The sequence below is a fragment of the Zeus faber genome, assembly GCF_960531495.2.
Source record: "Zeus faber genome assembly, chromosome: 1".
Classification (NCBI taxonomy): Eukaryota; Metazoa; Chordata; class Actinopteri; order Zeiformes; family Zeidae; genus Zeus; species Zeus faber.
The window spans coordinates 56653529-56725400 of NC_137193.1; the positions used below are offsets into that span (position 1 = coordinate 56653529).

General features: G+C 42.6%; 4 protein-coding genes across 5 annotated transcripts in view; 3 read left to right on the forward strand and 1 right to left on the reverse strand.

The window, feature by feature from the left end:
* Positions 1-5548: 5548 nt before the first annotated feature.
* Positions 5549-8549, forward strand: LOC307228197 (protein shisa-like-2A; the record flags this gene model as incomplete). Its single annotated transcript, XM_079997767.1, is given in 4 exon segments — positions 5549-5730; positions 6853-6989; positions 8374-8510; positions 8514-8549. Coding segments are annotated over 4 exon segments (492 nt in total).
* A 3106-nt stretch (positions 8550-11655) lies between these two features.
* gpx7 (glutathione peroxidase 7) lies at positions 11656-14513 on the reverse strand. Its single transcript, XM_080009144.1, has 3 exons — positions 14302-14513; positions 12461-12722; positions 11656-12143 (listed from the first exon to the last, which is right to left on the reverse strand). Exons 1-3 carry the CDS (start codon positions 14431-14433, stop codon positions 11980-11982), a joined length of 558 nt encoding a protein of 185 aa, XP_079865270.1. The 5' UTR covers positions 14434-14513; the 3' UTR covers positions 11656-11979.
* A 625-nt stretch (positions 14514-15138) lies between these two features.
* tut4 (terminal uridylyl transferase 4) lies at positions 15139-29774 on the forward strand. Of its 2 annotated transcripts, XM_080000361.1 has the most exons (30): positions 15139-15268; positions 16170-16738; positions 16917-17068; positions 17552-17668; positions 17758-17935; positions 18129-18217; positions 18381-18432; positions 18791-18860; positions 20113-20239; positions 20447-20566; positions 20687-20881; positions 20977-21151; positions 21267-21799; positions 22967-23117; positions 23298-23384; positions 23639-23742; positions 23903-23960; positions 24078-24181; positions 24323-24412; positions 24548-24661; positions 25107-25184; positions 25327-25504; positions 26098-26145; positions 26499-26581; positions 26688-26803; positions 26978-27132; positions 27729-27826; positions 27927-28488; positions 28782-28952; positions 29273-29774. In XM_080000361.1, exons 2-30 carry the CDS (start codon positions 16252-16254, stop codon positions 29359-29361), a joined length of 4581 nt encoding a protein of 1526 aa, XP_079856487.1. In that variant the 5' UTR covers positions 15139-15268; positions 16170-16251; the 3' UTR covers positions 29362-29774. The 2 variants fall into 2 exon arrangements, with proteins under 2 accessions (XP_079856487.1, XP_079856488.1); XM_080000362.1 differs by lacking the exon at positions 29273-29774 and having other exon boundaries at positions 27927-28067; positions 28782-28945.
* A 28423-nt stretch (positions 29775-58197) lies between these two features.
* rhpn1 (rhophilin, Rho GTPase binding protein 1) overlaps positions 58198-71872 on the forward strand; it is a 15233-nt gene continuing 1558 nt past the window's right edge. Inside the window, exons 1-15 of the mRNA XM_080003145.1 lie at positions 58198-58309; positions 58432-58524; positions 59629-59744; positions 65328-65456; positions 66598-66673; positions 67737-67814; positions 67915-68039; positions 69039-69205; positions 69425-69612; positions 69701-69860; positions 70130-70258; positions 70423-70617; positions 70702-70778; positions 71019-71165; positions 71575-71727. Of these exons, the coding sequence (XP_079859271.1) occupies positions 58286-58309; positions 58432-58524; positions 59629-59744; positions 65328-65456; positions 66598-66673; positions 67737-67814; positions 67915-68039; positions 69039-69205; positions 69425-69612; positions 69701-69860; positions 70130-70258; positions 70423-70617; positions 70702-70778; positions 71019-71165; positions 71575-71727 (1857 nt within the window). The 5' untranslated portion in view covers positions 58198-58285. The remainder of the gene's footprint in view (positions 58310-58431; positions 58525-59628; positions 59745-65327; positions 65457-66597; positions 66674-67736; positions 67815-67914; positions 68040-69038; positions 69206-69424; positions 69613-69700; positions 69861-70129; positions 70259-70422; positions 70618-70701; positions 70779-71018; positions 71166-71574; positions 71728-71872) is intronic.

A 71872-nucleotide genomic window follows, 5' to 3' on the forward strand; every position in this document is an offset into this window, starting at 1 on the left:
CATCTTTACGCTTGGTTGGACATGCCTCAGCCCCGCATGAAAATCTATCCACATCGACAAACATGTATCTTTTACCTCCTACTGGTCTAATCATGTCAACAAAATCCACGACCAACTCACGCATGGGACCTGTAGGAGTTGGAATGTGACCGGGTGGACTCATCACACCCCTCCGAACATTGTTTTTAAGACCGATTGTACATCTGCCTATGACATAATCAATTTGCTCAAGCAAGTACGGTGCCCAAAAACCATACTCTTTCGTGATTTTTCATCTTACCTCCCCCCTTGCAACATGGGCTAACCCATGTGCTTCCTGAATCATCAGACCTAGTAGGTCGGGGGTGCTACCATCAGTCCTTCATGATTTCTCCACAAACCAGTAGACTCTTGTGTGGCCCCTCGGTCCAACCATGATTGTTTATCTTCATAGCTGCTCCTTTACTTCCTCATTCCACCACCAACAATCCTCTTCTTTCGGCTGCTCCTGTTAGGGGGCGTCGCAGTGCATTATCTACCTACAATTCTTTCTGTTCTGCTCATATATAAACCTTCTCTTTTGTCTTCTTCTCCTCATTCTTCTCATCCACCAACTGTATTTGGTTGAGTTTTCTGAGAGTCTCCTGGTCCTGTTCCTTCCTGTCATGGTCCTTTTTCCTCCGCTTTAGCCAACATCCGTCTGACTGCGGGGTCGTATCCTCCAATAGCTTCGTCCGAGTCACTCACACTCTCTTCTCCTATTTCCAGGCTTCTGACTTGTTGTCTGCTTCCCAAACGGTTCCTTCTCTTGGTACTGTTGGAGCTCGGATACATCTTTATGGTTGTTGTAGCCTCACCCATGTCTTTTATTTTCTCATCCTCATCTTTGAAGCAATAGTTGCCCTCCGTTGTCATCACTGGGAGCTGGGGATAAACATCAGTGAACTTCACCTCCACCTCCACGTCCTTCTCATAAGGCATTCTTTACAGATGCTGTATGTGAGAAGGGTGCAGTAATCTTCTCCATCAATTTTTCTGCTTCCTTTTGATTTTTATTTATTGCTTGTCTACTTTGTTCTCTTTTTTCTTTTGCAGCTTCGAACCATGTCTGTCCCTCCTTTACGAACAGCTGCAGAATGCCAAGTTCTGTTTGTCTTTTCTCCATGCGTCTCTTTCACCTTTTTCCTTTCTTTTGATTTACTTTATATGCAGACACAAGCATTGTTTTAATCACATCCGGGTTAAGAGTTCCTTCAGCTGGCCATGGTTGTTCAATGTCAGGCCACCGCTTGCTCCATTTTCCTGATATTTTGCAATATCTTTAATAAGAGGATTATTCTTTCGCACTACATCAATAGGAGTGATTACTTTTGTAATTCTTGTATCCATTTCTTTTATAGCAAATCAAATTGATTTATTTTAAAATTATTTATAAAGCACCGTGTAATCACACTCGACCAAAAACAACTGAATTTACCAACCCCAAAGAAGACCAATAGCTTCCCACTTATGAAAGCAACTTCACTTGTTCATGATCTGATACATCTGATCATACTCATTTATCTTCAATTATCAAAATGTACATCAATGTTCACTCTCAAAACAGCCTCAATCAAGATAAACCATACTCAGATAATGAAACCAATATTCACAGCACCCAACCGTATCTAGATCAAATCAGTTTTTCCGCATGTGATCAATCAAATCAATAATACTTCATTAGTTAGGCGAAAGCCTTGATTAGTCAGTCCGTTGCCTAGTCTTTTACTAACTAATTGCAAACGCAATATAAGAAAAAGAACTATTGTAATCCTATATGTGAGAACAAGCAATCATGTAGGTTATAACTAAATGTACACACATATAGGTATATTGTGTCTTGGTGAAATAGAAGGAAAAGCTGAGTTTTTGATGGAAGAGAAGAGGTTTTGTGCATATTGTGCATACAAAAAAATACTAATAAGCGTGATAAGAAATGCTAAAATAAATAAATAAATAAGTTTGTCTTTGTCATTCACCCTGATGCACTTTGTCATTCATGTCGATGCACTTTGTCTTTACTACAGATGGTATGGTAATGGGTACCCAGCGTGGGTACCCATTACCTATTGCAGACATGTACAATCAAACAAAGAAAGAAGATAAGCTCAACCAGAAACAGTTATGTACCATGCATAACCTGAAAGTGAAGAGACAACCTCCTATGCGAATTACATCATGGTTTGAGAGGGACCTGGGAGCAGACCAAATATGGTGGGCATCCCCCATGGATGTCCACAGTCGACAGGAAACACGTCAAGTGAACAGTGGAAGTTGACATGAACATCTGCTCTGCGCATGTGCGTTGTCCACTTGTGGAAAAAGGAGACGATGACTTTACAGCAACGAGATACAGTCTTTTAAAAAGTTTGTTTGCTTTTCTAAGGTCTCATTCAATGTTGTCTATCAAACTTTAATATACGGAAGAATCAAGCAAGCGTAGGCAACTCTCTTTCAACGGGTCTGACCACAACTAGACCACAACTGACCATCTGTAGTGTAGGGAAAGCAGCTCATAATGTAGGCTGTGTGTGTTAAGGCACTTTAAAATAACAATCTAGAATGACCTGAAATAATAATGCTAATAATGAAAATAAACTGTTTTCCAGAATCTCTTTTGAGAAATCTTTATGAACCCTAGCCCAACAAGCAGCTATACCAATCCTGGAAACCCAGTTGTATTATAATAAGCCTAAGCCTAGAGCTTTTAAAACCAAAATAATTGTGGGGGTATATCACAGATGGACTGGGAAGCTGTTCCAACATGGGAGCATAAAAACAGAAGGCTGCTCTGCCAGCTTTAGTTTTAACTCTTGGAATGTGTAAAAGACCAGAGGACCTGAGAGACCTGACCGGCTCATAGCTGACCAGCATGTTGGAGATATAATCTGGTGCCATGCCAGTGAGAGCTTTGGAAACCATCATAGATATTATTAGTGGATAAGTGTTAGTGTAATTGTTTGTATACTATTTCAAACGAACTAACTAAATAACTTTTCAAGAATTTTACTGAGAAATGGGAGGTTATTATAGGGTTAGTGTGGTCAATATTTTGCCCCTAGAAAAGCCCTACCTCTAGAAAAAATGCAAGTATCTAGGACAGTGGAAGGAATTATTGATCATTTGTTTTTTCAGATAATTTTTCAGATTATCATGAAAATCCTGTGGGCCAAAAGACAACGCAGAGGTCACCATGGCCAGAGGGAGCGAGATTAACCCTGGAAGAAAACAATATATTTATTGCACTGCAAGTCATTTGTTTGGTAAAATAAATAAATAAATGGATAACAGTGAGTTGTAGTGATGTGTGATGATTCTCATGTAAGAGTCCTCTCTCAAAGTACATGTGTAAGGAATTAAGACTTGTACACACATCTGAATCAATGTATCCATCCAGGTCATTGATCATCATTATGGCCCTTCTTGACCTGGAAGTAAAGAGGTCCTGAAGAGTAGACAGGTCACAGCTGATGATCCTCTCTACTGCTCTGATAACCTGTTGAGTCTGGCCTTATCCTGAACGTTGGCTGGCCCATACCAGACATTTATTGAGTTTTTATATACCTTTTATTGGTGTTTTTTCCATAATTGACTAACTGCTGTGTGTTCCTTGCTGATGTTCTAAAGTGCAGCTTGAGTAGTACTTTTAATAAGTCATTTTTTGTAGGTTTAATTTGCTGGGGTCAATTTGATCCCAAGCATAAAATATATCTTTTACTTTTAACATAATAGCAGGTTAATTTTGATTTTGACAACAGAGGATGCAATAAAAGTGATAAGGGTCCCTGTGTTTCATCAGTAGCTCACAGATCAACCAACGAGCAACAAGTATGCAGCCATCCTGATCCCAATTACCCAGATCCCGGTCAGGTATGGCTGCTCAAACCACAGTCGCGTACTGGAGGAAAAGATCCGGGAGATGGCTGCTGTGGTTGTGATAGAGCCTTCAGATAGCCCGTGGGCAGCGCCAGCCGTTCTAGTAAGAAAGAAGGATGACCGCTGGAGGTTCTGCAGGGATTATAAGTGTCTGAATGCTGTAACCACCAATGATTCCTATCCACTACCCTGCATTGATGACGCCCTGGATTGCATCGCAGGTTCCAGCTTGTACATCTCCCTGGATTTGCACAGCGGCTACTGGCAGGTGGAGGTGGCAGCGGAGGCCCGGCCAAAGACAGCATTCACCATCGGGCAAGGGCTGTGGCAGTTCCAAGTCATGCCATTTGGACTGTGTAACGCGCCAGCCACGCTCGAGAGGTTGATGTAAGGTTGATAGCAAGTCTCTGAAGAGAAGCCTGTGTGAGGAGGTTCGATATCACTGTGCATGCTCTTCAATTAAGCGGCAACGGCCACATGTATTTGAAGTTAGAAATTAACAAATTAACGCAAGAAAGAAAGGGAGGGAGAACATCAAACAAACTATTTACATATGAGAGAAAATATTATACACTACTGTGTATTTATTATAGAGAGTCAACTCTTTATTGTCTAAACTAGGTATATTTATGCAAAACGATGTATGAATCAGTATCTATTTACAATTATATAAAGGATCAGTGATTGGTTGGGCACAGTGTGGCTGCATGCTGGTGCAGCTCTCCAGCCACACCCACACCTACTGACTGAGGAGAGGGAGCGTTCGAAGAAGAACCGTGGACTCAGCGTGATGCATGGGAATGAATTACAATCAAATATATTTGAATTTATTTCTCGTCTTTTCCCCGGTGGTCTGAATAAGTCGCTTTATAGAAATAAAGTCGCTAAGAGGGTCTGAAAAGTCGCTAAATCTAGCGACAGCCAACACTGCTTCCTTTACGCAGATCACATGTTGTCCGGGTGCCCGTGTGGATCACGGTTGCCAGGTCGCCCTCCCACCCCCTTTCGCGCACGGTTTCGTTCCGTAACGTTCCATACATCATCCCCAACTCCATTTATTTTTTTATTTTTATCCATATTTTTCATGTAATCGTCATACAAAAAGGTGGTAGACCTTTTTGTATGACGATTACATGAACATATTTTTCATGTAATCGTCATACAAAAAGGTGGTAGACCTTTTTGTATGACGATTACATGAAAAATATGGACAACAAATACAGCGGACAACAAATTCAACCCGCGGCAACACTTCAAAAGTAGCCCAATGTTCGCGGGAAAACGGCGGACCTGGCAACACTGGTGTGGGTGGGGTGCGCCACTCAGCATTGATTGATTTGTCAACTAATATATTGGTCAATGATGGTATAATTTAAATGCCTTTCAAAAAATAAGAATGTTTTTTTTTTATTCAAGATGATGGACAACTTTATAATTATGAATAAAATAAATACATAGGAGTTATTCAGTGAAGTGCCAGGTAGATACAGACTGGGATGAGAGGAGGAGAGAAGGGATGGGCGGAATAAACTGATAGGTGGGCTCTTAACCATGGTCCAGTCCATGGTCCAGAATGATGCACACTTTATTTTTTTTTAGCTCAACGATGATGATGTCCCCCCTTTTATGAACAGGGTCAAACCTTTCTGGAAGGATGAGCTCGACCTGCAGGAGTTACTACAGCGCAGAGAAGGTGCTGGTGGAGGGGTTCAGCTGTCCTAGAGAGGACAGTGCCCGCTCGGCGCTCTTCTGCTGCGGCTTCAACGACGTCAAGTACTGCTGCGATGACCCCAACAGCTTCTTCCCCTACGAGTATGGATACATGTGGTGGCTGAGGTGAGAGAACTTTATCTGGAATAAGTTTATATATATATATATATATATATATATATATACAAGCTAAGATGTGTATCTTACTTGCTCAATTTCCAGTAGATACGACATTATATTGAAATTTAAGTAACTAGTTTTAAGTTGATTCAATAACTCAACTTTGTGTGCATTTTTTATCAATAATTTTCCTAACACATTTACAAATACCATATTTTTTTGCAAAATATATGGTTTTATAATATACAGTATGTACGAGCATCAAAGGTTGTTTTATTCTGTAATATTGCAAACATTTAATGAACTATTTGTTTTTAATATGCATGAAGTTGATAACAATATATATATATTATATATATTGGATTGGATTATATATATATATATATATATATATATATATATATATAATCATATATATATATGATTACACACTGAACATAATGTAAGAACAGTGTTAAATTGACACACATAATGAAAAACCTAGGATGTCAAATATATCTCCTTTCATGAGGGCAAATGTGTCATGAGGGTATAATTGGATATATTGAAGGTTGTAATCAATAAAGTTGTTAGTCAGATGACCATTTAGATGGAGTTACATGGGTGGTTTGTCTCAATCACATTTTTAATCGCCCCAGTCAGTTGTCTTTAACCTGGATGCAAATGACAGACTCTACAGCCATAAACTCACCACTTCAACTATGGCAACCCATTGGATATTTTATACATTTTTAACAATTGCTGCGTGCGTGATTTGTACAAATTTTGTTGAGTCACTAGGATATAGTCCAGCATTTATCCAGCTCTTAACAACTGTATAAATGTATAAATAAATTATTGAGAAAAAAAACATCTTAATACCTCATCTTTTATGTTTGCTGTTTATTTCAGGTAATAAAAAGTATTCTGAGTGGTGGACAACAAGAGAGGAATCCAAACATAATTCTTATTCACATTTTTTTTAATATAGTACGCTCTTGCAGTCTTATTTCATATCCTCCACTGGGCAAGCTGAAGACCATAACCACCACATATACTGGGCAAGGGTGAATATATTCATATACAGAAGGTCAGCATTATGCATATTCTACTTTTGTATTGCCTCTCGTCTTATTCTCTCCCTGGTAGTGTTGGAGCTCTCTTGGGCCTCTCCATCGCAGCAGTCGTTCTTCTGGCCTTCATCATCACCCTCTGTGTCCTTTGCTATATGTTCATTGCTACTAAACAAGGAGGCTTTGACAACGGGCTTCCACTTCGAGCACTAGGTACTGAAAAGTAACCATACTCTTATTTAGTTCGGTAGGTGGGGATCTAATATTAATAATCGAATAACCTGCTTGCTTCTTTTGGTAGACATATTGTGTGGTTTGCAAATGATTTCATTTTGTGTTTTGTGTAACAATATTCATGATATTATCCTAATTTAACCTTTGACCACAGTTGTATGTTGACAGATAACGCAGAAGGTACATCTTCAGAAGCTTGATTTACGGCCAGTGGCTCATAAAGTAAAGCCAATAAACCATCATGAGGTGGTCTACTTTGATAGAGCGCTATTTAAATCTGTCATTAAGCAATCACCTTCTATGCTCTGAACATATACTGAAGTCAGACATCTTCTCTTTAGAAATGCTCCCCATTAGTCATGAACAAAATAGTGAATAGACTGAATAGAACAACAAATTTCAAACATTTTCAGGAGTAAATAAAACCATCTGCAACATTTCTGTCATCGTAGTCACTCGGCAGGCTCGTGCAGTATTGGTGGTAGTAATTGAGGGTGGAGGATAGCCACCAAGGAGGCCCACAGGGAACTGGTGACACTGAACATGCAATAACTATTGCCAGTGGAATTAGTCACTGAGTAGACCTGTACAGTGCCACGGGCAGTCTTTGGGCATGTATGGTTGCCACCAAGGAGGCCCATACAGAACCGGTGTTACTGAACATGAATTAACGGAACCAGTGGTATTAGACAGTGGTTAGGCCGCACAGTACCAGGGGCTTTATTTGGGGATGGATAGTAGCCACCAAGGAGGCCTGTACCGAACTGGTGAAACTGGTGTCAGTCACTGAACAGACCCATACAGTATTTTTAGTAGTTATGGATAATCACTGTGCACGTAAACATTGAATAATGGTAGACTAAGGGTGCCAACCCATAATGAAGAATTATTGTGCATAATCTCCGGGTCGGTTGCAATGATATTTCACTGTATGATCGTATGTATATGTATGTGACAAATAAACATCTTGAATCTTGAATCTTGGTTGCCATAGCATGGTAGCCAACTAAGTCATTAGGAGCTGGGTGTATTGAGATTCCTGGAGAAGGAAATGGCAAAATAGCAATGCCTTACAAATCATGTTGGAGGATTTCAATTATCATCTAAATTTCACACAATAAGCTCTGCAGCGTGAAATAATTAGAAATGATTTATTCAGGGTTACATTATATTGTATTGACATTAGTACTATAAAAAAATGTGAATTATACAATGTCAAGATCCCTGTCACCTGAAAATATATAATTTCCTTGTGAATTTCTTGGAGGTCCATGAAAGGAAGGAAGCCTGGCAGAAAGTCAAGCAAACCAATGGCAAAGTGCCTACGAGATTACCTCTTATTGTGTTATTCTCTAAACTCCAGGGTCAGAGTCCAGTCCACAGGAAAGACCAAGCCAATCCGGGGCGTGTGCTGGTCCTCAGGGGCTTCGGAATAACTTTGTGCGAGGGAAATTTGACTGTGAAAACCAGCCAGTGGACCCTGACTGCCTTTTCCAGCGTTGATTCATGACCACTTTCACCAACATTAAAGTGATCTGATCTGCTGAAGAACGTCCTGAATGAACCCTTCTTAGAATTCCAAAAAGGATGATATGTCAACGAACATGTAATGAGATACAGAACTCTGGAAAAAAAAAACCACAACAAATCATAAATGCTTTTAAGTTGAAAATCAGATGTATCCATGTTAATTAAAAAAAAGGCAGAAAAGAACAATTTGTGATCATGAATTGACATTTTAATGTAAATGTTTATTTGATTGAGAGATTATATATTTATATATATTTTATATATTTTGTTTGCGTTGTTGTGATTGCATGTGCATCCACCTACCAAAGCAAAACATAGTGCCAGTGCATACTGTAGCAACGAACATTGTATAACTTCTCCGTGTTCCACAAAGAAATTGGGTGATTTCACTTTGAATTAGGCAAATCTGCTCTAAAGGAGGACAATGAGTACATACATAATGAAGAAATACTGTGAATATTCCTGAAGAATGTTTGGTTAGAATATCAATGACAAGGATCGCTGTAGAAAAGACCAGTTTAAATTATTTCACCATATTCTTTGCATGTTCTCAGAAAATGTAGTGTTGATTTCTTAAAATGTATTATTATTCTCAGATTGTATCCTATAATGTCAGTTGAGAAATAAACATTCATAGTTTCATCTTCCCAATCATGCGCAACCAAGTCATTGACAGAGTCCTTATCTCTGTTTCCTAAAAGCCAAGTCAGAAATGTTCATTACATGTCATTATTCATAGCTTAATTTTAATAGCGACATTAAATCAATAACAAAAAGCCTAAAATATATATCGCAAGAATCAGAGGATCCATGTTGAAATAAGACCTGGATAACTGATCCATGCCTTTGTCTCCTGTAGCTCTCTCAAACACAGCCCATAGACAACTGATTTCTGCACATTTATTATTATTCTTTGTCATCATTTCAGATTTTTATTTATTTATTAAATGCCTTATATGTCTTATATAAAGCACTTTGAATTGCCCTTGTATATGAAATGCTCGGTATCTCTTTGTAACTCATCCTTACTTGAGTCAGTGAGAGCATGAAATGTTGGAATGATGTCGGGAAGTGAATTCATCCCCCAGAATAGCTCAGCTTTGACACAACCATGTTCTCAAGGTGTTGGTGACCGGTTATCTCCCGAATAGGAGCCTTTCTGTGTGGAGTTTGCATGTTCTCCCCATGCTCACATGGGCTTTCCGCCACCTACCATTAATAAGGACCCCCACCAAAAACATGCACTCATCGTCTGACCAGCGATGGACACTTGGTACCAGGTCCCCGGGCGCGTCGACAAACGCTGCCCACTGCTCCTGGCTGGCCCCCGGAGGAGGGACCAGCCAGGATGGGTTAAATGTCTGTCTCTGGTTCCACATCCCTGCCACTGCATACTTGTATTTAACCTGTTCCCCATTCTCTCGTCTCTGTCAGATCGTTGTGCATGGTTTTCTCTGTTGTATTCACGGTGTTGCAGCTACTGTGTCGATTCTCGGCCTGTTTCCCTGGATCCTGAACCTCTGCCTCTGCCTTTGTCTCTACCTGTGCCTGGACCCTGGTTCCCTGCTGATAAGTTTGCCTTCCATAATGGTTCTCCTGGTTTTGACCCCTGTCTGTTCTTCAATAAACCCTTTATCCTTGCACCTACTCCTGAGCCTCGGTTGTGTCCTGCATTTGAATTTACTAGACTATAATGTGACAAAGAAAGAACATTCCCTAAATTGGATTTGACTGTGTACATTTCTAATGGTGTTTTTATTGAAAGGGTAAATGAATAAATTCAAATATGCAGTGTTTCTATGTGAGGATACAGTTAAGCAAAGATTGTCAAATTGTATTTTGATTTGACAATCAGCATGCTAGGCATATAACACAGAGTATTTGTATGCTATTACATCTAGGACAGAGTTTGCAAGTGGAGTTCAACTTCTCAACCTGCAATGCAACTCTTTATTAATTCTTAAATCATCATGAACAGCAGTAACTTTGTCCTGTCAACGACCTATAGGATGACGAGCAATTATTTTATTTTTTTGTTATGCAGAACCACCACCAATCCCTCCCCTCTTTGGAGAACTATTTTTCTATATTTGGGTCTATAAACAACTCAACACTACTCCAAGAGGGGGAGATTCACCATGAGTGAGACAATTAAACATAGAACCAAACAACATTTACACAGAAAACAAACATTGGATGACAACATGGATCACTTGGATGAGTTAATTAAGTCCAGGAAAACAGAAACAGCAATTGGGCACCTTGCCTCTTCCTGTCATAGTTAAGGCAGTAAATGAGGGAGGAGAGGAATGCAACCAGGAGGGTGTGGGGGTGGGTTCATGGAAGTGTTGGTGGTGGTGTGTGTGTGTGTGTGTCTGAAGTGTCAACCGGTGAGTGTACAGGACCTATCCCAATTGGTTATGGTGTATAAGCTCGGTATTATGTTATGGCACCTCCAAGCAGCGGAAAGGGGCCCAAAGCCCCCCCCCCCCCCCCCCCGAGCTCTGCAGCTCCATACACACCCCATGGCTGCAGAAAAAGCCTCGAGAACCCCGCCCTGCAGCCACAGAAGACCCCCGGGCCTCCAGAGAAGCCCGCAGCCCGCGGAGCAACCCCCACATCCGGCCCCGAGGAGGATAAGCCAGTCCCAGGGAGCACAAAGAGACCCTGCACCCCCGGGGCGCACACATACAACCCACCCCCAAGTGCAGGCACAAGACGCACCTGTAGGCGCAGAACCTGGATCGCGGGCACTGGGCATAGACCGCAGGACCAAAGCCAGGTCCGCGCCGACAGACCGACACCCCGCCAGGTCGCAGCACACACTAAGCTACCAGGAGCAAGCCACCAGGACTCCAGCCCAGCCAGCAGGGGGCCCACCCGACCACCACCCACCTAACCCTAACCCATCAATGCAGGGATGCAGGAGCCACAGTGTTTGACCTGTATCCAACAACTATAATATGTAAAATATAGTTGTCTATACAAATCACAATAGCTGTAAGGACATGTGCATTCTACTATTACATTATAAAAAAAACATCTAAGAAGGCGGCTGTGTATTGGGATCACATCTTTGTAGTTTTTTGCAAACAGTGATGAGAAAATCTCTGACTCTAGCCAAAGTCAGTGTTTATTGAGCAAACCGCTTGTCTTAAACAAAAAACACATCATCCCCAACATGAGAAACAGGAGACACACAGTACTTTGGATTTTGTACATCATGACGGTCAATACCATGCGCGACGGACAACACATTTTATGAAATAGTGGCGTTTTGTCTTCAAACAGTGCTCTGGAAAGGGAGGGAAACTCAATTTCAGGATTTGAATTCAAACATATTGTACTGAGCAGGGATAGTTTTGTTTTTGTCATTCTACTCAACATCCAGATACAACCCCTAGACTAGAGCACTTCACAAACATTTATGGTGGAGGGTTTAAAGCTCTTCCTTCTTCTTTAATATGATTTGTCGCACCATTTCTGCGATTTTGGGTTTGATTTCTTTGACAGACACACTTGGTCCCCACGAGTCAACCACTTTTCCATTGACATCGATGAGGTATTTCCAGAAGTTCCAATCAGGCTCTTTCCCAGTAGACTCTGTAAAGAGAGGGAGAAAAAATATTGACATGTGTTGTAAGCCTTTACCTTTATCATGAATACTTTTTCCGATTCCATGAGGAGCTTGGAATGTTGTTTGACTTTAAGTGGAATCTGGAATGCAACATTTCCTACATAAGGACCCTACTACGCCCTGTGAAGCAGAGAAACCTTTGTAGTCATGATGGAAAATGCAATAGAAACCACAGTCGTGTGTTAACAGGATAAGGTTGCATGGAGATAATGAAATGACATTTAATGACATTTCTCCACAAAGCCGCGAAGATCAGTCACCTATCACCTAAGAAATGACTCACCAGCGAGATATTTGTAGGCATTGTTGGCGCCAGTTCCGATCACAGCGATTTTACTAAAGAGAGGGAAGGAGACGCCGTAGACTCTGCGCACAAAACTGTCAATTTCCTTGTCGCTGCCCGGCTCCTGCTGGCCAAACTGGTTGCAGGGAAAGGCCAGAACGTTGAAGTGGTACGGGCCGTAACCCTTCTGGAGCTGCTGCAGGTCTGTGTAGTGCTCCTCTGTGAAGCCGCACTCACTGGCAACATTCACCACCAAAGAAACCTGCATGAAACATTCATATCGAGAAAATCATACAGGGATTAGGAACACTTAGGGAAGCAAATATTTTACATCAACTCGGATTCTGACAACATTGACATTCAATTACAACAAATGGCAGTTGAGTTTTGCTAAAGGGTGAGGAGTTTGTGGTGACTTGTAAAGATTTTGAGGGAAAATGTTATGTGTAAACCAGAGGCTAGATTGTCCCTGATGTCGAATTATAGGAAATATACATATATAAATTGAAATGAATAGAATATACACCAATTAGCCACAACATTTAAACCATTGACAGGTGAAGTGAATAACATTGCTCATCTTGTTCCAATGGCACCTGTCAAGGGGTGGGATATATTAGGCAGCAAGTGAACAGTCAGTTCTTGAAGTTGATGTGTTGGAAGCAGGAAAAGTGGGCAAGCGCAAGGATCTGAGCGACTTTGACAAGGGCCAAGTTGTGATGGCTTGACGACTGGGTCAGAGCATCTTCAAAACGACAGGTCTTGTGAGGTGTTCCTGGTATGCAGTGGTTAGTACCTACCAAAAGCGGTCAAAGGAAGGTGAACTGGCGACAGGATCATGGGCACCTAAGGCTCATTGATACTTGTGGGGAGTGAAGTCTGGTCCGATCCCACAGAAGAGCTGCTGTAGCACAAATTGCTGAAATCTTAATGCTGCTGTGATAGAAAGGTGTCAGAACACACAGTGCATCACAGCTTGGTGCGTATGGGGCTTTGTAGCCGCAGACCGGTCAGAGTGCCCATGCTGACCCCTGTCCACCACCGAAAGTGCCTACAATGGGAACGTGGGCATCAGAACTGGACCATGGAGCAATGGAAGACGGTGGCCTGGTCTGATGAATCACGTTTTCTTCTACATCATGTGGATGGCCGGGGTTCGGGTCCGATCCAATGGAGCATCTGTGGGATGTGCTGGAACAACAAGCCTGATCCATGGGGGCCCCACCTCACAACTTACAGGACTTGAAAGGATCTGCTGCTAACGTCTTGGTGCCAGATACCACAGGACACCTTCAGAGGTCTTGTGGAGTCCATGCCTCCACGCATCAGAGCTGTTTGGCGGCACCAGGGGGAGCTACGCTATATCAGTGGTTATTAGTGCTGGTTTTAATGTTGTGGCTGATCGGTGTATAAGACAGTAATAAACAGTGGCTCTCATTGGTTGCATGATGTAGTGTGGACATCTAGTGTCATAACGAAGTAATTGCAGGTGCTGAGAAAATGAAATCCTACATCGTGCAAGAATGCAGAGAACTTACGACATATCGAATAACTCACGTACATTGCAGTGCCATTTACAATAAAAATAGTAGTAGCAGTAATAATAATAACCCCCTTATGCTTCACTGAATCGAAGTCTAAGGTCCCTGGGGCTGTAGGCCCTTTGCCACGTAGGCTGGTGTAGGGAACAGAGGAAACATGCGTTACCCCATTAATTCAGTTTTACAGACAAATTTCAAGGGAAGTAACATGACTTTATTTTTTTGAAATTAATCCAAACGTTGCTTTAGTTGACTTGGAAAGTGAGCTCGCATGCAAAAAACACCGGTACCCGAACTTACCGAACCCCGATATTTTTCCAGTGTCACTAGTCTCCCTCTGCTGTTCACTACTTTGAAAGTATAAAAGTCTTTCTGTTTGCTCTCGATGAGGTCGAGTGAGGTTATGAACACAGCGAGCACCCCGAGAAGCATGGTTTAAGAGTTGAAAACACAACGGAGAGCGGGCAAACTTTTGCAGAATCAGATTTCGGCTGCTCCACTCTGGACGCTGGATGATGCGAAGGAGGAGGTGGAGTCGGCACGACCCGCTGCGGGGTCCTGCATCCACACACACACATACTCCACGCACGCACGCACGCACACACGCACACACGCACACACAGTATCAGAACCAAGTTTGATTGCCAAGGACATTTGTTATGGAATTGAAACAAAAACAATGATAATAAAATAAAAAATTATGTAAAATATTGAATCAATAAAAATCAATGGATATGTTATACGACCTCTAAAGGTAATAATACATACATAAATACATTTAATGTATTATTGTATCTTTACTTTTACTATGATATCTATCTATCTATCTATCTATCTATCTATCTGTCTATCTGTCTGTCTGTCTGTCTGTCTGTCTGTCTGTCTATCAGTCTGTCTGTCTGTCTGCCTGTCTGTCTGTCTGTCTGTCTATCTATCTATCTATCTATCTTTCTGTCTGTCTGTCTATCTGTCTGTCTGTCTGTCTGTCTGTCTGTCTATCTATCTATCTATCTTTCTGGCTGTCTGTCTATCTGTCTGTCTGTCTGTCTGTCTGTCTGTCTGTCTACCAGGTAGCTGAGGGAGGTATAGGTATAGCCACGCCCCCCTCCATCATCATGGGAAACTCCCACAATGCACCGGGGCTTCGCGTCAACATGGCGTCTGTGGTTGTGTTTTGAGCAGGGCCGTTCGATGTGAAAAACAACACGCTCCACAGCAACATGGACGCCACTGAACGGTCATTCGAAATACGAGTTTGAGTACCAAAGTGAGTTAACACATGCCCGTCAACTGTGCGACAGTCAAAGGACGTTATATTTTTGTCCGTCTTCATTGACTCGGTGTTAAATTCTAACAGTGATGCTTGTGTTATTTATCTCCCGTTAGCCAGACTAGGCTAGCGGCTAACAGTGGTTTCGGCCAAACTGACCCCAGGGAGGCTGGTCAAAACACAGGGTTTCCTTAAATGGATCATGCTTAGATGGGACTAACGCTGTATTATGTTTCTGCTCGTAGCACAAAATGCTGATTACCCAATTTTGTATTTTGTTTTGGAAACCAAGCTAGGTAATTGGCACACACACCACTGTTTGGATGCATCTTGTTTACATGCTGTGCTTTGCATGAGGGTGAGAGATAGATTGATACATACATGGATGGACATTTTATTCATCTTCAGAGGGAAATTGTGTCACAGCAGCTCATCGTTATAACAATAGGCACTAATAATAATGAAAGCAATACAAGTACAATTTTTTTTGAGAAATATGGCAATTTCCAATATCCCCAAAAGATAACTAAGAAATTTGTCAATATACAATAAACCTATAAATTAACTTGAAAATAGGAATAAATGGCAATATACAATTGACCTACAAATAAACAAAACTATCAACAACTCACACTGAAAAATAGGGAATTGTGGAAGATTGCATACACATATAAAATACAATCCGTATGTATGTATGTATGTATGTATGTATGTGTGTGTGTGTATATATATATATATATATATACACACACACACACACACACACACACACACACACACACATACCCTTTGCTCATCTTATCCTTGCAATTTGATCCATAATTTCTTACAATATGCACGTAATTCATCTTTCAATTTGACAGGATCTGACAAAAACACTGTGCTTTTTTTTTTTCAGATAATTTTTGGCTTGTCTCCCCGGGCATCCTTATCGTGGTGTTACTGACTCCAATAGGGTCAATTGGAAGAGGACGGGAAACATGGATGAATCCACAAGCCCAACAAAGACAATAAAGCCATCTCGCATAGAGGGGAGAGGAGTCAAATCTTTGGCTAGCAAGCCGAATAAAGAGGCTCCGCTACAGAGGGAGGGAACAAAGTCTGCGAGGAAGGAAGGAGGCAAGGAAATCTGTACTTCAACAAAAGATGAACACAATAAAAGTAACCAAGGAAGCCGTGGACCAGGCAGGACCGCCACAGACAGCCCCCAGGATAAAGGGAGAGGTCAGCCCCGCAGACTGACTGGGAGAACAAGTTCCGGGGAGAGAGGCAAAGCAAAGGTGGCGGGTCCACAGCAGCAACCAACAGGACAATTGGAGAGTGACTCCGGGGCCTCTCTGTCTGCAGGCAGGTGTCCCTCAGCAGGCGCAGAGAGCAGTTCTTCTTTGGCGCCTTGTCCACCCGAGAAAGGCCTCACAGAGCAGATCAAGTCCATCAAGGCCATTCTAGTGAAAGACAAGTCTCTTGGTATGTTTGGTTAGAAAGCCTTATTTTCTTTGCTGACATTAACTAAATTCTGCCTCAAGGGCATTTAGTCTATAACTTCAACAATTCAACATTTTTGGGGCAATTTTAGTTTTTGTTGTACTGTTCAGTAAAGGCATGAATTTATGAAGTGCCAACATGTCTTGATGGTTGTGTGCAGGGGTGAAGCCTGGGGCAGCTTTGAGTCGGCCCACTGATGAAGGAACAGAAGATGGGGTTGCTATGGAGGATGTGACTATGACGGAGCAGCAGCTCGGCCTCCGGCAGGCAGAGGAACGCCTCTACAGAGACTACATACATAGACTAGTGAAAGTAAGTGTGCCATCTAGGATGCCACGATGAGGAATATTCCCCACCAGTTAATAAACTCATGACATCACCGGTGTTACTGGTAACACTGGATATTTTACAACTGGGGGTGGAGTGCACAGTGTCCCCGTTATGCACAGGCGCTAATTACGGATGGAGGGAGACAGGTCCCGAGCTATACCTGATCGAAGGTCTCCTATAAATTTCTCTCCTCTCGTGACGCGCAGACTATGCTGCGACTCTACTGCGTGTGCACAAGCAGCCACTTTCACTTTTGTGGTGTCCGACTTAAGTATTAATAACATACTTAATATTTCACAAATTAAATTATTTTAATTTCATGAACGTCGGCACTGATATGCAAAAATTAACGAAATGGGTTTTATTTCTGTGAGATTATATTACTGTGAGCACATCTATTATTTGAAGGAAACTCAAGTGAAAGATTTGAACTGAGTTGCTTTGGTTCTCTTTTTGTTTCCACAGAAGTCCCCTGAGTACCCAAACTTCCAGTACTTATGCAAGCTCTGTTCTGTGCATATTGAGAACATACAGGGAGCACATAAACACATCAAGGAGAAGAGACACAAAAAGAACATAATGGTTTGTGAAACCTAAGTCTGTGCTCCCGAAATTGAAAAATCTGATCACCCTTTGTTTTTAAATTCAAGTGGGCCCTGTTTATATTTTAGGAGAAACAAGAGGAGAATGAGCTGCGGGCCCTCCCGCCTCCCTCCGCTGCCCAGCTGAGGGCCGTGGATGCAGCCGTCCTGGAAACAACCAAAGTACGTGGGATCTCAGAAGAGGACTTCCAGGTGCGGCAGGCGGTGGTCAGCAGGATGGAGGAAACCATCCAGCAGCACCTGTCAGGTACGCTCACTTCACACAGCTCAGGCATTTTCAGGAGCATGCAACAGATCTGAAAAAAGCATTATAAAAGTGGTAATAAAATTGGGGTCGTAATATGTAAGGATGCACTGATAGAGGTATCAGATATTTAAAAGTTTATGCGATTGACAGACATTCTGTATAATATCTTAACATACTGTTCATTTTTCTCCAGCTTGTTCCCTCCGCCTCTATGGTTCTTGTCTTACCCGGTTTGCCTTCAAGACAAGTGATATTAACATTGATGTCACTTACCCTTCCACGGTAAGTTTGTTTGTTTCTGTCGTTATGTGTGCGATAGTTAAATATATTCAGCCTCATTTTCACAGCATTTAACAGACATGGTTGAACTTGAATGCATTTAGGTTAATTGGAGCGCAAACAGCAATGATATTGATGATATCGTTAAATCTTTTTTTCTATACAGATGACTCAGCCTGATGTGTTGATTAAAGTTCTGGAGATCTTGAAGAAGAGTAGTAAGTTTTTATTTAGTATATATTTTTTTTAGTTCAATTCACTCATTGCATGAGACATTCAAATAGAGTGGAGTGGAGTCCTTTTGTAGATTGAAGTAAAAACATGCCGTGATGGCTGAATAGTGCATGTTATTTCTAGGTTGGGTGTGTTCTTGGTTTGACTTGCTAATGTGTTTTGTATTAGTGTTGAATTTCTGGTCACAATTCATATTGCCCAAAGCATTTATGAAAGATAAAGATCTTCTTTCAATGTCCACATTTTTTTTTTAATTGAATTTAAATTTAACTGAAACTTTCCTCAGGCAACTTGTTTAAATTGTTCTCGTTCATAAACTGATTTCTTCAATCCTTTTCCCAGCCCAATTCTCTGAAGTGGAGTCTGACTTTCACGCCAAAGTCCCAGTTGTATTCTGTCGGGATACCAGCAGGTCGGTGTCTCAGTCTCCGATAACTAGCCTTAAATTTCTCACTTTGTCTTTCTCTATTTTCTTGTTAAAATATATAAAACACATGGGCCTTTAATGTATAATTGTGGAAAATCACAATTTCACCTGCTACTTATCTAAGACCATCTAGTTCAAGTTCAAGAGGTTATTTGTCACACATATATATATATATATATATATATATATATATATATATATATATATACAGTCATACATATATGCAGTGAAATGTCATGACATCTGGTGATTATGCACAATAAGCTCTAAAAATTCAAAAATGTGCGTAATCGGCACAAGGTGCTCGCGCAGGCAGCTGCAAGGGGCGGTGCCACAATCACAATTCTGGGTTCTATAATTATATAATACAATTAATTGTCTGTGTTGTATTAAATATACATTTAAATCCTCCTAAATGAAACTTACCTGAACTTACCGCCAGTACTTACCTCACAGAGTAGAAGTCCTGGCATGTCACAAAGCGTAAAAGTCCTCTTGCCGCCGCAGAGAGACAGTGCAATGTTCCTTTTAATGTGTGAGTCATTATAATCCAGATTGCATACATTGACATATGTGACAAATATTCTCTTGAACTTGAACGTAATGTCTCTGGAGTGTCTAATAATAGTAATTAGGGATGCCACGGTGAGGAATTGTTCCCACCGGTTGATAAACTCATGACAACAGGACATTCTACAACCGCTCGGCGCGCAGAGTGTCCACATTCTGCACGGGTGCTAATTAAGGATGGAGGGAGACAGGTCCCAATCTATACCTGGTCTAATGTCTACGATAGCCTTCTCTCCTCTCCTCCTCTCCTCCCGTGATTAACAGACTGCAGCGACCACCTTTATTTTTGTAGCGTCTGACTAAGTATTGATAACACGCTGATTGATGAACATCGGCACTGATAGGCGAAAATTAACAAAATTTTTATTTCTATTTAAAAAAAAAAAAGAAAAGCAAAATGACGGTGGGGGCGGTGGGCAAGTAATGTTATCGATTAATGCCCGAACACCGACACCAACAAATGAGAGTTGAAAATTGGGCAAACTACAGATGATGGTGTTCTTTGGAAAACAGAATAAATTATATATTCTATTTTGAGTCATTGGCTGTTAATACAAGTGAATCTGAGGTCTGTTTAAAGTGCTTGCTTTAAACTTGCTTGCAGTCTCTAATCATAACTCCACTGTTTCCGCACCCCCCCCCCCCCCCCCCCCCCCCCACATATCAGCGGGCTGATTTGTAAGGTTAGTGCAGGCAACGATGTGGCCTGCCTCACTACTAACCACCTGGCTACCCTGGCTAAACTGGAGCCCAGGTTGGTTCCACTTGTTCTGGCGTTCCGCTACTGGGCCAGGGTAAGTTTGCTGCTTCAGCTTAATACTTAAGTTGTTTCTTTGTTTTGATCTGGGCGGGAGTTTCTACAGAATCTCATCGATGCAACACAGAATTCAACAACTCTGATATAGATATAAAAAATCATGCTTTAAATCACTGTACTCATATATTATGATGACTGCAAATAACCCAAAGGTCATTATTTTTTTGTGTGCTTATTCCTGCAGTTGTGCCACATTGACTGTCAGGCAGAAGGTGGAATCCCTTCCTATTCATTTGCCCTCATGGTCATCTTCTTCCTGCAACAGAGGAGGAAGCCTATCCTACCAGTTTACCTGGGCCACTGGGTAGAAAATCCTATATATTGATCTCCAGCAATTCCATGCTTTCAAATCTCTGTTGCTTCTGTGATTTTTACTGTTTGGCTGTCGCTAACTGTTATATCTTGACTTTATTTTTCCTTTCAGATCGAAGGATTTAATGTAAAACATGTGGACCATTACCATTTGACTGGAATCAGTTTGGGTGTGTTTGTCAGATGGGAGTACAGACCTCCCAGCACCGCGGAGGGACGGGGGGATGGCAGGGGCGACGGCAGGGGAGAAAGCAGATCCAAGTCGGGGGAGAATAAGCCGGACGACATTCCTTATGGAGAGGGCTTGGTAGGTCATGCCGTAGCAGGGAAGGTCAATTTGAATTTGTGGCATTTTGGTCTCCCCCACCCGCGTAACCCACTGTTGCTTTTCCCCGCAAAAAGACCCAGCTGACTCTAGACCTTGGTGAAGGTGTGTCGTTGGGGCAGCTGTGGCTAGAGATGCTGCGCTTTTACACACTGGAGTTCGCCCTGGAAGAATACATCATTAGCATCCGCCTTAAACAGCTCCTCACCAGGGAGGTGAAGAACTGGCCTCGCCGCAGGCTCGCCATCGAGGGTAAAGAGCAACACTCAAGCAGTCTGGTTTGAACAGAAAACAGTTTACTCTGTTAGTTTGTTTTATGCCTTGTCTCCTACCTTTTTTTTTTTTTTTTTTCAATATCACATTTTAGATCCCTTTGCCATTAAGAGGAATGTTGCGCGCAGCTTAAACAGTCAGATGGTCTTCGAATACATTCAGGAGCGATTCCGGACGGCCTACAAATATTTCGCTTGCCCCCAGACCAGGGGCACGTGGAGACGCCGGAGAGGCAAGAAAACCGGCAAGCTGGACGTCAAGTTAGAAGAGACGGAGAAGAAGGACCGGGATAAGACGGGAGAGAATGACAGGAAAGACGAGGAAAGTCAGAGTGCCGAGGTAGCGAAGGAGGAGGATGAAGATAGCAGTGATGATGAAGACGGGTCAGACCTGTCTGGGAAGGAGAAGTCGTTGGACGCCAGTCTCATGGACTTGGCTCTCAGCGAGGGGGAGAGCCCCAGGAAAAGGCCCACAAGCTCCCCGCTTTCCCCCAATGGCCTGCTGGACAGTGACCGAGAGGGTTGGGAAGAAGAGGAAGAGGAGGAGAGTGTTCCAGAAAAGAGCAGGCTCATCTCACCAGAGGACCTGCACTATGTTTTCGATAGGATGATCTTCACTGGTGGAAAGGTAATTACTAGTGAATGTAATTACTAGGGGTGTAATGATTCACCGCTCCAAATCGGAAACCGGTTTTAACGTTAAAGATGTGGCTACACCCGGATCGATCTAAATGTACCATGTACCGGTCGGTGACCCTTTCTTGAGTTACCAAGCAGTTGACTGAAGCCTTGCTGCTAATTCTACTTTAGTATAAACTACGCTGCTGCGGAAGACTTGCCGGTCTAATGTTAAAGTCCTGTGACTTTCACGGCGTTAAACGGACAACCGAACACTTCTCCCTCGTGCTCTCTTCCAAATCAATGCACATTCCCTCTCGCGAGACATGTGAACCGGCTGCAGTAACCAACGCACCCGGGATCATTACATGCATTACATACATTGTTTTATATATCAAAGTCACAATATATTTAACATTATTATTATTATTATTATTATTATATCTAAATGCCATAAAGTAAAAAATACTTGGGATCCCCTGGTCTTGAACGAAATATCTATTGGAAGGTGAATAATGCCACTTTTAGAATCAGAATTGGTTTGTTTTCGCCAGGTACATTTACAGACAATAGGAATTTCTTATGGTAAGGTTTGGTGCACTTGAGTACAGACCACAAGCATTAAAAAAAATTAAAAGCTTCACAGTCCAGAAAAAAAGGAGAATAAAAATAATAAGGTAAGATTGGATAAAAATAAATTTTAAATACAATTGATATGTCATATATATAAATAATTTGTATGTATACAAATTGCCAAAAGTACAAAACAGAAATCGTCAGATATTTAAGATATACTTTTATAGAATTGGCTTATTTTAATTTATAATGGAAAATGAATGTCTACTTAAAACAAATGTTAAGAACTGTATCAGACTGCATCATAACGCACCCAATTGAATCGCACTGAATAGAATCGTACCTATCGTCCCTGAATCATATCGTAGCCCATGTATCTAGATACGTATTGGATCGCTTTATATGGGAGAGATGCACAACCCCTAGTAATTACGTTTCTGCCTTATAGATTGCAATAAAAACAACAGCTAGGTCACTCTGCAAAAGTCAGATTCTTGAGCTCTGAAACCTCCTTTTTAATCCATTTTTATTTTTCTCATGTGACAGACGAACCTCAGTCCAACAGGTTGTTAATCACTTGTGATAATGTTCTCCGTCACAGCCTCCAACAGTCGTGTGCAGCATCTGCAAACGTGACGGTCACTTGAAGGACGACTGTCCAGAAGACTTTAAGAAGATCGAGCTCAAGCCTCTGCCCCCCATGACGGACCACTTCCGTCACATTCTCGACGGGCTTTGCAGACTCTGCTATCGTATGTTTTTAATCATTGAAACACAAACTTTCTATATATATATATATATATGTATAATTTTTTTTTATTATTATTCTTTTAAGAGGACAAAACCCTTGAAATTCCTTTTGCAGATGTTTTCATATTGAATTTACATTGAGCACATCATTGATATTTCTCTATTATCTGTTGTGTTTGCAGACGAACTGTCCCCATCTTTGATTGAGCAGCAGAAGAGAGAGCAGATCCTCGCCAGTCTGGAGAGATTCATTCGAAAGGAATATAACGGTGTGGTTACATCTTCAGACACTTGCCTGTTGATAACCTTTCACACTTAAGGAAAATGACGGTATTTATTTATTTTTTAACCCAAACCTAATTTTTGGGGTCATCGGGAGTTCCCCCGAGGGATCGGAATCTTCTTTTAATGGATCGAGTATAGAGAATAGAAAAATACGGTTGATTTTATTTTTTATTTTTCATTTGATTTGGAAGTTTAACTTGAAAATTCAGACACTTTGTTCCTTTGTTTGGTCCAACAGAGAAAGCTCAGCTGTGCTTGTTTGGCTCCTCTAAGAACGGCTTTGGTTTTCGTGACAGTGACCTTGACATCTGCATGACCCTGGAAGGCCATGAGACCGCGGAGGTTGGTGGACGGGAACATACAGAAACACACACATACTCGTTTAGACATATCCCAGACAAGATAATATACTGTAGTACCTTATTGATTGATTGATATTAGCACAGTCCCAATACCTCCTCAGCACGATTAAGTATGTCACCAAACAAATCTGCCTTAACAGATGTTGAACTGCAAAGAGATCATTGAAGGCCTCGCCAAAGTGCTTAAGAAGCATACAGGTGAGAAAACAGTTTGGTATTAATACCTGCCCCTTGGTAATACCTGCAAATTATGTTTTTATATTTTAAGCGTTGAGTTTCCAGCTGACAGTGACTTCCCTCCTTTCGTTCTACCAGGTCTAAGAAACATCTTGCCTATCACAACAGCTAAAGTGCCTATCGTCAAGTTTGAACACAGACAAAGTGGCTTGGAGGGAGACATCAGCCTCTATAACACTCTGGTGAGGGAGACTGTTAGGTTCCATTCAAACAAGCGGTCCTACTTTTGCTTATCATTTCTGATGTCTTTTTAAATTTATTCTTAAAAGCTTTCCTTAATGTGCCCATTTCATAAAAGCTGTCTTTTCTGACCCTACTTTCAGGCTCAACACAACACCAGAATGCTGGCAACCTATGCTGCTATGGATCCACGTGTGCAATACCTGGGATACACGATGAAGGTTTTTGCAAAGGTAGAAAAAAGATAACATTACAAAAGCAACTGGTTTTAATTCTTGTTGGTTTTTTTTTCTTCTCAAAACCTTTTTTGTCGGTTCCCCTGTATTTGCTGTTTCGTTGCATGTGGAATTTGCCTGCTGTGATTCCAGCGCTGCGACATTGGAGATGCGTCCAGAGGAAGTCTCTCATCCTACGCTTACATCCTGATGGTGCTTTACTTCCTGCAGCAGCGGCAGCCGCCGGTCATCCCCGTCCTCCAGGAGGTAACGGTCCTCACCCCTATGGCGGAACTCCTGAAATTCTAGTAGAAATATTAATAGGTAGATGGAGGGAAATTGCAGTGTCCCATGACATATATGGAGAAAAAAGTGAAATATGCAGTAAAACTCACAGTTAACTGTACACAATAAAATATATCAGGATCATTGAAAGTAAACATGAGAATTTTAAGCAGTATAAACCTGAAAAATGAAAGCCGTAAAACAGAATGTTGACAATAAACCAAAAAAAGTCAAAAGCAAACAGCCACCTCTATTAACATGTTCACACTTGTGGCTGTTGTCCAAATGTTTAAGTTTTTTTTTCTTTAATTGGAGTTGTGTAGTGTTATCACAGCAGGCAGAAAAGACCTCCATGTGTACTACTGAAAAAATTCACGTTTTCCTACAAATAAATAAATGGAAAACGTCATTTGTGATGGTTCCTTAGATCTTTGATGGCAAGAATGTTCCACAGCGCATGGTCGATGGCTGGAATGCATTCTTCTTTGATGACATCGATGAGATGGTAAGTTGGAGCAAAATTTACTTTCCAATTTGAACCACCGTGGAAGCATATCAATTTAGCTAAATCAATTGGTTTTTTTTAATCCAAAAAAAGTCCTTTATGCCTTCAGAAGCTGTCAAATGTGTTTTTCGCTTTTTTTCAGCGCCGCCGCCTCCCGGAGCTGCAGCAGAACAAGGAGTCGGTGGGAGAGCTGTGGCTCGGACTCCTCCGCTTCTACACCGAAGAGTTCGACTTCAAAGAGCACGTCATCAGCATACGCCAAAGGAAACGCCTTACCACCTTCGAAAAACAGTGGACCAGCAAATGCATCGCCATTGAAGGTGCTCTTGTGAGATTGATACCATTTTTACACCAAAATCAGCGGGTAAACCCGGGTTTTTTCAAACCTGGGTAATGCTGCGTGCATTGGGGCAGTGCTGATGTGGCTCGAAGCCCGGCGGGGAGCGTGGGGGTTCTCCGCTGTGCTCCCCACGGAACGATCCCCACACTCAAAACATTCAATCGTCCCACATGCAGGAAAACTTCTGATTTTGATTTTGGATCCTAATCAGATCTGAAATGATTGAATGATACACAGATATTCCTGTGAATTCATACGCCAATGTCCAGAACCCCAACATGAGTCGCATCGTGCCTGTAAAGGGCCCAAAATTAGCGGGTCGACCCGGGTGTCCTGTTTACATCGGAGCCGATAGGAGGTGGAGCCAATTAAAACCTGTGTCTATTGCAGGGTCCTTTGACCTGGGACTGGAACCCGGGTTTTACCTTTTACACTGATGATAAACGCAGGATATTAGCGGGTGTTACCGGGTTTTTGGCGCAGTGGAAAAGGGGTGTAATTGCCTTCTCTCCGTTTACCTCTGTTCTAATTACTACTTTAAAGTGCTCGCTAACCCCACTATTTTCCCCTCAGATCCCTTTGATTTGAACCACAACCTCGGTGCTGGAGTTTCTCGCAAAAGTAAGAACAAATGTCTGAATCCCTTCCCGATACTCTATGGTTTATTTTTCTCTCATCAGGTGAATTAGATTATACATGGTATGAAAGGTCGGGTGTGTGTGTGTGTGTGTGTGTGTGTGTGTGTGTGTGTGTGTGTGTGTGTGTGTGTGTGTGTGTGTGTGTGTGTGTGTGTGTGTGTGTGTGTGTGTGTGTGTGTGTGTGTGTGTGTGTGTGTGTGTGTGTAAAGGCAGCCAATTTCTCTACATTCAAGCTTTAACACCCAAACTTGTCTCTTCCTCTGTCTAAACACACTGATAATAATGTAGCCAGCTCACGGTTTTCCAGTGTTCAACATTGTTTTTTCCTGTCATCAGTGACAAATTTCATCATGAAGGCCTTTATAAATGGAAGGAAGTTGTTTGGCACTCCGTTCTATCCACAGCCTGGCACTGAAGCGGTATGTCCGTCGGCCATGTTTTAACGGCCACATTTAAATGAAGGATTTGCTCTGACAAATGCGTTTTCCTTATCTCAAAGTATATCCTGTTATTGGTCTGCGCCAGGACTACTTTTTTGACTCCAAAGTGCTGACAGATGGGGAGCTGGCACCCAACGACAGGTGCTGCAGGATTTGTGGCAAGATCGGTCACTACATGAAGGACTGTCCCAAGAGACGCAGGTGTGTGTGTCTGTGTGTGTGTGTGTGTGTGTGTGTGTGTGTGTGTGTGTGTGTGTGTGTGTGTGTCTGTGTGTGTGTGTGTGTGTGTGTGTGTGTGTGTGTGTGTGTGTGTGTGTGTGTGTGTGTGTGAGATTTGTTATTGGTCATTGTGTCCTCCACATTCTGGCCCATCAGGATGAAGAAGAAGGAAAACGACAAGGAGGAGGATGTAAAAGAGGAGGAGCGGGAGCTCCGGGAGCGGCGCTGCTTCCAGTGCGGCGACATGGGCCACGTGCGGAGGGACTGCCCCGAGTACCGCCACCTGAGACAGAGGGCCACCGGTGGGCCAGGTACACAACAGCTGCACCGGAACAAAAATCTGAGGAAGTTAGGTTGCTTTCAGTCTGAGGTTTTGGATACTGATAAAAGAATATTTCTCATTTGCCTCCAAAAGGCATATTCGATGAATTCTTGACTAAAATACATGTTGATGAAGATTTGTGGAGGTATCAAAACAATAAAAAATGGGGAAAGTCGATTTTTGTGTAATTTGGTAGCTTATGGCTGCCATTCTTGAGCAGATATGTTGCCTAATAATCTTTTTCATTAATGGTGTCATGAAACCAATGAGTCAAATTAATGAAATAATAAAGTGTTTTTATTTTGGGTGGGTGTGCTTACCAAAAAAAATATAGTTGACTCTGAGGATTTGCCGTCTCTCCCTCTTGAAAGACTTTTTTTAAAGTTGCAAGGTGTCCAAATCAAATTCAATGTTTTGGAAAGCATCCATTACTGCAGAGCCACTCTTTCTCTCTCACTATTGTGGCTGATTGTGTGAAACAAGGTCACTGAATGTAATTGTGCTGCTTAGTAGGTCACAGTCAGCGTTGTAACCAGTAGATGGCTGTAGAGGCTCAGAACACAGCTACCTATTTTTCCCCCACAGCCACCCACATGGTGCGAACCATGGTGAGCTCCCAGTCCATCCCTATTCCTCAAGGCACTGCCGACCGCCCTGGAAGGACCAGACAACCCTCTGAATGTGTGAGTCAAAGATTCTCTCATAAGACAAAGTGGAACAAAAGTCTTTATGGTGTTGTCCCAGTTCTTTCTTCTAACAATTTGTTTTCATTTCTGTTGCTAGTCGGACAGCCGACAGACTCCCCCCTACTCCCCCCAGCCCACTGCCTTTTCACAGAGCTCCTCCCAGTCCTCAAGCTCCCCCCAGTCTTCCCAGAGCAAGACCATCTCTGCTGGCCCCTCGAAGCAGCCGGCCCACCCGCAGGTCCCCTTATCCCTGTTTACCTTCCCCACCTCCCACCCTGGCCAGTACCACCCGGGGGCGCTCACTGCACTGGGGCTCCTGCCTTCCCGCCAGCACCAGCCACATCAGTCCCAGGGGCCACCCCACCACCCAGTCCACATCTCCTCCACCTCCTGGCCGATCCACGGACCCGTTCTCTCAGCCTCCCCCTCCACGGCGCCCTCGCCACCTGGTCTCAAATTCCCTTTGCGTCCCACCTCTGGCAACGGGAACCCCAAGGGCTCCGGGGGTAGCCCCATGAATCTCAACGACCCCAGTATAATTTTCGCCCAGCCGTCGGGGAGGCCGCTGGGCCTGGGCGGGCCGGGACGGGAGGGGCACTGGCCAAACCATCTGGCACAACCAGGCTCACTAGTAGGCAACGGCACAGCAGCAAAGTCAGGTGAACACTGGGTGAACACAGGTGCCACTTTCCGGCCTGGGCATCATCTCCATCACTTAATATTTGAAACTGCTGCTTTAAGTATGTTAGGCGTGCCATTCTTAAAATTGCTCAACCTTTTTTTTTTACTGGACAGATTGTCCAGATGGTTGGGGAGGCACAGACATGAGATGAATGGGTCACTATAACATTGGTGTCGGGACACATGTTCATCTAGATTGGATTTAGAAGAAATGACAATCAGAATAGATTGTTTTATTGTGATTGAGTGAGTGTTGTTCTTGCCTCTGCAGAACCAGGCTACCAGGCCCCGTTTGGAGGTGTGACCCAAGGCTCCCTGTCATGGGAGCGCAGTAACGCCCCCCAATATTCTCTCTCCCCATCCTGGCCCTTCCGCATGCCCCAGAACTTCATCCAACAGGGCAATGGAGGTTTCCAACAAGGCAAGCCATTCATGGCCCAAGGTGAGTGAGAGATGAGAGGCCAGGCAAACAGGTTTTTTTTTAATGTCCTCCTTTTATTTTTCTTTTTTGTTAGGTTTACTATTTTTCAACCCAGGCGTTAAAATGTAGGTTCTCATCATTTCTAACTGCTCATAGAAAATGACTGGAACTAACATATTAGCAAAGCCTGGGTTAAAGAATACGGAACCTATCCTTTTAACAAAATAATTGGAGCTCAATACTCCTGAATAAGTGCCCTTTCCCCTGCAAATTATCTCATGTAAATGTTATGTGCTGTCCATATGTGTAAAGTAGTTTCTATTTGAATTTTTTTTTTTCAGGTTCTGTGGTGCACCCCAATCAGAATTTCCCACTGGTCCAACATGTCCGACACCATGCAAATCTGAACTTCATCCAGCAAAAGAAATGAACTTTGCATCTCCATTTAATTATGCTTATGATCGGTACAATAACAAGGCAAAATCAAGTAACCTTAACTTTGCATCATTGGTCGCCAGAATTTTTTAAACGATTTTTATCATTTTTGTACAGTTTTTATGTTTTTCTTTTGGTCTCATTACATTGATTTGTGATACAAATGTCATATATTTTAATACCCCCATTTTTGAGGGGGTCCAAAAAGTGTTTTTATTTTAATGTGTAAACTAAGGAGGTAAATTGTAAACCTTTATTTTTATTAGCTGTATTCATACTTTGCTTCCTGCAAACAAAAAGAAGGCTTTGAATAGACATTTGTTTCCAAAACAACCTAACATGTCACCCCTAATTATATAGTGCCAAAAAATGTATAGAAAGAAAAATGTGGGAAAAAAAAAAAATCTAAACCCTAAAAAAAATAAAATAAAACAAAAAGCAAAAACATTGTTTTCTTGCTTCTTTGTTCATTTGGGTGTTTGTTTTTGGCTACCTCCCAGCTCAGTTCCATGGCAGTCATGGTCACAATAACCACAGAGCACTCCATCGTCCTCTTCACCCACTTCTTCCTGCTCGGGGTCACTGGGGGCTGCATGTCACCTTCGTGGGGGTCTGAGGTGGGATGACAGCCCTAGTGGGGAGCCGCTGTCACTGTCAGTTAATGTTGTGTAAAAAAAAAAACGACATCCTGTAAGGGCAACCTGCACCCACACGCCTGATAGGCATCTCCTGCCCTGCTTTTAGCTCTTAGATTTACTTTTTCATAGGAGTGAGGCTGAGCTTACATCCTCACACTGGTTTTGGCCATAGTGGGGAGGTCAGCTCAACATCGAGCCCCTCAGCTTAATTAGTGAGGTGTCTTTACATTTTATTTTATTTATCGCCATAAACTTGAGACCTGAGAAGCCTTAAATAACCGCCAACGCTGAAGGTTGTGACATGCGCCCAGATTGTATGTGCATCAGTCTTATTAATAATAATAATAATAATACAATTGTGAAGTGCTCTCTTTTCCCGGTTGCTGACTTATAAAAAGAGTATTGCAGAATCTGGATTGCTGACCTGCCTGAGTAAATTATACCACCATACAGCAGATCCATATTTCCTCCTAAAAGTAGTCTGGATACTTTTATTTACATACAAAATGCAGATTCAATATGGAGCTTCAATTTCAATGCTGTGTCTACAACTAGTTCTTCCTGCTTGATTTCAGGGAGGAATTTTTCAAATCAATACTTTCCTTACCAACCAACAGGCAGATGATTCTGGAAAGAAGCAATGTAATTCTATATCGTCTGCCTAGTTCCAAAACCCTCACAGCAGGATCACATCTAAATCTCTAACGTTCCGAAGTTGTTCTATGGTGCATGGATTTTTCCCTCTTGATTTATAACAATAATATGCCAGAACTGACTTTCTTAATACAGTCTGATGTCCTTGATGCTGCTTGGAGTTCTGTCCTTGAAAGTCTTTTGGTGACTGTAATGGAGCGAGTGACCGCCAGATAGCGCTGTGGCGCACACTGCGTTAGAGTGCTGTTACGACACAAATACGACCAATTAGTCGTTTGGTGTAAACATAGAGATTAATCTTTATATTTCTTTATATATCATATTTAATGTTTTTACAAATGTACATTTCACAGAACACAGCTGTACGTCAACAAAATCATACAGAAATAAATAATATATAATACATAAATTACTATATATATATATATATATATATATATATATATATATATATATATATATATATATATATAATTCCAATAATGCCCAAAAAAATACAGAAATGTAGGAGCAAACATACATAATGTGAAATAATAGTTAATCTTTTATGTTACATCTGCTTATACAGTTTAACTAACACTAAACTCATCAAATATAAGTGATTAACATGATCAGATTACAGTTAACCTACTGAACCAAACTAATGCTGCCGAGGATTTTTTCCAATTACATTTTGAAGGATCAAAACTGTTGGTTCTATTTTCATGGTACATAGAGCAAGAATTTCACGGTGTACAATGTCTATATTAATATATAGGCTAGTCATGGAGTCCACTTGTGGATTTTCGAACCAACATTTAACTATTAGGGCGCAGGAGCTCAGGAGGTGGAGTGTGTTGTCTAGGCGTCCGAAGGTTGAAGGTTCAGTCACCAGCTCCTCCCGGTACTGCCCTTGAGCAAGACACTGCTCTCATTGAGTGTGTGTGTGTGTGTGTGTGTGTGTGTGTGTGTGTGTGTGTGTGTGTGTGTGCGCGTGTGTGCGTGCGTGCGTGCGTGTTGAAGTGTGAAACATCTCAGTCACTCACGTTGATATCCAGGCTCTCCTCCATCGCCCTCTTTTCATTCAATGCCAAACTCTCCACTCCTCCCCAAAACAAAGGGAACAGTCTTGCTGGTGAGTAAACCAAGCTCACATTGTTGCAGGGATGGGGGTGTTTTCATTTGTGTGTGTGTGTGTGTGTGTGTGAGGTATGCACTGGAAAGCACTTTGAGTCATTTGACTGGAAAAGTGCTATATAAATGCACCCCATTTACCTCAAATCGTCCATGACCCCTTCTGAGATCTCTGGCTCACTGTAGGGGTGGGGAACCACAGGCTGGGAACCGCAGACATGTATAGCCCTTCTCGGACTTTCCCTTGAGACTCCTCGATGATTTGCTTGACTTGTCTGCTGTCTATGATTTTGACAGGGAGTTTGGGAGTTCTCTGAGCCATGATACTGGTGATGCGCTCCGGGATATGAGAGAGAGAGAGAGAGAGAGAGAGAGAGAGAGAGAGAGAGAGAGAGAGAGAGAGAGAGAGAGAGAGAGAGAGAGAGAGAGAGAGAGAGAGAGAGAGAGAGAGAGAGAGAGAGAGAGAGAGAGAGAGAGAGAGAGAGAGAGAGAGAGAGAGAGAGAGGACTAACAGCTGACTTCAACCTTATTCAAGTGACAAGAATCACAGTATATGGAGCGTACAGAAGATGACAACAATCACAGTCTGTGTGTGTGTGTATTCTGTGAAAGAGTGGTATTTAAGTAAGAATTGTTGATAGAAAAAAATGATACTTCTCCCAACCCTCAAGTCCTTGTTTCGTGCCTTTGGGCCAACGTCAGACAAGGGAATTCATCGTCTGAGACAAAACTATGTTAACCTCCGAATCGTGAAATCATTAATTGGAAAGTGTTCCTAATTAAATTTCTACAAGCGATAAGGAAACACTGTGCGATAATAGGTCAGAGAAAAGATAGCGCGTCTAATTACATTAATTAATCTATACCTTAAGGAAAACCCTCTGAATCATTAGGTTCTACAAGCCTGTAATCCCTTCCACAGAACAAAGCCTGCTTCTGCCCAAGTGGCATACATCCAAATATAACCTTTTGGGATTGCGGTCGGTTCTTAAATATTGGAACAAGCCGGGGACTCTCTCTCTGTTTTGATTTGCAGGAATCGAGCCATTAAACGGTTTTAACAACTGTGGAAATGAGCGCCCATTCTTCGCCAATTGTCAATCTCTCCACGTCACAGACTCCTTTAAATGTCTTAACGTGGTTGAAGTGTGAAAGTCAAACGTAAAGTCTGAGCGATCAAATGAGCGGCGGCAACAGGGATTTTTTTTTTTTTTTGTTTGTTGCTGCTGTAAAGGAGTGAGGCGTCTGATGCCAACCGAGAGACCAATTACCAGCAGCGAAATCTTTAAAGGTGCTTCAAATGACTTACCTTGGAATAAAGGTTAGATGTGACCCAGAATGGTCTGCGTGTCACCACTGGCAGCAGTCCAGTGTAGTTGGTGTTCAAGCACTGAGATAAGATGATAAGAGCAACCTTTTTTTCATACCTTGTGGATATTATAGGGGGTGAATACACTGAATATATATAATAATAATAATAATAATAATAATTCAATTAATAATACAATAATAATAATAATAACAATAATAACAATAAATAAACAATAATAATAATATGCACAATATACTGTACACTGATGTAAAGTATATGAGATACTATAATGTTGCTCTATACACAGCATTTATTAGAATGTGATTGACTGCTTGAAGCTATAATCGGTAGCCAAAAATATCTCCACGAGATGGTTGCCGTGGAAGATGAAAAAGTTGACATTCTGATCACATTTAGGCTATGGTGTATCAGCGATCTGACGTGTTCACTCATTCGTTGGCGATTCGCGCATCGTGGCCGTGCATCGATCATCCCTCCCGCTCTGCCTAATCGCTGTTGATCTGTTGGCTGCCGGATTATACGGCAAGGGAAGACCTAGTTCACATCGTGGATAGCACATTACTGCAGAAGTAAAAAAAAATCAAGGTCAGATTACTTGGTTTCGTCCATAAATCGTAGTGATTTGTCAGCTGTGTGCCGCGGCCGTCCTGCCGCGTAACGTTGCTCTGAATCACTCCGTTAGTCTCATTTATGCAGCTGGCGGAGGGGATGTGTGGGAGCGGGGCCCCTAATTGATGAGCGGCCCAATTAAACAGTGAAAACTCGGGGCCCCGGCGAGGGCGAGAAGGTGACAGAATCACGGTGCCGTCCTCTCCTCCCCGGTAATTCTTTTACCGAGGGTCTAAATCGGGTTTGCTTCAGACTGATAATGGATGTCGGGGCTATCTAAACATGCACCCGGCGCCAGCACAATCCCTCAGAAGAGATAAAACAGACAAATTACACGAGGGGGGCAGAGTCAGCTGAGCTACGAAAAAAGGAATTCCAGCAGGTTTTTATCTGCCTGTGTGTGTGTGTGTGTGTGTGTGTGTGTGTGTGTGTCTGTGTCTGTATGTCTGTTTGTATCCCTGCATCTGTGCGAGAAAAAGTTTATCGCGCTCCTCGAAGGTGATTTTTACGGGGGCCAGAATCGGAGGTAGAACTTAGTAATTGATCGTTTTGTAATGGGCTGGTTGACATGTTGGGGTTTAACCGTTACGTTATGAGTGTCACCGTGTTCAGAGATAGGAGTCCATCAGTTCAGCTAACGTAAAAAAAACCCCGACTGTTTATTGCAGTGATTGAGATGTCCATGATGTCAATGAGCATGTTATATGGTTAGACATCGTCCGTCATTTCGGATACCGATGACAGTGATTGGGCAGTGGTTTTGTGAGGTGGTGTACCTGTGACTGGCGCGGCGTTAGGAAGGATGTTCGTGTTGGTCCTGTTAGTGTTGGGGAGCGGCAGAGATTATAAAGGGGAGACAAGCGAGACGCGAGGTGATCACACACCGTATAACGGACGGGTTTTGTTGTTTCGGCGTGGGCTGTGGCCCACGGCAGCCCGTGTGCCGGCGTTGATAAGCGTCAGCGAAAAACTGACCAACGTCTCCTGACCTTCTGACCGAGCGACGCTCCAGTTTAAATGGCGCGTTCCTCTTCCTCGGGCCTTTCGCCGGGCACGCAAACCATGCGTCGGATTAAACGACGGGGTCCGGACATGGCAGGTACTACATCTCCTGACAGTCTCCGAAGGGGGAGGCATTGGGTGTTTCGAGTCGGGATCCCCGCCGCTCCCCGCAGTGATCTGGGTAATCCATCACCGCTCCCTCCTCTGGATCAGAGTGCAGCATCATTTAACATTTTCATGGAAGCCTTCTGTCCGATATACCTCCCCATAAATGATGGCACATTTTATGTCCTCTGAAAACGCTCCGTTAAAGTCCGATGGTCACCTCGTTTGGATGGCGGGAGGAAATTGTTTCTTTCAGAGACTTGATTTGTATTGTATGTATGTATGTATCAGAGTTTTGGATGTCATAATCAGAGTTTTAATTTTGCAAATATGAACCCAACCCCCCACCCCCTGCGGTTGGAACTTGCTCGTTTTGTCAAAGTGTCAGTGGTGGGGAAAATCAATGGCTCTGAGGGGCCTAAACAGGCTGTCGGCGGTATCATTATTCAGAGAACATTTTGTGTAACCTTCACAAATGACAGTCATCATCCATTTACAATCTCAAAGCTTGGACAGAAAATATCCACGGCAGCCTTTAGCCTTCAGTGGAGCCACTAAAGTCACTGAAGCATACGACTTCCATCCCGCTGAAGGTCACCGGAGCTGCTCTTCTCAACTATTCACAGACAAATGCATTTTGCTCTTAGTTCAGTTGAAATACTTCATAATTTCTAAAGGGTACGACCCATCGTCGAATAACAATGGCGAGTGTGTTTACATTCCGCCGTTTGAGCGGAGAACACAAATACGATCTCGAAGGCACGAATCGCGACGCGCAGGACCGTAAATCAGGTTCTGGCAGTCTGCGGCCGCGGCTCGGCGGCGCCTCTCTATTAAGAGGATGTCAAACGTGATCTCCGAGCGGCCGCCCTTCAGGGCGCCCCGGAGCAGAAATGTCTCTCTCCTCATCGCCACTGCACATGCTGGACCCTGTGTTAAAATGCAAATAGCTTTTCCTGACCCCTGCACGGTGGACGTGAGGGGCCGGTAGCATTAGGAGTGACGTGCATTTTGTTTAAGAGGGGCCCCACACTGCGAGGCACCGGGGACGGACAGCGTGGAACGCTCTCTTAAATTTAATCATCACCAGTTAGACAAAAAAATATAGAAATTGTTGAGGTATCTTAGTGGTAATCCCTATGATTATTTTGTTAAAATGTTCCATAATTGATACTTTTGTTTAGCTGGCAGTTTATAAGAAACAGACATTCGATGGATTATGCGCTACGCATGTGCTTCTCTAGATGCTGTTTCCCGTTGTTGTGGGCTGGGCCTGCTTCTTCCCGGCAATGCAACGTTTTGGGCTCGCAAACAAAATTAGAGGCAGTCTAAAATAATTTCACTGTGAAGACGAGATGTTGAACCCTGGTGTTGAGAAAAATGGAATTTTGGAACTTCCACCCAACACAGACAATTTTATGGGTCACTACTTTAACACCCACCATTAAGAACGAGTTCTGAATACCTTTGTATGTACTTAATCACTCTATACTGATACGATACTATACTATACTACCAGCATTGCTGCACATGGAATACTGTCAGAAAGTGCTGCCAGGGAACACCCTTTACATTGGCAAAGCCATATTCAAGTAAGACAGGAATGTTTACACCTGGCAGCACATATCACACTGACATTGTGTCCCCTGATGAAGGCTGTAAAGCTCCATGCAGAAACCCTCTGCGAGGAATTGAACTTTCCTTTACTCCAGACCTGATTATGCAATCGTCCTAATGTTATTCGAATCATCAGGCGGCTATGGATAACTGCTCTGGATCCTCAGTGAGTGCAAATAGATAACTTCAAAGAGGCTCTTCTATAATCAAAGGCGCTGAAACAAGCTTGACATTTTGTTATTACCAGAAGCCGTCCGAAACAAAGGATCAAAGCGCTTCATTCCGGCTCTTCAGATTGAGCAGACGTCCACATACGGACTGCGGACCAACAGCTTTTAATATTGAAGTGATACGACGTTTTGCAGCATTCACATATTAGGGAAGGGATAATTATTGCTTGGCAAAAGGCGGCTCCTTTCCGACATTGTGCCATTGAAGTGTCACTTCGTACGCTGAGTGGTAACGGGGCCCCTGGCTCTGTAATTAAGTGCCGGTCATGTAGCGTGGACTCGCCTTTATTGCCGCCGAGATGAAAAAACATTATACCTGCGTACAGCTTTCAACTTCCACAGCCTTCCGACTTCGGAACCGATGCAACTTAAATTCCGTGGCTATGACTGAAATATTAATACGGCGGCAGCCTGGCATGATAATGAGCTTCGGCCCAGAAGAAGAGTCCTATTCACGGCCGAGGCTGATATATACAAAAAAAAAAAATGACCTGCATTTCTGAGGCGGCCAATCATCTGCTTTTCTGCGATCCGTTCTCTCCGCTTTATGTGTTTACTTTACCATCCTCAGGAGACACGGCAACATCACGAATGTGCGAGAGAAACGTCTCTGGAGTCTCCCTTCCTTTAGCTGGGGGGAAAAGCCGAGCCACAAAGACACAGGAGCCATGACTACCACCGAGCGATATTCTCGGGGAATAAAAGAGGTGGTGGTTGATATTCAAATACATGTATAATGAGCTTATTTCTCTGATATTGCATTGCAGCTGTACGTTCTAGCTCTGCAGCTCAGTCGTTTGTTTGTGTAAGTGCTTTAATTGGGGTATGAGTTTCACGCCACTCTCCGGGATTTGATCCGTTTCCAAATTAATCACTTTGCCGCTTCTGCTTCCCGACCAGCTGAGACGTGGAAAATGCCCTGCTTTGTTTCTCCATACAAGGTTATTTATCTACTGACAGAACGGTTGGCAGGCAGCGCCGGGGTAAACAGAGAGAGGGGAGCGGGTGTCCCTGTATGTCCAAGCCGAGCCCACGGCAAACTGTTCAATCTAGCGCTTGCCACGGCCGCTTTGCTGCAGGAATAGCGCCGGGGAATAAGGTTAATAAGGACATTTCCCCTTCCCTGGGACGACAGTGCCGTCACTTCGCCGATGAGGGAGCCTCGAACAGGTCCTCGCCTCACGCAGCGCAGGAATATTTTAGAATATTAATTGCGCACTTAGTATGCTGTTGTCATATGGCTTTTATTAGTATTCCATCAAGTCAATGAGCTGTGAAAGGGCCATATGCCATGTCCTCATCTATCCCACATACATTCGGGGCCTTTGTCACTTGTTAGTGCATTCGGTGTCACTCTGCTCATCAGTTTAGTGATCTGATGCCTTGTATTTATTAATTGGACTGTATTGTTTAAATATGGATTAATAACACGTAGGTTGGATCTCCATTATACTATCCGTGTTACCATGGCCCTTTGAGCGTCATGGCGATCCAGGTTTCTCTCCACACGGCACCACGCCACCACTGCCTAATGGACTTCCCCACCTCTCCAACTCAAAATACCTCACTACTCAGCAACGTCTGTCTTTACACGGGAGACATTTTGTGTCAGGATCAAGAAGCTAATAACAAATATTTTGCAGTTATCCTGCATACAAATCCTTCATCATAAAGAATTACTACGCTCACTGGCGGTTATTTTTACCAACACGATATAGCAGGTTTCCAATTTATCGACAGCAGACAAGAAAAGAGGCTGGAATAACGTTGAAACTTTTTTTTGCGGCAATTCTGACCCCTGAGTTTCTGGCCAGAAGCCAGAAAATTGCATAGAAATGACGGCGGCAGCTCGGAAGAAAGAGACGGGCACAGAGCTTCCCCTTGATTTCTTCTTTGGCCGCTCCGTAACAAAGGAATGATTGCTCTGTTCTGGGTGACCACGGACAACATTGGTAAACGCTTTTCTGCTTGTTCCCTTTTCCCCCAGGTATAGTCTGCTACAAGCATGTAATCAATGCATCCGACGGAGAGTGTGCTTCCACTTGTCATCCAGTCCAAAAAAACCCTGTCGTCCTTTAAAACATGTTCAGCAAAAAGCACTGCTGCTAACGGCAGCAAGGTGTGAGATTTTCTGAAGATTACAAAGTTGTCTAGATTTCAACAAATGATGGCAAATCAATTAAGACATACGCGCACACGCAGGTGGTGTACTTTAGTGTTTCTCCGGTCATTTGGATCGATATCTGTCATTGTCTCCGCTGCGTCTGCACCACTTTGTCGCCCAACGGGACGAGAGAGGAAGGAAGATTGAAACTACAACCTTTGGACACGAGGGCATTTAAGGTCCTGTCACAGAGAGATAGGGCTACCCAGGCCCATGCCAAGCCCCGATGGCTGATCCCCACCCACCCCCACCCACCCCCACCCTCACTCCACCAGCCTCTCCTTAAAACCTTAAGCTTTGACAAACTTCTTACTTCCGGAAGCTAAAGTGCGGGGGGGGGGGGGGCTTGTATTTCAGCCATCTGGTACGAATGTTTATACAGTGGTATACTGTGGATATCGCTTTTTTTTTTTTAAGAACATTTATATTATTATTAATATATTATTTTGTTATGTCATTTACCTAATTTATTTAAATTGGCTGTGATGGTGCAAAACCAGAGCGTCCTGCTGACGTGAACATCCACCTGAGATAATTCACAGTTTAGACCCGTTCATCTCGTCTATCTTTTCAACACACGCACGCACGCACACACACAAACACAACTAAAATAAAAATATCATGCAAGCAGCACCAACACATAAAAATGTGAAACACTCGATATTGGATTTCCTATCAACTCTATGGCTCTGGATGCACAACAGGCTTGAGACAGCCATTACTATATTACTATCAGGCAATTATCATTATAGCCTTTTCCACTCACTTCTAATAAGCACCTATCTCAGAGAAAAAGACACAGTGAGATAGGGAGATGGAGAGATCCACGCTGAAGGGAAAAGAACGAGGGGGGGCGGCAACGAGGGAGAGATCCAATTTTGTTTACACTCCTTCTTCTTGGTGGGTGGGTGGGTGGGGGTGCGGGTGGGGGGCGCAATGGCATTGCCAGTCATTTCAGCAGCTATTCCCATCAGTGTCACGGTAATAAAATTGAATGAGCATATTTGCTGTAAGTAAACCCACATGATTGGACATATTTTACCATACTGACATACTATTTTGGGGTGGCGGCTATTTCAATCCGCCCCAATCATTATCCTACAGCGGTTTGTAGGCTGCATCCTCATGGGAAATGGCAGAGGACTACAGGAGCCCACAACGTGGCATTGCTCACGTTGTGTTTGGGAGAATCTCCATCTATAGACTGACGTGGGTTGAAAACCATAGGACAAAAGTCGGTATAAGAGAAAGTTATTAGTTTTGGATCATATTTTAATATTTATTGGCCATTTATGTCTAAATGTCACACATTACATTACATTTAGCAGACGCTTTTATCCAAAGCGACTTACAATTGTTCAATCACCGACGGACGCAGCCATCAGGAGCAATTAGGGGTTAAGTGTCTTGCTCAAGGACACTACAGCATGCTAGCAGGAGGAGCCTGGGATCGAACCAGCAACCTTTAGATCACTAGACCACCAACTCTACCGCCTGAGTTGTGTGACGTTCACATGACACGCCTGTTTTGACTTCAGAAATTAAAAAAAAAAAAGTAATGTAGCATCACTTTCATTATTCACCTCTCCTCTCTATGATCCAATAGTAAGTGTCCCCATTTCCATCCCCACTAAATACTTCACAGTCCATCACATCTCGCGGGTGGGTATGGCGGAGGGATCAGGGAGTTTGGGGGAGAGAGAGAGCGAGAGAGAGAGAGAGAGAGAGAGAGAGAGAGAGAGAGAGGTGGGGGCTCTCATTTCAACGCTCATTACCTCAATTGACATTTAATTAATTGCACCAATCCATGTTGGTGGTCCATTGGCACAAGACGGAACAACACAGGCTGCGTTGACCTTGCCGCTGATTCCACCGACGGTGCGGCTTCTGCGAGAATCTTTCAGTGTTTTTATTTCACGCGCCAAGGGCAGGATGTTTGGAAAGCGGTTTGCGTCACGCCGAGTTTATATGCCGGGACAAGGGGAATCTCCTCGCAAAGTGACCGAACTGGGCGGCCGTGTCCGAGCAAGCCCCAGCAACCACCCAATCTTTTTCCATTTGCGATAATTAAATTCGAGGGAACCGATTTTCTTGTTTGTTTGTTTGTTTGTCTCTGCCACGCCGCAGAGAGCGAGCTGTGAAAAAGACCATTTGGTGGCAGAGACGGGGGATGTCGGTGGAGGGAAATCCACAGGAACGAATGTGTTTCATCAGCGGAGAGCACAGCCCCGGAATGGCTATTCAAAACAATTCCATTTTCAAAGCTGCCTTTATCACATCTGTGATGAAGGGTGTTTGGAGGGGAATGTCACAAACAGCTAAATAAATCTTTTCTCATCCGCAGTGACGGCGCGGGGCCAGAGACAATCCCAGACGAATGGGATCAGTCTAAAAGGAAGGGAAGACACCTTATTTTGTGACCTTTTTGGGGTGTTCCTGCTCTTGAGAAATGTGAAAAAAACGTTATGTGTTAGAATTAGGAAATATGATGCATACCCTTTGGCTAAAGGATACTTTAGTACTATACACTTTAATTAACAGAATACGTTACACTTATCACTGTAGAGTTATTGGAGGATCAATAAGCTCAACTCAATTCCGTCGGTTCAGAAATTTAGGACGTTTTGCACGTCTCCGATTCCAATGAAGGCAAAATCTCAGCCCTGGCCACTTCGAGTGGAACGTCGTCAGCTTTGAATGAATGAAATGAATGAATGAATGAACCACGTCGCCACCGATGTCAGGAAAGTCCCCTCACATATATTTTTCCGAGGAACGATCACACGTTTAATGATTCATGACAGCGGTGACTAAAGAAACGGAATGACTTTGCTGAGTGAGCCTTGGACAGGTACCCTTGGACTGGCGCCCGGGCCAGAGCGCGAGGGGAATGCATTAAATCGGTATTGATCACGGTGACATTACTATCACCTGAGACGAACAGAAAAGGTCGCAGTCACTCACGCCGACTTTACCTCGTACGTCTAACTCTCGCCCCCGCCGCTTTGCAGAGGAACATAGAATCATTTGGGGGGGGGGGGCATGAAACCACATCAAATTATCCATTTGCTACAAAACCCTTGTGTCTTGGCCCATTTGCTGTAATTCATCCTCACGTGTCAACAGACTTGAAAGCATTTAAAAACCATTGGAACCATCTAGGGCCTTGACCACATAACAACTCAGGGGTCCAAGAGTGCGTGTGCATGAGCGCGTGTGTGTGTGTGTGTGTGCGTGTGTGCGTGTGGTTTAAAATACATGTAAAAGACACCTGATAACACACCTGAATACCCACCAGAACATTATAGGACAGTGAGATCGTCAGATACATACAGTATATACAGATACATTTAGTGTCTTCATAACCCAAAATAATACTCTCCTCATAACAATGTCCTCATAATATTTACATTTTTTTCAGGAAAAATAATTATGTTTAATATGCATAATCCTCATTTACTCTCATGGAAATGTTCATATTGCTGTTTTAAATCTAGATAATCCCAACTAATCTTGTTTCTAAAGGTTTTTCTAGATCACCCTATAAACCACCCATACCTGAGTGTGAGTGTGTGTGTGCGTGTGTGCGTGTGTGTCTGTCTAAAGGGAGAGTCAAGTTCCTGAATTTGACAAATGACACAGTTCAAACAAATGGGCCACACGATGATCGTGCAATTAAGAATCACTCCGCCAGCGCAGATAAGTGTTGGGGATTAATCCGTTATTCAGCAGAAACGGTTCAGGACGTTCGCTGGTGGAGTCCCGGTGCCAGCTGGGGAGGGCTTCCGGGAATACTCCACAACAGCCAATCACTAACGCAGAAGCTGACATTTTGTCTTTATCGCTCATCACCAGTGGTTAATAGCTCCAGCCCTCCGATGGAGCAGCATTTTGGAGGGAAATATAATTTAAAAATATACATTTATATAATAAACACTGGTGTGCTTTTTGACACATAGGAAATATTTCAGTGTTGTTCTTAAACCCACTGTTTAACAGCTCATGGGCTCCAGGTTTTGATGAATTACATTAACTCAGAGTTTGAAGATTTGAGAGTATAGTCGTAGTAGTCAAAGAGCAAAGATGTTTTGGCTCATTGCTGGCCTATTATATTATTTCCTAATCTCATTTTGATTAAGGTTGGTCATGGAAACGTATTATAGGATTTTTTTTTTCTGTCAAATTTTAGGAGCATAATGGAATGATTCCATAATTAATATTCAGCCTTGGGAATCCAAAACCCAATGCAGCAGTGGCTGCTCGAATATGTAGATCCAGTTGTTGTTTTTTTTAAGCCAAACTGTCAGAATAGCCAATGCCACAGGTGCTGGATTAAAGCAGATAAAAGGAATTTGGGAGTTCAAAGGTGGACAAGGTCACGGCCGTTCCCAACTGTCAACGGATTTTCGCCAAAAACCCACCTGGCTCCGGTGACGGCTCCTGCCCTCAGGGTGCAGGTACATGAGAGCTTGAAAAATTCCGCCGCGGCTCTTGCGCCGTGCTTTCACAAACCAAACATAAAGCCGCCGTGATAAAGGACGGGAGGCTAAAACGAAACAATCCACTAAACAGTGTTTTTTCATCTATGGCCGGTTTTCACTTCCTAAATCTATGACCACCGCTCTCCTTTTCATTTGTGATATTGAGCCCATAGAAGTGGGATTGAAATGCATTCATTTCGAGATTAATCTCATTTTTTTTCGGGGGGGGATATCTGCCTTGACGTGCTTAATGTATTAAAGTTGGTTACCGCTGGTCAGAAAAGAGGATAACGGTAATGAGAAATTAAGCCAAATTTGTGCTCTTGAGTTGAGATCTGTCACATACAGTAGTAGGAAGTGTAATTTTGACTCTCTTATAGAATATACATTTTCTTATGTCAATGCTTATTATGTCATCTGTTGGTGTATTCAGTGTTTGTTTTGAGGACAGGATGACCAATGATAATATTATCATTTGCTTTGGGCTTCATTTTGGCTCATTTTGACTCTCAATTGTCACGTTACAGTAAATAATGCAAGCCACAGTTGAAGCACATTTTATAGATTCCCAGTTCATTCATCTCTTTTTTGATGTTTTAACATTAAGACATCAAAATAACCACACAAATTTAAAAAAAAGTTTCAGTTTCCCCGTCAAGTCTTCTCGACAACCTCTCCTCAGTTGACCCACCACTCTTACATGACCAACCCATTTTGATCGCCTTAACAATGGCCAAGAAAATAATATGACTCAACTGGAAAAACAGAGATAATCTCACCACATCCCAATGGTTAGATATATTAATAGAATGCATCTCAGTGGAAAAAAAGGCAATATCCAAAAACAAGGTTGATTCATTTAATGAAATATGGGCTACTTTTATCACTGACATAACTCCATCCATTAATACTTGATCCTTCCTTAGTCGGGGCAATATCATGATGTGTGAGCGTGTGGGGGTCCCTGGATGGGGTCGCTGGCCGGTTGGGTGGGGCGGGTCTCGCCCTTGCGCGTGACGCTGGTGGGTGTGGGGGCCCCGCAGGCGGGGCGGTTCAGACGGGGTGTCGGTCTGTCAGCGCGGGACCTGGCTCCGGGGTAGCGGTCCGTGCCTGGCATCCACGGCCCAGGTTCTGTGTTTTGTGCCTGCACTTGGGGGTGGGTTGTATGTATGGGGCCTCAGGGTACAGGGTCTCCTCGCACTCTCTGGGACTGGGTTATGCTCCTCTGGGCCGGGCGTGGGTGTTGCTCCGCAGGCTTCTGGCTTCTCTAGGGGCTGGGGGGTCTTCTGTGGCTGCAGGGCAGGGTGCTCGAGGCTTTACTGCGGCCATGGGGTGTCTATACAGCCATGGGACTCACTTCAGGGCCTCTCCACTGTTTGGAGGCGCTATATTTAATACCGACCTCCGACACCAGAAGCTGTTTGGACAAGTCCTGTACACTCACCGGTGGACACATCAGAGGCACACACATCACAGGCACACACATCCCATGCACACACACACGCAGACATATACATACAGGTGGACTCACACACACACATATATAGGCGGACTCATCACAGGCACACACACACCACCAGCACCCTGCAAGTTACATTCTCTCCGTTCCTCCCTCATTTACTGCCATAACTATGACAGGAAGAGGCCACGTGCACAATTGCTGTTCCAGTTTTCCTGGACTTTATTACTGTAACTCTTTTTAGTCGATACATGTTGTCTTTCGACGTTTCTATTTTTATGTTTTTGCCATGTACATGTTGTTCTTGGTTTCTATGTTTATGTTTTTCCGTGTTCATGTTGTTGTTAGTTTCTATGTTTATGTTTTGCCATGTACATGTTGTTTGGTTCTATGTTTATTTGTCTCACCCGTGGTGATTCTCTCCCTCTTGGAGTAGTGATTAGTTCTTTATAGACCAAAAATGGTATGATAGTTCTCCAAAGAGGGAGATTGGTAGTGGTGCTGTGTAACAAAAAACTGTGCTCTTGTCATGCTATAGGTCATTCACAGGACAGAGTTGTTGCAGCAGTTCTTGATGACTAAAGAATTAATAAAGAGTTTTATTGCAGGTTGAGAAGAACTCCACTTGTAGACTAACTCTGTCCTAGATGCAATGGCATAGAATACTACGTTGTATGCCCAGCATGCTGACAGCACAGGTAAAATAAATAAATAAATAAACAAATAAATGAATAAATGAATGAATGAATAAATAAATACTATTAATATTAATAATAAGAATATGAATAAGGATAGGAATAATAAGAATAAGAATGAAAGATTAGTTGTTTTGTTTGGACAGATTGTATTGCCCATAACTATAATGCTCATACGATATTTTTAGAGTTAATTAGAGTTAATACAGCTTATGGCTAAAAATGTTATGCTTAACAAATGCTAAAAAGTTTCAAAAGTAAAATGGCAACCTAATTATTTCAAGTGCCATGTGATAAATACCCAAGAGATTCCCTCTGCCTTCTGGTCCGATCAGGGTGTAGCCAGCCTCATAACTTTGGTAGGACCAAAAAATGTGGCAGAACGCCTCGACCCCTCTTCTAAAAATTAAAATATAAAACTAAAGCAGAAGGTTATTTAATATGAAGCATTCCATTTTACGCCTCTGTTAAACAGACACCCATTAAAACATAAACCGGCGGCAGCTTTATACTATAGTTGGCATTGACATTACATACGTTATGGATCTATAAAGTACATTATGGAACCGCTGCCATGGTAAATCTTAATAGTTTTAAATCACGAAAGGTGTTACATCCAGGAAGAAATGGGCATTAAATGCAGAACTAAAAATATTCATATTATCCCTTTGTAGGACGTTCCATGAAAGAGCAATGCAAAAAAATGTTTTTACATTAATTACTTATTACTAGTGACCCAAATAAGAATAGAACCTTTTTTTTTTCCAATTGTCACATAAATGCATATTTTATATAACAAACCACCTTTTATCGGTGTTGTGGACTCTGAAATACATTTACAGCAAAGTGCATTCAAACCTCAATTAACCGCTGAATATCAGGTAGAATTACCACTGGTTCGTAGGGGTAATAGTGGTCATTTATTCCATTTTTGTTCCTATCAACTGCAATTTTTTCATATTGTAAATCACCTGTACCACGTGGCTGAGATGGACTATAGCAAGGAAAAGCAAGACAGACAAAACGGCCACATTTATCACAAAGGACGTATATCTTCAAATCCGAACGGCAACTTGTGTAACAAGGAAAATGGCAGAATCCACAATATACTCCTTGCTGCATAAATGTAGGTCAGCGTGAAAAAGGTGAGGGCTTTAGGATAAGGATCTGAGAGAGTGTGTGTTGGAGGCGAATCCACTACCTGGGAGACAAGGCTCACCTGAAGGTTGGCGAGGATTAGGATCGAGAGAGGGAGAGAGAGGGGGGGGAGGCATCCGACCGTGACGGTATTAGGGAAAGAAAATGACTTTCTAACCAGGCAGCTTGAAGATGTGGAGGAGAACAAGAGACGGCCGGCATGAGAGAGAGAGAGAGAGAGAGAGGGAGAGAGAGAGACTCAACTTGGTGATGGAGGGGTGGGAGCAGGCATAAGGGGGATGGATGAACAGAGTGGGGAAATCAAGCATTTGTGTAGCTTAGGTCATATCTGATTAAAGTACATGAGACCAGAGTGTATCTATGAGTGTGCGTGTGTGTGTGTGTGTGTGTGTGTGTGTGTGTGTGTGGGGGGGGGGGTTCATCATGTTGCCAGATAAGGGAAGAACCGCACAGAGAGTGATTGTTTGTTATCCAGTGTGGCCACAATCACGAGCATGTGTCCTCTACTGCCACCCGAATCCTTCCTGATGATGCCCCCCCCTCCCTCTCTATCTGTCTTTTTTTGTTGCTCTCTCTCTCACACACACACACACACACACACACTCTCTTGTTCGCTCTCTATTTGTCTTTCTCTCTTACCCTCACTCTCACACTTTACTTTCTAAATTGCAATCACTTTTCTTACCAGAGAGTCTGGGGTGATGGTTACTTCTAGGATGCTGCCTCCTACAGCTTTATACATAATACTGTACATTAAAAACTTATGTTTTTCGTATTTGCACAAAAATAGGTCTCTCAAAAAGCTGAGCTCTTTCATTTTTAGGATAACCATAGAGTGTTTTATCTTACCTGTGCACACAGAGGCAAAAAAAAAAAAAAAAAAGACAAAATTAGTGTTAGTTTTCAGGGGATTTTAGATTTTTGCATAAACCTCATAGTCCCAGTGGATTATCAGACTGAAATAACTCTCCCCCTTTTCGCCGCGGAAACACCTTTTTAAGTAATTGCTGCGATAAGGAAGCCAGGCCCGTTTGGGTATTTAAAAGCTCAGGGAGTCCCTGCGTGATTTGGGGCAGTGATAGCAGCTGTCCCCGTCCCCGTTGCCGTCCCCGTCCCCTCAAAGTGATGCGCCGCTATCAGCTACGGCGTGTTAATCAGAGGCCGCAGCTCAGCCAGGAAGTGACACGAGCAGGGTATAACGCACAGGGCTATAATGCAGAGGATTACATACAAATCAAATAGAATATACCAGAGTATCATTTGGATTTAACTGTGTCTATTTGCTGCTTTTAGACTTTTGCGATGTTCAAAAATTCTCTATGAGCAGGGAGGAATTTGTTTTGATGTGAGGCTACCCTGGTCTGCGGTTGAATCCGAGGAATATCACATCTAATTTTCCCTTTCAAGTCTAGAAAGTCTGGGGAAACAGTTAATGAAGCAACAGCAACTGATTAGTCCCTAATTTGATAACCGTACCATCCCACCATACAAAGCCGGTTTGCATATTTTTTTCCTGCCGCACAAAGTTCAAAATCTGCCGTCTGTTTCGGTCTCTTCAGTCGGCTGCGCTATTGAAAGCCTTGATGACACAGAGAATGACTCATTGGATGCCGTGATTTATCTAAGGGTCAGCGAATCCAATACATTTTCTCAGAGCGGCTCTTTGAAAGCTCTGATGTGATCTTAATTGAGTCTGGTTCATTTTCCAAGGAAGGCATGCGCGGGGAGACACCCGTAGCCTTTCAATTCACAGAGGGATAGGGAATATCACAAAGGATAATTGAGAACCCAGGGATCACCAAAAGCTAAGTGACCTACTTCCCCCCAAAAAATATGTATTTAGCAAAGGTAGGATGTCATGGGGTGACACCTGCCATGGCAACTGCATACGCCTGATCTCCATACGCCTTGTTTTTTTTAAAGCGAAAAGCCAATGGAGCCACCCCAAAAATGTTTTGCACATGTCAGATGGTGGGGATCATTTGGTCAGGCTGGCAATTATTCACCTAATCCCTTTCTGGCAGGTTACATTAAACACACTGAAAACCTTAATATCCTTAAAGATATAAAGAACAATATAACAATATGTAACTGTTTTGGACATACCTGTCTGGTTAAGGACTCTTATAAGGAGAGCTATTGGCATGAGTCATGAGTCTCCAGCATTGGTGAATTATTGGCATGAGTCAAATTCTGCAGACTTCAAGGTTAAAGTGATAAAGGGCTTGTGGCGTCTTCATATTTACAGCATTTGTTTATTGTCTCTTGGGCTTTGATTCTTGCATTTCCATGATGCACACGTTTTGTGCATCAACATTATGTGTAAATGGAATTTAAAAGCAATTGTGATTGCTAAACTCTCTCAGCTGGAGCTTTGTTTGTCTGTGTTTGTTTGTTGTCTCATAAAGTATCATCAACATTTGTGTTTGGCCTATTATTTGAGATAAGGAGGTGCCATGGACATAATTAATGGGTACCATATAACCATATAAGTGCAACTGGGTAAGTGAGTGAGTACGTGACAAAAAACTCAGTGATTGACTCAGTGAGTGAAATTGAGAAATAATATATGCATATATCCGATATATAGATTATGAGAGAGAGAGAGAGAGAGAGAGAGAGAGAGAGAGAGAGAGAGAGAGAGGGGTGCCAGAGTCTTCTTCAACATGTCCTCTCTTCTTATCTACCAGCCCGTGGGCAAACCATCATAGTGAAAATATTCCTGCCCCCGGCTTTACAAATATGTGCTATCCATGCCAGTAATAGTTTGGTGATTTCATTTCTATTTTTCCAGCATAAGTTCCTTATGAAATTATTCTTTTCTCATCGTTTGCTTATTTTTTCCGAGAAGTTAAGCTTTGATTTTGTTTTTTTTATACACGACTTTCCAAGGCCTGTTTCCTTATGCTGTCATATCCTGTTTTAAAGTAAATGCACAAACTGTTAAATAAACATTTCCTTATAGATCGATAGATAGATAGATAGATAGATAGATAGATAGATAGATGGATAGATGGATAGATGGATAGATATATAGATAGATAAATATGGAAAATATTCTGTGGCACAGTTATTATTTATACATAGTAAATGTATCTATCTATCTATCTATCTATCTATCTATCTATCTATCTATCTATCTATCTATCTATCTATCTATATATCTATTTTTTAATTTGTTTGTTTGTTTATTTTATTTTTTTCTTATTAGTTTATTTGATCGTGTTGGACATTTTTAAGCGGGGATTGCTTTTGTGTTGCACCATGCTGATATTGACTGCAGGTGGGAGAAAGGGAAAGAGACTCCTCTTTCGTCCGCTTTCTTCACTTTCCTTTCAATCCAAACACCTTATCGTCGTTTCGTAATTATTCTCTGGCCAAGCATTGGAAAAAAATGGATTGTGGTCATTGAAACAACAAAAAAAAACAAAAAAATTGCGTTCATTTTTTTCCTATGTATATCTTTTAGGTTTTCTCAAATGAAAATGATTCATTTTCTCAATTTCAAGTTGCGAACACCTAAGAAATACGGACTTTAGAAATTTCAGTTGATCCGACGACTCATTTTTTCAGTGAATCAAAAAAATGCAAAGGAGAATGAGAGAATGATTGTAAAGAAAATGAATATTGACTCACCCCCAATCTGAAGCGCAGGGAGAGTCTCGTCGCTCCCTCTAGCTCCTTATTCCAGCACTGGACAGCGCTCGGTGCGGTGCGGACTGGAGCTGCCGGAGCGCATGCGATTCTGCACTAAATATCCACTATTACCTTCCCGGACTACGCTGTGTTTACATGGCTTCTCGCGGGGCTTCTGACAAGGTTTTCTTTTAAGTCTCTGGACATTTTTTTCTTCTCCACTAGTGCGGAATAAGTGACGACTGTTCGCAGAAATGCTTCCACCTCTATGCATATTTTGCACAGGCTTGAGGTCTCAGACTAGGGCTTTCGTAACACTTGGTCAAAACAAGGTTACCAAGGTAAGTTTTCTGCCTCACTGATGAGTTGCTGTTGGATACATCCTCTGACATACAAAGGAACCTGTTGGATTTACCAAAAAAAAAAAAAACCAAAAAAAGAAAACACCGCCCGTCGTCTTTGTCAGGGACACTAAGTTTGGAGAGTTTGGTGTCTTTCTCCCTTCAACCCTTGTGATATAATAAACCATGCTTGTATGCAACACCAGTGCTATTAAGGACTGGGGCTATTTCCTCTCTCAGATATTGCCTCTTATCAACAAAACCACGGGACTGGTCAACCAAGGTTTAGACAAGGAGGCTGTGACCACCACCATGGTGACTGCTCTGCAGCCGGACAGTGGGATGAGCGCCAGTAAGCCCCCTCTGAACTCCAATCACACCTCAGGCGTGGATCATATCTATCAATACTCTTATTCCGAGAGTGACCTTCTGTACACAGACTACAGGACGCCCGCCCGGGACTCCATCCCTCTGCCCAAAGCGGTTCTGTACTTGGTCATGGCAGCTCTGGTGGTGGTCGCCGTGGCTTATGCCATAGTTGGACACCTGGTCAAAGACGTGGTTAATGACTTTGTTGGTATGTATGTGATCCTTTCTTTCTCACTCCCGTGTGTGTGTGTGTGTGTGTGTGTGTGTGTGTGTGTGTGTGTGTGTGTGTGTGTGTGTGTGTGTGTGTGTGTGTGTGTGTGTGTGTGTGTGTGTGTGTGTGTGTGTGTGTGTGTGTGCATGGGTGTGTGTGTCATATTGTATGTGTATTAAGATGTAAAGGTGTACATGCTTCTTTGGGAGTGTATTTTGAATGACACAAAAATAGGCTATATTTCAAGACTTAGGTTAATGTTTTGGTGAGGTGTATGTATATGTGTGTGTGTGTGTGTTTGTATGGTCACCATTCATTTATTATAATAATAATAATAATAATAATAATAATAATAATAATAATTATTATTATTATTATTATTATTATTATTATTATTATTATTGTTATTATGATTGTTGTTGTTATTATTATTATTATTATCATTATTATTATTATAAAATCATCATCATCATCATACTCATATTTTAATTTATGATTGTTATTATTACTTATTAATAATAATAATTTTCACTCGGATTATTGCACCACTAACATGGATGCATTCACGTCAATGCAAGACACTGAATAAATGTGTCTCTTAAACTGCTAATTGAATTGATTACAGCATGAAACTTTGCAACACTGATAGAGCCTGGTCGTATCGATTAAAGGACATTTCAAGAACATCCACAAAAATCTCTGGAGAAATTCTTCATTATGTAGTGTCTATGTATTTATCTAATGTACTGGAGGGTGTTATTAATCTCAAACATAACGGGTTCTCTCAAGCATCCCGTATCAGAGAATGACCTTGTAACGGAAAACACCTTGACAAACTACACCTGGAGCAAAAGATTAGGACATGGATTAAGAAAGGAAAGATAGTCAATGTTGTCTACAAAAATATAGTTGGTATTGTAGGAGTGCAGTTAAATTACACTTGGATTGTTTTGTCTGTCATATCTCCTCCAATGATAAATATTAATAGTAAAGACAACACACGTTAAAGGGCAGCAAGGTCCTATGCATCATGTCACATTCTGAATAAAATGTGCCCACAGAGTGCCTAACATTCTTGCTCTTTTTGCTCGGGATGTGCAGGTGGAGGGAGGCCCATTGTTGCGGCGAGCGACGGCGGTGAAAGCGGTGAACCAGGTAGAAATGTGTGTGTGGAATACAGTGTGCAGCACTTAGTACACCGCTGAGATGCCCCCCCCCCCTCACCCAGTCAACCTCTGGAGCTTATCTGTCTCCCCGCCACTCCTCACCTCCATGTGGCGTCCCCTGACCCCCCACCCCTACCCTGCCTCACTCCGCCTCACCTCATCCCCTGTCATCCCCATACACACACACTTACATGCATATGTCCATAAAGGTACAAACACAGAGACTCGCGCTCACTGACACAAGTAAACACACACACTCCTCTCCCTTTAGACACACATGCACACACACGCACGCACGCACGCACGCACGCACGCACGCACGCACGCACACCCACACACACACACACACACACACACACACACACACACACACACACACACACACACACACACGCACACACACACGAGAGAGAGAGAAAGGACCTCACCGCTGACTTACAGATGCACCCACGCTGTGCACACATTTCCACAGACCCCCACAGACCGGGCTGAAGGATGTTTTGGCTGCCGGGCATGTTGCTGAGGTGTAAATGTGGAGGATGTGAGCACTGTGTGTCTCTGTTTCCTTCTCCCGGGGGAACGGCAGAGAGTGTCTTAAGTCTGCTGGTGCTGGCAGCACGATGCTCTACTTTCGTGACATTATTTATTAAAAAAAGAAATTGTTGATTTGTTTAGGCACAATACTATAAATAGAAAGGAAATAGAAATTACATTCCTGATTTCTAAAATAAATCAGTACTAATATTCCTACTACTAATGCTACTACTATACTACTACTACTACTACTACTACAACCACTACTACTAATAATAACAATAATAATAATAATAATAATAATTATATTAGTATTCATATTATTATTGTTGTTGTTATTGTTATAATAATACACATGTAAATACCCTTTTAAATAATAATAATAACAATAATAACAATAATAATAATAATAATAATAATAATAATAATAATAATAATTATTATTATTATTATTATTATTATTAATAAAGTGGAATGCCCTTTTGTCTTATTTAGGTAGTGTCCCTCCCCGTGGTGGAAATTAATAACTGAGGACTTGTACTCAAGTACAAGTCTCGACTCGTACAATTTTGAGCTGTTTACTTTACTTGAGTAATTCAATTTAATTGGACTTTATACTTTAATTTAACTATATTTCAAAGCAAATCATAATTTCTATTCGATGGATTCAGCCACATTTAAGTCTGTTTTAGCTTTCCTAAATGTTTTTCTTGATACAAGTGAACCTGTCTTTACGAACTAAACCTCTTAACTTACCTTTTAAGTTTGATCCTTGTGGCAATAAGTCAAACAACCAACTAAACAATCACATCTGTACCATTAACACTTTAAATTAAGGGTTATTGCACTAAGGGTCACACTGAGATACGGGACTTATACAAGACTCTTAGGGTATTTAACTTAAACGTAGGTGTGGGATATGAGTACTTCTCCACAGTAACAAGCAGCAGGTAATGAGAATCGATTGATGGATGAATAATAGTTGTGATCATTTATTGCCGTTTTTTATCACTTGAGGTATCATGATTATTTTTACCACCACTGGCTTTATTCCATAATATAATGCTCTTCGGTGCTATTGTTGTATTGGAAGCTAAATTAAGATGAAGACTGGGCACTGTACAATCTGGAGATCTTTCAGTCCTGCGGGCTTGGTCTGTGAGCATGTCACCATGAGGGAGTTTACTGAGATACCCCCCCCCCCCTCCACACACACACACACACACACACACACACACATATACACACACACACACTGCTCCTTCTGTTTGTTCTCCACACTGTCAGTCAGCTGCGATCTCAGCTTCTTATCTCAGAGCGCCGTGATTGATGCAACTCAATTCAAAAGGCTCCAGCACACATGATGGAGTTGCTGAACAGCCGACATCTCCTCAGAAACAATTTTACGCTGCATTGACTCTAATGGAATTACGGAGGCAAAGCCAGCACAAATTTGACTCTAATATAGTTTGCGTTTGTTGTTTTTGATAAGATGTGATGGCAATTTTTGGTGACTTGGTCTTGATGTACTCTACAGTAGCATCCACTAACCTCTGAGCGCCTCCTGCGAGCCGGGGTCATCTCAGCGATTCACAATAATGAATGATCTTCATCTACCAAGGATGAAATGTGCATCTGCTTGAATGCGAAGCAGAATCCATAACGCGCCTTTGTCTTTCTCTAGATTGGATGCTTGGCTCACGTCACGTCCCCGGGCGCCGCAAAAGTGACATCAATAGTATCTCCAACCGCCTGAATGAGATGGGCGAAAGGCAGGTGGAAATGAACTACGTCGCCCTGAACCACGCCAACCACCTGGGCTCCGGAAAACCGGAAGAGCTGGCGGTCACCGTGGACGAAACAGCGCTGACGTCGAGATGAACGCGGCGGAAAGCCTCGCAGGCTGACACCCACGCCATCCTGTCGCCGCCCCGCCCTGAGATTAAAAATGAGGGAGCATCGTTGCTTTCGTTGCTCGTACAAGCACAGGGACGAGCCCGTGACACGACCGAGCCTCCAATGCGACGGCACCTGCGACCCCTCGATCAAGGAGGGGGAGCCGCTTTGATTAACGCCCTCCTGTCACCTCCGAAGGGGGGTTTTGAATGCTTGGGCGCCGCGGTTTGACCGGGACTCTTTCGTGTGTGAGTGGACGAAAAAAGAAGAAGGCGGGTTTTTGGAACAGCAGGCGATTTCAGATTGAGCTGATGTGAAAGTGCCGCTCCTGTCCATGTGAAACGTCCAGACTCACTCTAGATATTCAGTGCAGTGGCCACTTTGTATTCATGTGTGCTACTTACTTATGAAAACCATCATCAGGAACAATAGTGTTACTCAATGTTCAATTTCTCTGGACACACACAACATGAGTAGTGTCACAGTGGTCACTTATTTTCCTGCAGTTTGCATTTGTCACCTTAAAGGTTTTTCCACACAATCTCGTGGCACCCTCTCTGTTGTACTTTTCTTTGTCTTCTAAGTCTTATTATTTCTAAGTGTTGCTGTGATTACCGAGACATATTAACAGTTAGTTGTTTTTGTAATAGCACAACTGTATTTTGTACTTTCATGTTAAAAAGCTTGATGTGCAAAAGTCACGTCATCTAAAAACAACAATTTCACTTGAATGCAAAAAAACAAGGTAACTAAATATCTAACTGATATTACTCATGTGCAAATAAATGAACACTACTGTATGTTATGTATAGGTTGCGTATTTCGTAGAAAAAAAAAAAAAAAGGTAAATGAATCTGGGAGTTTTGGGTCTTTGTTCTTCTGGTTAAATGCTTAGTAAGGGCTCGCAAATAAAACATCCCAACGGTATTCAGTGCTTGTTCCCAACTGTATTAATATTCAGTATAATGTGTACAATGGATTTTCTTTTTAAAATACTTTGATTCGACATTACCTCACTGTCAAGGGCTATGTCTTTGATAGCCGTCAGACTCCAGAAAAGAAAATTCCTCCCATGCTGCCATCCTCTTGCCATAACACAACACAGCCATCCAAAAATCCTTTGCATTCTTTTGACAGAGCAGGATGCCGGGCATGCAGCGCATTACTGATGCAGTCCAAGGCTGCAGATTAAAGAGATAACATCCACAAGCAAATTAAATAGAATGGAGAAACAGAATGGAGTAGGACAGTAGAATATGCTTTTGTCTCGTCTCATACTCTGGAGGGTGGGCGCGTGATTGGAGAGGGCCAGTACAGTAACGCCTGTATCTCAAGGACACAGAAAGAGGAATGACAACGACAAGGCTACACGATGGCTTGTCGAAGATTTTTTATTTTTTATTTTTTTTACAATAGTTCAGAGTTGCATTTGGCGAACGAACTCAAAGCTAAAGAATACATCTTGGATGCGTTCATTCACTGTTTTCCGTTCAAATCACTCAATAAATCTTTTTTTTTTTTTCAGATTTGTCGTTGTTTTTTTATTCATCTTTTGTGTGATAAAGGTATAAATACGCACACGCAAAAACTAACATTGCATGTTTTTTGGACTTAACAAGCGCCAAATAGAAGGAAAACCACTCAGTGAGTCACACCACCTACAGTCATTCAGGCCTTGTAGGTGTAATTTCAACGTCACTAATTAGATTTATGTAAATTAGAAAAAGTCATGTTAGGGTTCATTAGGCTCAGAAAGAATAAACACAAACAATTTATATAGTAAATGGGATCATATAGTAGATACAGTAGCAGCCACGACTATATTTTTGAATTTTTCTAAATCCTCAAAGTTGCAATTCATAAAGGCTGTTTTTCTCCTACGGCTACATCTTGTTTACATCCTGCTTCTCACCAGGTTCATGGCCCGCTGTGGAGCCCGCAGACAATGACATTTCGGTAAAGTTATAAATAAATAAACAAGTTCAGGTACAAAAAAAAAATTGAAAATGCTTTCAAGTTGTTTTCCACTGCCCTGTGCTGGGCAGTTCATACTATCATTCTTCAGGGGAAGAAAACATTACACACAGATAAATATGGAAAGCAAATTATCACCAGGAAACCTTTGTCTACCACAAATTGTTTATACTCCTATTTATTTTCAACCAGTACTGTCCATGTGTCTGTAACTGACTGACTTTGATGTCAAATTCATGTCTACCCCAATCCATATACGTTTTAACATAATAAGAAATAGTAGAGGTTATTAAAGGTCATTTGTGTGGTATGGAACTATACATTTTTAAATAAGATCTGTAATATATAATATATTGTATATATATAATATCGGCACAATTTCAAAATCTTACCACTTGGGAGACATAGTTAAATTGCAGTGGTTCAAAAATACATTCGAATAAGCGTCATGTCGGAATAAGCATCATATTCTAATATTTAGAATAGTTTGGGCAATTATCTTCTCTATTAGTAGTACAGCGCTGACACCTAAAGGCCAAAGAATAGAATGCATGTAGTTTGAAACGTCACCTAGGTGACGGGGGGTGGCGTTATTCACTCTGCATTCTCAGATATTCATGGGAATCGTTGTGTTTTTGAGCTCACCAGGATGTTTTGACGCATTAAAATGAACATCTCGCCCTTGATCAATTTATCGGTCACTGTTGGGATGTTGATCATTTTGGATTTTAGCGTCATGCATTAACAAAGAGATGTGTCTCTGACAACGAACTGGCCAGGAATTATAACAACACACACACATATATATACGTGTGTGTGTGTGTGTGTGTGTGTGTGTGTGTAAACCAATCCATGCATCCACAAATGTAAACTTCCATCCAAGTGGGAATTTGTGAAGTATTGGTATTGTTTGGTGATGAAAAACGATTGAAAATTTGCGGATTTGCTGAAATTTAAGCGTCCCTGTGCATGAAGCGTAGATCGTTCTTCAAATGGCCATCATGTTGTGTTCGCAAACAAACGTTTAGAGAGCGGAACACTTGATATTCACCATTTTCAACCATAAATGCAGACAGTCGCGCTGTTCCTCCCAGGTCCGTTCCTCTGGAAACCACGCACAAAACCAGCCACAACCCCGATGTTGCCGTGGAAACGGCCCGGACGGGCGGGGGGGGGGGGGGGGAGCTATTAGGAGCGACGCGATTGGCTACATTAGTCTGCCACTAAAACAAAAATATCCATTTTGATTGGTCATCCCCACCGTCGCTCTCGTTTCGCGCGCCGCGATTGGCTAGCGGTGACACCGTTTAGCCCGCCCACCTGAATGAGCTAGCGTTATACGAGTGGAAGAAAACGAACAGAGGAGGAGGCATCAACACGTAATGGGAGCGAAATGAGAGCGTCCTCTGGGCTGAAACGTTTGCCTTCGAGGATATAATCAACTTTTTGGGACTTTTAGTCCATTTGGGTATATCCGAAAAATCTTCCCCGGAATGTGGCGAGCTTCTCGGCACCGTTCTTAGCTCGAGTCACGATGGAGGAACCTGCAACAAGGCAAGTGGTGCAGTCTCGGTATAGATAATGGAAAATAAGAGTTATGGAAAATGAAGGGAGTCCAACATGACCTATTCAAAAAATAAAATACATGTTGTTTTATTTATTTGTTATTGTCACAGAGAGCTCGATATGTCGCTGTCCGACGCTGCATCGGACGACGAGCTCCCACTACATTTACCCCTGGAGGAGGGGAGGGGGAGTGGGAGCGTCCGAAAGGTGGGCCGCACACGCGCATACGCACACGCACACACACACACACACACACACACACACACACACACACACACACACACACACACACACACACACACACACACACACACACACACACACACACACACACACACACACACACACACACTTCATGCCCTAAGCTGAAGATACTGTATATGACATACCACCAGATTTATATTGTATTATGAATATATGATGATGATGATGATGATGATGATGACAGCACCCATAACAATAATAATAATAACTTTATTTATATAGCACTTGCATCAAAACAGAGGTGAGGCATCCATTGTTATCCGTGCCTGTATTATTGTATACATATTAATCCATCCCTAACATTCACCATTGATTGAGTGGCTCCCGTGGTCCTTCCCCTCCTGCCTCCCCGGTGGCTGAGTGGAGGGGGCAGCAAGGCAAGCAGCCTAATCCACGCATGCAGCCTGCGGATTACTTGACATGCACTTGCTAAACAGCTAACTGGGTGAGGGGGAAAGAAGAGGTGAATGGCAGAGAAGCCGTGAGGAGGGCTGGGGTGGGATAATTTGGGATGTATACGGGGAGTGTGTGTGTGTGTCCGGCGGGGGGGGGGGGTAAGGACGGGATGTAGGGAGGATCTGGAGTGTTTACTTTATAGCCACTTCAGCCGTCATGTTACAGAACGTGTGTTTACCGTGGAAGCAAGAACCAATCATCCATAATGCACTGTATGATGGTGAGCGAGGTTTTCACAAGATGATGTTGGCGTGAAGAAATATCTATAACATTGATGTCGGGGGAAAAAAAGGTCGGTTCCACCCCAATGTTTTGTTCATTTCTATTCAAAGAAATTGTCTTTTCTTCTAAGCGAGAAAGCCTAGTGACTGTTTTTACTACCGCTGGTTACTTCACATGGTGTATCCCCTTCATTTATCCATTCTTTATTCATATGAAAATACATGGAGAGTGGATAATTGAAATCCAGCAAAGCTCAGATAAAAGTCTGTAGGAAGAAAAGCAGGTTAAATGATTATTTGACCAGTGCATGCTTTGTCCGTCTGCCACTTTTTGGATCTCTCCATATGTGTTTTCTTTGATTTCCTCAAGGGATGTGACCCCTTTGCCCAGACGCAGCGCAGTAAGCTGCAGCACCGACGAGCTCGCATCAACCAGCAGATCAACAAGGAGATGCGCATGAGAGCTGGGGCTGAGAATCTCTTCAGGTAGGTTATTATACTATTACATATACTATTAGTAAATTTACAGAACATTCGCGTCATCAAAATATTACTTACCCTTTAGGCCTGTATTCATCAACTGTTTCTAACTATTCAATAGAGCAGTGTTTCCCATCCCAGGGTCAGGGTCCCCTAAAGGGGGCTGAAGGGTTTAAGGGTGTAAGGTTATCAAAAATCTATTCACAAAATATGTTGCACAAAATCATACTTACTGGATTATCTCCAGAAACAAATGCATGTATTGCCCTTGTTGCATTGTCCTCAGTTGAATAGGCCCAAATCCTATCAGGACAGTTAGAAAACTCTTGTGTATAACATAATCTGCCATTGTAGCATGTAGCTACTTCTGAGCCACAAAAATGCCATCGTTTTAAAGTCTATATCTCAAGACTTACCTTAACTTACAGTATATGAATCACATTTTTTGTTTAGTTTTGTTTTGGTGAGTTTTTCTGCGTGCGTGTGTGTGTGCGCGTGTGTGTGTGTGTGTGTGTGTGTGTGTGTGTGTGTGTGTGTGTGTGTGTGTGTGTGCATGTACATGTGCGTGTGCGTGTGCGTGTCTGATAAAGCATTTAGGGCCCAAGCTCCCATAATAGATTTTGATGTGAACGGGGTGACGCTGTGCTCAGTCAGCTCTTCTCTAACATGCCTGTCCTGTTCAGGTCCCTGCGGCCTAAATTGCTCTTCAACCTTTAACCTTTTGTCTTTTTGATGCTCACGCTTGGTCCTAAATAAAGGCCAACACCCCACCCCCACCCACTGCACCGCTCACCCCAGTCACCGCATCTCTCACCCCCGTAGCCCCCCCAGCACACACACACACACACACACACACACACACACACACACACACACACACACACACACACACACACACACACACACACACATCCCAACACCACCCAATGTAATGGCTCCATTCGTGCTTTTTTTTACATACACACCTGTTTTACATGTTTTCCATACTCATCTGATAGCCATACGTAATCAATATGCAAACAGACACTGCTGTGTACCGGCCTTGTGTTTTAGACCAACAGGCTGTCATCTACGCAGTCTGCCACGGGGTATCAGCGAACAAATGAGAGAAACCAAAAAACCTGGTGGCAGAACATCAAAGGATCTACTCCCAAAACATTAAGATCAGTTTTATCCCCTTGAAATTCCGAGCTTCTACTTTCCTCCCTCTCTCCTTCTCTCTCCCAATCTCAAAACTTTTATCAGGACCAGACTCACATTCTCTCAGCATTAGCTCAATATAGTAACAATTATGTTAAGTTTCATCCACTTGTGACATTTAAATGAATATGTAAAGAATGTCTTTGAAAACCTGGCAACAGTAGTTTGGAGTAACATTCAAAGGTTACTGTAGTGTCTGGGAGAAGCCTTTGTTTATTTGATTTTGTGAGTTTTAATGCTTATTTCACACCAAATCCGTAATCGCAACCGGAACCGATCCCCCCCTTAGTGGCCGTCAGATGAACTGCGCTTGTGTTTTGCATCATAAAACTAGTAAGGGGAAATTAGAGAGTTTTTTTCCAGTGTTTTCCAGTGAAACAGGGAGTAGTTTGCGGAGCTGGATGTTTAAATGTTTCACGAATGAGAGTTTAAAACTGCCCTTGTACTGTGTTTGCAAAGTGCAAACAAAAGTGAAAAATACACACAACTCAGTAACATAAAAAGAGATTTATTGGTAGTGAATATTGTGACACCCGTCGTTAATTTTAATAACGTCATTATTATCTATTACATTATTATAAGACTAATTGACTTCGTTTTTATCCCAGTTCAAATTAAAAACAGCCTGACTGATTCTATATTGTAGTATTGTCGGACTGAAACTTGTCGCATGAGTTGGAAAATTTGAACGCAACCTGGAGCCTTGACGGGATTTTTGAGTGCCGAATCCGGCTCAATTGGAGTGAATGGACTTCTAGTTTGTTTTTGTCGTTTGTCGGCTTCAGTGTGCAATGGGCTTTAAAGCAGTGGTTGCAATCTATTGATTTAAAGTCATAAACTAAAATTGTTTTCATAAAATTCAAATTATTTTTATACATTTTATTTTGGGTCATTGGGTTTGTTGAAGAAGACTCTGCCTGGCACCCCTCTCTCTCTCTCTCTCTCTCTCTCTCTCTCTCTCTCTCTCTCTCCCCCCCCCCCCTCGCTCTGGTGGAGTGGGGGTGTGGATCACTTCATTAAGGCTCGCAGCCACTTTCTGCCTCTCTAGTGTTGCTGTGTCAGGTCGGACTAATAAGACCTGCACCCACAATGGTAGTCGCTTTAATTAAAAGACAACCAACTCACTGTCACCCTCCCCCTTCTTTCACACACACTCACACGTCCGCCCAAACTTGTTTTTTGTTTTTAATTAAAGGAGAGGTTCAGTATTTTTTCAAGCAAGGCCATTTTCTTAAAGCATGTCTTGCATAAACTATAGTTTCATGGACCATATTTTGACTAAAGTAAACTTTACTCAAAACATGTTACTGTTAAATGGCCTCACAGGGACAACAGGAGGGTTATTGTTATATTGAGACATATTTATATAGTACCTAACAGTAATTGTATTTTATCAAACGCTAGATTATACAATGACTTTTATTTGCAGGTGTACAATTAAATTTGTATGATTTGGCTGCAGTGGCTGCCCCATTTGACGATTGAAACAGTAACTGGATGATTCTAATATTACAGCTCTCTGTGAAAATGTGGTCTACGCTACTCAGGTTTAGGCAAAAAGAATATTAAACAAGGCCTCCAGTGAAAAGGATTTTAGTTGAGACCTAACGTAAAAAGGCACTGGAAAATGTATCATAGGGAATTTAAAGAGGCTAAAAGCCTTTGCTTAATTCTGTCTCTTTTTCTGTAACATGGATGACTCAGAAATTTTTGGGAAACCAGATCAACTTGATAAAACTCCTCTACACACACACACACGCACGCACGCACACACACACACACACACACACACAACCACAACCACTCCCTCCCTTTTTATTGGGATTGGGGGTCACAAGGACAAAGAGGACCCCTGCCAGCCCCACAGCCTGTCTCTAATCAACAGGCTTTGTGTCCGACAGCCTCCTCCCTCACGTTCCCATGAAGACATTCCCAGCAGTTGCGGGAAACTCGTCTCCAAGTCGAAAAAGCAGAAATCTAGAATCGGCGCTCCACACTTCCCACCGAAGAGCGGTGCATTGAAACGGAGTTGTGTTAAGTGGAGTAAAGGGGGGTGTGAAGCTAATGAGAAAGGAAGGGAGCTGAGCCAAGTCATAGGTGTCTGGATTGGACGATGAAGACGTCACATTATGTGCTGGCATGCGCTGCTGGGCGTGCTGTCTGGGAATTCAGCTGAGTGTGAGCCTTGTAATCGTGTTGCCAGAGGTGGACTCATTACTACTACTCTGGATCTAGTATTACTCCAGCAGGTCCTCTCCTGTTCTAAAACTTAATTGAGTAAAAACATATTTAGTCTCATTTTGCTTAAGTTGACTCTATCAGTACTCTGCTGTTGGTAAGAATACTCTGGTTCTAGCTGATCTTGATGTCAGTGCCGTAAAATACACATTGCAAAGCGCTCCGTCTGTTTTTAAATGCCACTTTTTCTCCTCACAGTCCACACTGAATTAACTGTTTTTATTTGAAAGGTAATTTAATTGTCTTAAATGTTCATTTCATGCCGCTATACTGGTAGTACACATCCACCTTCAGCTCCAGCCATTAGCCATTAGTGCAAATAATTGTAATCGGGCCATTATAAAACTGTCTGACAGCTCTAGTTGTAGAGTGTGCAATGTGCCTGCAAGCCGGTGTGTGTGAAGGGTTACTTAGGAGCCCATTTAAAGCGGACTAATCAGATTGCCATGGCTTGACCTTTGATGTTTCTATGTCCGTAGCTGTGCGTGAAGCAGAGAGGGATGGCAGATAAACTGTAACTGAGGTTGAGTTGATGAGTTGCTCATCAATTGAGTTGATGAGTGGCTACTGAGATGGTTAGACATACAATAAGAGGATGTGTGGGTGGGTGCGTGTGTGTTGATTGGGAGGAAGTGTTAAGGTGTTTCTGTCAAAGCAGTCTATAAAGTCCACATGGTATATTCATAAATAACAATAGAAGTTATTAAACATGCAATTTCAGTACATTGGGGTGATTATTGTCATTGTCAAGATGTGGATTTAAAATTCTAAAGACTATCATCTTGTTCCTAACCCAATGATTCAAACTAGCAAAGGTCATCACACCTTAATCACAATTGAGCCCCTTTGTCAAATGTCCTACTGTATGTAGTCTTCTACATAGAGTGCCATGGGTATTTCTTAATGAATAAAAAACATGTAAATATAGGTATCTGTCATTCTGTGTGGAGTCTAGTATAGAATGAAATAACTGTATATGAAGGAAAGGGATTTATCTGCCAATCCAACCTGCCATGTAATGTGTCTTCTTCCTGGTTTTAAGTAAAAGACAATGCAGCCACGCCCAGAATACTGCTGACAGGATCAGGAGGGGTTTTACCACTTGCAATGTATCGTACAGTAGTTTGCTTCAGTTACAGTTAACATATTATGTATTTGTTTAATCACTTGGAAGGTACACTACTCTACATGTGTGTGCAGGGGTGTATGTTGGTGGCCGTTCTTCTATGTCTTCTTAAAAAAAATAAGATGAGGTTCAATCTACAGTACTGAAGACAAACGAACTAAATGGAGTAAGTAAAAGATGTTTATGATTGTGAAACTATGGAACAGATCTGTTCCTGGGAGAATGTCACCGCTGATACCCCTTTTTTGAGATATCTCAGATTAACAAGAACATTGGGATTGAACCACACCCCCATCCCCCCCAAAACACACACACACACACACACACACACACACACACACACACACACACACACACACACACACACACACACACACACACACACACACACACACACACACACACACACACACACACACACACACACACACAAATGAAAACACCCCCATCCCTGCAACAATGTGAGCTTGGTTTACTCACCAGCAAGACTGTTCCCTTTGTTTTGGGGAGGAGTGGAGAGTTTGGCATTGAATGAAAAGAAGGCGATGGAGGAGAGCCTGGATAACGACGTGAGTGACTGAGATGTTTCACACTTGAACACGGCATCTAGTAGTGATGCCTTTACAACTTTAGAACTGTGTTTTCATGATGTCTGCAAAACTCAACCCTGATGTCAGTCTTTTCATTTGTGGTATAATTGTGAAGCGAAAAAAGGTCAAAAATTCTGATGATAATTTAAAGGTATGGTTTCAAATAATGTGTCCATAGTCTTGGATATTTTTTCCTGTGTGTGTGTCTGTGTGTGTGTGTGTGTGTGTGTGTGTGTGTGTGTGTGTGTGTGTGTGTGTGTGTGTGTGTGTGTGTGTGTGTGTGTGTGTGTGTGTGTGTGTGTGTGTGTGTGTGTGTGTGTGTGTGAATTGAGGTAGATTTGCTGCTAAATTGCAGCAACTTATTAAACAGTATTAAAAGAGGTTTTGCTCAAAATACAAAGACAAATACTGTACATCTTGCACTGTGTCCTGTAGGGCCACGACCAACAACAAGGTGAAGGAGACCGTGGCTCTGGAGCTAAGCTTCGTCAACTCCAACCTGCAGCTCCTCAAGGAAGAGCTGGACGAGCTCAACAGCAACATGGAGGCCTACCAGACTGAGAGGTAGCTGGGTCATTTACAAACACACACACACACACACACGCGCACACACATACATACATAAACACACACATTAGTTTGCCTCATTTGTATTTGTTCCCAGCATTCCAGGCCACCCTCATTAGACCAACAAGCACTATAATTAGAAAAAACAAGATACGGATGCATTGTGTTCACAAGCTGTGTGTGTGTGTGTCTGTGTGTGTGTGTGTGTGTGTGTCTGTGTGTGTGTGTGTGTGTGTGTGTGTGTGTGTGTGTGTGTGTGTGTGTGTGTGTGTGTGTGTGTGTGTGTGTGTGTGTGTGTGTGTGTGTGTGTGTGTGTGTGTGTGTGCGTGTGCGTGTGCGTGTGTGCCTGCGTACATGCGTGTATATATGAGTAAATGGCTGCGGATGGGTCCCTGTATGTAATTGTGTGTGTTCCCCTTGCTCTATCTGAGCACATCCAGGAGATTTTCCCCTCTGAAGCCGCTGGTCCCCGGAGGGCCAAATCCCCTTATTAGAGCGTCATTAATGATCCCGTGCAGAGTGTGCCGTTGTGGGTTGTTGGGTGGGGGGTGGGGGGCTTAGGGGTTAATACAGGGATTTGGCTTTGCTTATTAGGAATGAACAATACGTCTACTGCTTTTTTTATGGACAGCCAGATGGCAGAGCAGATTCCACTGTGGACCGATAGTTGTAGTTGATTTTTGAGGGTTCCTTTGGGTCGAAGGAACAGAAGTGTTAAGGTATAAACAAACTGCTAATAATGGAGCTGTCACAATCATACAAATAAGTGTCAACAATGTACAATTGACAATGTACAATTCATTTTATGTCACTATCAAAGCATAAGCTTAGAAAATTGGAATAATCTGTCTACCTGTCGTGGAATGTATTTATTGACCAACTGATGGATACCCGCCTCATTTTTATTCTGTTCATTGCACTATTTCTGACATTGGTTTAAAACTCCTCTGTAATTCTGACCGTGGAATCTAACGATTTTGCAAAAGAAATCATGTTTTTTAATTGTTATTTTTATATAAATTAAATGTACAAGATATAGAAGCATTATTTGGATTATTGATATCTCCTATGTGTTATAATGTCATCCTGTTTGCCATTGATAAATGTTTGCATACCAGTATTGAATTTGTTTTCCCAGCGAGGCGGTCAACGTTCCCATGATTCCACTGGGCTTGAAAGAAACCAAAGACGTGGACTTCACTCTTTCGATACAGGTGAAGGAAAATCTCCTCAATATCACAAAAAAAGTTGTGTTTTAGTGACCTAACCAATAAACGAACAGTTGTTTTTTTCTTCTTCTTCACTTATCTTGTCTTATCAATATTTCGAGTAATTTTCACTCCATCCAGTGTCTGGTCTCCGAGCTCAGGTTAACAGGCCAAAGCAATGTATTGGGCGTCAGTGGATTTGAAACCACTTTACTTCCACAAAGGGCAAGTCCAGGCAGCATGCAGCGAAGGCAGAGCTGGTGGATTCTCATGACTGTGTTGTTCTTCTTTGTTACAATAGAAAACAGGTCGAAGCAGTTGAAATGAAAGACAGCTCTTTTCTAACTGTTGATGTTTCAACACAACCTCTGAGAACCACATTTGCTGCTCTGTGAACGGTTGCTCACCATGCTCGATCTCTTCTCGCTCTCGCTCTCTCTCTCTCTCTCTCTCTCTCTCTCTCCCTCTCTCTCTCTCTCTCTCTCTCTCTCTCCCTCTTTCTCTCTCTCTCTCTCTCTCTCTCTCTCCCTCTCTCTCTCCTTTGAGATTTTCTAGGTGGGGGAAGCAGAACTTGCAATTAACAAAACCAGAAAAACTAAAACACAGAGTGATGGAAATCAAGAGGTTGCCCCATTGTTGGTTGCTCTGGTGGGAGCCAGGATGTGGGTTGATTTTAGCTTTTGCAAACTAATGAGTGAGGTGCAGGATTTCAAACAACAGTGGTGCTACCAGGACATGCTATAATGTTGTTGCGCTGTGTTGTGTTTGGTTGATTCCTTGGTGTGGTGATGTAAATAGGTCCCCCCATTGCAGTCTTTTTTTTATTGTGTGGTTTATAATGATTTTTATTTATTTATTTATTTATTATTTTATTATTTTATTTTTGTTAGTATTATGATTACTGTATCATTATTACGAATGTGTTCTTATGTATTTATTGCCTTGTTCTACTGAATTGTCTTCCAGCTTTTGCGCTTGTGCCACTGGAATCAGTAGACACCAAATGTGTTCAATATAAGTGTTTTTTTCTCTCTCTCTCTCTCTCTCTCTCTCTCTCTCTCTAATGTAGGACTTCATCTGCGAACACTACGGGGAGGACAGCTCCCTCTACAACCAGGAGATGAAGGAGCTGATGGAGCTTAGACAGGTTCACAAATAATGTTTGAAATACAGACGTTGTGTTCTAAACGTGTCTCCTTTGTGAGGCCTGATGCTTGGTTGGTTCACACATGCTGTTGTTTGGGCAGGCCATGCGGACCCCCAGCCGTGACCAGGCGGGTCTGGAGCTCCTCATGGAGTACTATAACCAGCTGTTCTACCTGGACCAGCGCTTCTTCCCTGCTCACAGGAACCTGGGCGTTCACTTCCACTGGTACAAACATGTAGATATTCTTTCTCCACCTTTTTAATAGCCGCATCCACACCATTCTGTACATACACTCATCCAGTGTGTACAGTGTGAACAAATAGCATTAACCCACGAAAACATCTTTAAGCAACATGCAAAATAGTGGTATGAAGTAACAAATCATTCATTTTCATTTTGAACTGTTGCGTGATAACGTTCATTCATTTTGCTCATGCTTTATTTCCTCTGTTGATTGACTGATTGGATATATTGTAGAGCACTGAAATCATCAGAAGTACAGAATAGTCCATTTTGACTCTTGTCATCAGGGTGAAGGAGTCCACCATTTACAACTTTTCTTCTTGGGGAAGGATGTTTTTTTTATTTTTTTTATTTAACTATTGAATTGTAAAGAGAAAAGCCTCCAATCACAGTAGAACGTTGACTGATTGATCTCACTTCAAGCCCTGTGATTGTTCGAATCGGAAAAATGAACAATCGGAAAAAATAAATGCAGTCTTTCAGCAGAAAGGGATTTTTTTATAAAGGAAAATGCGATAAATGTTTTATTTAATTTATGTATTCTCCATTTTCTATTATTCCTTTCGCAGATTATTACGCCTTGGTGTGTAAAAAAAACAAACAAAAAAAACCTCATAAAATAAATCTTCCATGGCCTTAATGTGCCGTTGTACGTATTATTGGAAAAAACAACAACTAGTCTATTCTATTCTATTTTATTGTCAAGCAGCTTCTCAGATCTATGATCACAACATCTCAATTTTATTCTCTCTTGTAGGGAAAGGATAGGATATGTAGTTAGTCTGACCTTTCACACAAGCTCCTTTTTTAAGGCTGAGGGAAATGGATCAGCACCGTGCACTGTACAGTTACAGGGGAGATCTAATGATATTATATGACATATTCACAGTATGAATGCATCCAAGATGGCCCCCTTAATAAGTCATTCATCGTTTTCTTTTGTTGTTTTTTAACATCAACATATGTTCCTGTGCTTCCCAGGTACGACTCCTTGACCGGCGTGCCGTCTGTCCAGCGCGCGCTGGCCTTCGAGAAGGGCAGCGTGCTGTTCAACATTGGCGCTCTCTACACGCAGATCGGCGCTCGGCAGGACCGCTCCGCCCCGTCCGGGATAGAGCGAGCGATAGAAGCCTTCCAGAGAGCTGCCGGTACTTTAACCTCTGTGTTTCGTAGCAGCACTATTTGGCGCTCATCATTCAACTCAAAGAGAAAAATAGGATGAAAACAAAAGTTATGAAAATGAATGATTAGAGAAAGGTTTTAAATACTTAAAAAGCACTTCATATATGCAGTGAGTTAAAGTGCAAAAAAAACATCAATTAAAGGACTGTTCCTGTACCTCGATGGTGTTTTGTGTGTTTTCTCAGGCGCGTTCAATTACCTCAAAGACAACTTCTCCAACGCGCCCAGCCTGGATATGAGCGCCCCATCGCTCTGCATGCTGGTGCGGCTGATGGTCGCCCAGGTGCAGGAGTGTGTGCTGGAATGCGTCACGCTCACTGAGCCCGACGTCAACTTCACCTCGCAGCTCCGCCTGGCGCAGGAGGCGGCGCGGGTGAGCGCGACGCCGCATGACACAGGAGTAAACGCTGCTTACTATTCTGACCCCGCACGTCGATCATGTCCACGCCTGCTTCCCACAGGTGTCGGACGTGTATGCCCTGGTGCAGCAGACCATGGCGCAGCCCCTGGTCAAGGACTACGTGCCGTTTTCGTGGGTATCCATGGTTCAGGTCAAGTCGGAGCACTTCCGTGCGCTGTCGCACTACTACGCCGCCACCGCGCTCTGCGACCACAGTGCACGTGAGTTCAACCACAGGCGTGTTCAAACGGTTAACTTCCCCTTTGACATAATAATAACAACAAGTTGGTTCCCATTCTGTTGTTTTGTTCTACTTTTTTTTTGAAAGGTTGAACTTTACCCTATGCTGTATTTGTTATAATTGACCCATTTCAAAGCCAAATCCAAAATAAGTCGACAATGTCATATGTACACACGTGTGTACATATGACACGTACTCATTCCACTGTAGTTCAGCTCGTATCTGTGTGTGTGTGTTGCTGCTGTGCAGAGTCGCCTGCGAAGGAGCATGAGAGCGATGAAGAGGCGGAGAAGGCCTTCCTCCATTTCCACGTCAGCGCCCCTGCGGGACCTCCGCTCAGCCAGGTCCTAAGAGACCCGGAGGAGAGACGAAAGCTAGGTAAACACACATCATCATCCTCAACCCATGTGTGTCAGATAACAGATGATAACAATGCTGTGTGTGTGTGTGTGTGTGTGTGTGTGTGTGCGTGTGTGTATGTGTGTGTGTGTGTGTGTGTGTGTGTGTGTGTGTGTGTGTGTGTGTGTGTGGTTCTCCTCCAGGTAAAGCCCACCTGCGGCGTGCGGTGATCCGGCACGAGGAGGCCATGCGCGTCCACAGCCTGTGTAAGATTCTGAGGAAAATGGACATCCTGCAGGACGTCCTGTCCCTCACACACAAGCGTTCGCTGGACAAGTACTCGGAGCTGGACCGCGAGGACGACTTTGACGAAATCGCCGACGCCCCGGATGTCCAGTGTGAGTCTCTCTTATGGAGAAAAAAAAACTGATAATGAGGCTGAGTTAACCCAGACACTGATTGACATTGTCTCCTGTCGCCAGCGCAAACCCACCAAAAACCAGACATCACGCCGCCCAACTTCTCCACGGTGCAGGTTACTGACATCTTCCAGCAGCTGGTGAGGGACACCACCTCCTGTGTTTGGCTTCATATTAATAAAGCAGCTATGCATTGTATACATTTGTAAATATGATATTTGGTTCATTATGGCTGGTTGGTCTCGGAGTATGATTCTAATGAATGTTTGTATATGCATAGACATTTTTTTAAACGGAGCCAGAACATTTTTGTACATATTTGTTAAGCTGCCAAATCAAGATGACATGAAATGATCACGATGATAACACTGTGGCCGCAGGGGCCTCTATCTGTGTTCTGTGCGCGGGCGCGCTGGGGCCCGGTACGCGTGATCTGCCTGCAGAGAGGAGAGGGCGGCCTGGGCCTCACGCTGAGGGGAGACTCCCCTGTCTTGGTGGCCGGTGTGGTGCCTGGAGGCTGCGCTGCGGTGAGGAGCGATACCCTGCTTGCTAGAACCAAACACAACCAACCACATACCCCAGTGATTCCTTGTCAAGTCATTATATAAAGGCCCCCGAAGTGCAATAAAACTGAAAACAATACATTTCACCATCTTGGCTCATCGCTCAAAAACATTCATATCAGAAAATGGGCAGAAGCTGCTCCCCCCTCTACACTTTCTTACATTGGAATAATCTAAATATTGTTTTTTGAATTACATTGCTAATCTTCTTTTCTGATAACAACAAAAAACTTTTTACAAGTTTTTTGTTTTTAACAAAAAACAATTATGTTCAGGACTTTATGCTGTGTCATTTATTTCCCATTGCTTGTGTTTATATCTTTGTGTGTGTGTGTGTGTGTGTGTGTGTGTGTGTGTGTGTGTGTGGGTTCAGGAGGCGGGTCTGAGAGAGGGAGACTACATCGTGGCGGTGGATGGGCAGAACTGCAAGTGGGCCAAACACAGCGAGGTGGTCCACATGCTCAAGAGCTGCAGCGAGCGAGGGGTGGAGCTCAGCGTCGTCACCCTCCACTCCCACGACACACAGGTGTGTCTGTGCGTGTGTGTCTTTGAAATATCATACACATTTCTTTAGCATCAAAAACATTGAATCGTATATAAATACTGGAATACCTTTAAAATAGCCCTTTTTGTGCTGAAGTGCTTGAAAAGACATTGAAAATAACACGATA

What these genes read in the sequence shown, in the direction of transcription:
- tut4 (XM_080000361.1), top strand. Translation starts at nt 16,252, where the DNA reads ATGGATGAATCCACAAGCCCAACAAAGACAATAAAGCCATCTCGCATA. An exon ending in GCTTTGCAGACTCTGCTATC is followed by an intron (nt 23,118 to 23,297) that starts GTATGTTTTTAA and finishes TTGTGTTTGCAG; the next exon opens with ACGAACTGTCCCCATCTTTG. An exon ending in CATTCGAAAGGAATATAACG is followed by an intron (nt 23,385 to 23,638) that starts GTGTGGTTACAT and finishes TTGGTCCAACAG; the next exon opens with AGAAAGCTCAGCTGTGCTTG.
- gpx7 (XM_080009144.1), bottom strand. Translation starts at nt 14,433, where the DNA reads ATGCTTCTCGGGGTGCTCGCTGTGTTCATAACCTCACTCGACCTCATC. An exon ending in TGGAAAAATATCGGGGTTCG is followed by an intron (nt 12,723 to 14,301) that starts GTAAGTTCGGGT and finishes TGTTTCATGCAG; the next exon opens with GTTTCTTTGGTGGTGAATGT. An exon ending in TGCCTACAAATATCTCGCTG is followed by an intron (nt 12,144 to 12,460) that starts GTGAGTCATTTC and finishes CTCTCTTTACAG; the next exon opens with AGTCTACTGGGAAAGAGCCT.